This window comes from Lissotriton helveticus, chromosome 10, assembly GCF_964261635.1.
Source record: "Lissotriton helveticus chromosome 10, aLisHel1.1, whole genome shotgun sequence".
Taxonomy (NCBI): domain Eukaryota; kingdom Metazoa; phylum Chordata; class Amphibia; order Caudata; family Salamandridae; genus Lissotriton; species Lissotriton helveticus.
The window spans coordinates 514,123,816-514,195,904 of record NC_136071.1 but is presented as its reverse complement, the minus strand read 5'-3'; the positions used below and the strand labels follow the sequence as shown (position 1 = coordinate 514,195,904).

Genomic DNA, 72,089 nt, shown 5'->3' with positions numbered 1-72,089 from the left:
GACAGCCCTGTCGAGTGCCCCTGTTAATGGATAAGGTTTCGGCAGTGAGGCCCCCTACTCTGTCCCTCGCCAACAGGTCAGTGTATAGAAGCTGCACCCAACTCAAAAAATAGTCTGAATCTACATTTGCTTTAAAATATAAAACATAGCTCCATTCAACAGAATGAAACACTTTTGCTGCAGCTGGTAGATCTGGTGTCAAAACATGGTACTTGGCAAAAAGTGTTCTCAAATTATGGGACAGAGCGTTCTGGTATAAAGCCGGATTGATCCGGCTGCACCAGGCAGGCCATTAGAGGTTGAAGTAGAGTGGCTAGTATTTCAGCTAATATTTTTGCATCTAAATTAATTTGTGACCAAGGACGATAGGAGTCACATTGTGATGGGGATTTATCTTTTAGTAAAGTAATAATTAAGGCTGACGCCGAGATAATGGTAGACCAGTTTCATGGGCCTCCTCAAATACCTCTAGTAGATAGATCGTTAAAAGATCAGTGTATTCCTTGTAGAACTCAGCTGTGAGTCCGTCTGGACCCAGGGCTTTCTGTGTTTGGCAAGGATCGGATTGCTTCTTGGATATCTTCCTCACCAATTGGTTGACTGAGAAATTCCCATTGGCCAGCCGCCAGCAAGTCACAAGCAATATCAGAGCAATATTAAAGTGCCTCCTCATCCACGCTCCCAGGTGAGGTATAGTGTGGAATAAGAGGACCTAAATTGTTCAACTATCCCCTGAGGTGTGTAGTATTCTCCCACTTGTGCATCCACTATTTTTATGATGGGACAATGTTCAGTTCTGAATTTAAGTCTGTTGGCCAATTGACGACCAGGTTGGGCCCCCCCCCCATCATATGCAAACGTGACATAGAAGGTTTCTGTTTCCACCATGGTGTTATATTCCTTTATCCGTTCATGAATACGCACTACCATAATGGTGTCAGGGTTAGCTGTATAGTTATGTTCCATGCTCGCCAACGTAGTTTCTAGTTTAGAAAGTTTGCCTCGTATATCTCGCAGTATACCAGCTGTGGTGCTTTTGCAGTGACCTTAAAGGACTCCCATAAGATGGCAGCACTGTCGACCATGCCCACATTTATTTCCAAGAATTCTGCTATCGCTTACCTTGTGTCATAATAAGGGTCTAGTAACACCACAGGCTCTGAAGCACCATGTGAACGGGCGATGTATGGATGTGGGTATACTAATACTTAACTTCACCAGGCTGTGATCTGAAGGAGCGCAGAAGCAAAACGACAATTGTAACCCAATTGCTGCAATCTTCATTTAAAAGCCAATAATGAAGTCTGGACCAAGTATTATGTGCAGGTGTAATGTGTGTGCCTGTCCGAATTTCTTCATTGCAAAAGCACCAGGCATCAACCAGCCCCATCTCTAGCATGGGATCACGTACACATTGAGCAACTTATAGTGCATGCACCCTGTGGGTTTGACCTGTCTTTGTAGGGTCTAAATGTGTATTGAAATCACCCCCCCCCCCCTCCTCCTATAAGATGGCTGCATCTGGCCAAGTGCGCAGCACTATAAGCATTCGGAGAAATACCTGGGGTTCGTCCAAAACCAGGGCCACAAATGTTAATGACTGATCATAGATTGTCCTAGCTTCTCATGGACCTTAGCACATCGTCCTTCATATTTTATCACATAACTAAGTGCAAATATGCGGCGCTTTTGCAATTGGAGGGCCAATAAAGAAAAACAGAAAAAATGCATTAACAGCAATTTAGAATGTCTTAAAAAATACACTCTTGGTTTACTCCAAATACATTTTAAAATCAATCCCAAGTTCCATTCATTTGCATAAAAATATCCTTTTAAGCCATTTCAGGACTCAATTGCAGATTATGCTAAATTAATGCATGTGCGAAGTAAAAATTAACACAAACCAAAGAAAATTTAGTTTTCACGCTAACTTGTTTTTGTACCATAAGCCTCTTCTATTTTAACTAGGGAATGCCATCAGGGCATGACATTTATCGGGATATCATTTCCCGTGACGTCAAGGTAAATTGTATGTTAATTACTCCCCCTTTATTTTTCTTAGGATTTGTGCACTGCTTAGAAGTTGCAGAGGATAGATTTGTGGTAGAGATTAGCTCCATCCAATGTCTGTACTACTCCCACAGCGGAGGTGGGCAATGTGTAAAAGCCTTCGCAGATATAAACTGCACTGCTCAGTTAAACAGATTCTAGTTACTTTTACTGTGGCATAAGGGATTTTAAAAGGGCTGCACATGACCAGTAGAAGAAATGAGATATCCTACTGCTTTAACACGAATCCCCAGTGTAATTAATGGACAGCAACAAAAAATGGCATTAGAAACCAGTTCCACTGTAACCCAGATCACATAGGATATCGCTAACAATCAACTCAGATCACATAGGATATCGCTAACAATCAACTCAGATCACATAGGATATCGCTAACAATCAACTCAACGTGCATATAACCAGCATGCTGTTATGTGCAGACCTCTCACAGCTGAGGACTATAGGCACAAAGTGCGATTACCATGCAACAAATGTGCAAAGCCTGCCGTGCCACCGCCCACCTGGAAGAGGCAGGGCCGATCTATTATCTTCCTACTTTTCCCTGCAGCAGGTAAGCAGGCGTTGCAACAAGTAGTCTGACCAGGCTGCTACAGCCCATGCCCCTTGCCCCATAGAGTGGTGGTCCATCGCCGCCACCGCCTTACCTGTGTACCCCTTGCATCCTGTACTCAGCATAGCGCTCCTAACACAATTGCTCCCACCACGCCAACCCCTTCCCAGCCGCACTGCGTGCACCCGGCAGGTGACATCTTCCAGTTTGGTCCTCAAGCGTCTAGTCTGTTTTGTGTCAATCTGTATCGGCTTTGGGGAATATACAGTTATGGGTTCTTGAGATAGTGTTCCAAGAGAGTGACCAGTAAAAGGGAGCTGCATGGGTGGTTTCCTTCATAATCGGAACACATATTGCAATATCCTTATTTAACACTGTACCTTACCTCCTCACATGGACACGAAAAAACATATGGCCCTTGCGCGCGAAACTAAAACAAGAACAAAGATGGCATCGGCCTGTCAAAATGGGCAGTGTTAAGTGGACAAGGCGGTAACCCCAAAGCCCGGTTTTCAATCACGCGCCAGCATTTAACAAACGATGACGCGAGCCAATTGAAAACTAGGTCAGGGCTTTAAGTCACTTCAGAATCTGTATCAATACCAAAAGGCCCCAGCATGGCAAGAGCACTGCATGCGCGCGGCTTACTACAGGCGAGACCAATAAAATGGAATATTTGTCAGAGTAAAATGAGACCAAAAACGAAAAATCCAAAAAGATGAATTTTTGAAAATTAAAATCAATAAATAGGGATTTGCAATCAATAGTGCTAAAATGTTACTGGAGGTCATGCTTGAATGGGGCACATTCAAAGTTCTGGCCAACCGCGATGCAGGGCCCGCTGAAAAAGTACCTCGCATGGAGCAAGAGTTGAGGCTTTGGACTAGCCATGAATTTGGTGTCGTAGGTTTGTTGTGTCAAAGGCTAGCCTTGCAGCAGCTTCTCCAAATCGGCACTGTCATCCAACCGCAGTCGGGTCAATGCGTAGTCAAGACGCACAGGGATGTCCTCAGTTCAGCACTGCATCAGAGCATTGCATCTGGTCAGCACAGTGGGGACGATTATTAACTTAGGAGAAATTGCTGCAGAACCCACTTCCGACACTCAGGACTGAAGTGGGCACCTCAAAAAGGGTAAGACTCTGATGGCAGCGTCCAGCAGAGTTACAAGAAGTCTTGTGAGCCTGAGAACGAGAGGCACGCCTACAAGCCCTTGGAGAAACTTTGGCTCAAGGATGTAGAGAACAGGCCCATTCCTTCTCACTCCCAGCAGGAGGCAGCAGGCCAAAAAAGCAGGTAGGAAAGTGGCAGTCCCTCCTGCAGCACAGCAGCTCTTCCAGGCAGAATAACCTTGGTTCCAGTAAAGTTCTGATTTTGTTGTGGAAGGGCCCCAGTACTCAGACCCAAGTGTGTCTTTGAAGTGGGGAAGACTTCAAAGAGACCTTTAAAGATCACAAGGTCCCTACCCTTCCACCAGACTCACTAAAGAGGGGTATGCAGGTCTTTCCAGGGGAGGGAGGGGGAGGCATACCTATACTGGTGCAAGTGTCACCTCTTTCTCCCCAGTCTACCTCAGGAAGACTGGTCAGCCTGGTAGCGAGTCATCAGGAAGCAATTGTCACCCCAGGCCCCTTCGTGTGACTGTCTAGTGCGAATGCACAAATTCCAGCCCTCACCCAACCCAGATGTGTATTTAGAGACAGGCAGAGAATGGTTAAAGTAATCTCCCCGTGCCTACCAAAAGTGAATGTGTCCTTGTGTAATCACTGGTGCTCATGTAAAGGGCTCCAAAACCGTTGGGCTGAGTCCGCGCTATCTAAAACAACAACAAAAAAGGAGGAAAATGCCAACTTTCTAAAAGTGCCATTTTCAGAGTTACTATGTAAAACCTTACTTCACATGTTGCGATTTTAATGCGAGTCCAGAGACACCAAACTCCAAAGATCTTTGCCTAATCAGAAAGTACACCTCAGATGTTTTAAGGCAATCTCAAAGCTAACCTATGGGAGATCGGCCTTTCAGTAGTGAAAAACAAATGCAGCAGTTTACCCACTACCAGGACATGTAAAACTCAAGAATACATGTCCTACCTTCAAAATAAAATCCTCCCTGCCCATAGGCTGCCTCTTACCCATCTTAGGAGTGACACATATGTAATAAAAAGGAAAGTTTGGGCCTGGCAAGTTGGTTAATTTGCCAGGTCGAAATGGCAGTTTAAAACAGCAAACAGGCTCTTAAGTAGCAGGCTGGAGCCCGGTTTAAAGGGTTGAGGGGGTGGAACTATCACTGCCGTAGGTCCACAAGTAGCATTGAATTTACAGGCCCTGGGCACATTTAGTGCCCTCTACGAGCGACCTAAGCAAATAAAAATGCCAATTGTACATAATCCAATGCGACTGTACAGTAGACAGCATATGCATTTAGCACTGGTAAGCAGTGGTAAAGTGCCCAGAATACTAAAGCCCAAAAAAACTTATGTCAGACAACAACAAAAAAAAGTTTAGGGTTGACCCTGCAGAAAGGTAATTTCCAACAAAGGCAATACACTGAAAATGTAATGATCTTTTTAGGGGTCCCTCAGGACTGTGCGTTAGTTATTACCCAGGGAATACAGTTTGTGCTTCAGGTTTGGGGTCATGGAACTGGTTCGGCATTGACTTGAAGTGCATCTGGGGCTAAAAGTCCCTCCATTTACTCTGGCTAAAGTAGCACATGCTTATGAACAAAAACTTTGCATTCCAATCAGTAGGGGTAATCAGGACTTACCAGTGAAATAAACTTTCAAGTTCACAATATAAAACAGATTTAGCCTATCCCTCAGTACATATGCATCAGGCAGCAATCGCCACATACCTCCACAATAGATTACTTTCAAAGCTTTTCATAAAAGCTTTCAACTAAGGTTTGAATGAGTAGGTCCTCCGAGAACAACTTAATCTCAATGTAGTCATCACTAGATTAAAATAACAATTTGAGCCCCTCCCCTCATGTTCCTTCCATTTAGTCTCCTGAAAGGTGATCGTCCTGGTCACTAACTTTCTAGAGTTATGTGAGTTTTGGCTTCTTTGTGGAAGAGCCATGCAATTTCACAAAGGCAGTTGTGCGCAAGCCTACTGGTTTTTAGTCAAAAAGCAGTCAATTGTTTCCAGATCAATCCGCTGCAGGCCCATCTAATCACCTCCAAAAAGGTGGTCTTCAACAGACGCTTCAAAGGGCAGCTGTTAGAAACTACTTAAAGGGGGGGGGGGGGGTGACAAGAATCGTTAAGACAAAATTATGGACGCACTGAGGCATAACAAAAGGGGTAGGCAGGAAAATAATGCAATCCCTTAAGAAAATGCACCACAACAAGTGACTGAATTAAAGAGGGCTGAACCAACAACTGAAAAGATTCTGAAATGTCAGACAGGTAAACTTATCACTGCCCAGCAAGGCTTTGCCCTGGGTACACGTAAACCGATGCAGCAAGTTGGTCAAGTTGTTGTGAAGAATACCAAGCCACAAACTTGTCAAGAGCAGGCATCCACAGTCTCTGTAAAGGCCCACCTGGCTGGCAAAACATCACAGATCTCGGGAGGAAGATCAAAGGCCTTCAACTGTTGCCACACCATCTCCAGGAAAGAAGGTGGAGGGTGAGCAGGTTTGGATGCAAGACCCTGCTATGGATCATCTTCTGATCAGGCGGAGTCTTTGTTGCTACTTCAGAGAACAAAAACTCACGCCCATGAGTTCTTTCTAAACTCTCCTTGGCCAGTCCAAAGCCACCAGGAGGACCCTGTGCTGGTCAGACCTGATATCCTTGAGAACTGTGGGCTGAAGCTGCATTTGCTGAAGGTGTGTAGGAGTCCAAAATTCTACTTCGTGGTGGTGGATAGAACTAGGATTCTCCCCATTCTTTAAGACCTTGTACCACCTGCAGATGAAGACAACATATCTGATTCACAAAACAGACAGCTGAGCTAGCCTGTCCTGGCCCCACCAGGAAGAGGTCCTGTTGGTCCAGCCATCACCAGATGCACAGGGTAAACAACCCCACCCTGTCCGTTCTGTTGAATTACCAAATGGTGGTGTGTTTGAACACGTACATCAGGCTTCCTTTGATGGAAGGCTTTCGATGCCAAGCAGATTGCTTTTGACCTCAGAATATAGATTTGGAGGTGGGACTTCGCTGGAGACCATAGTCTCTGACCTCCAGCTCTCCTGGTGGCCACCCAAACCCAGAAGTGAGCAAACAGTCCCTGTCAATTAAAGATGGTATGATGAACTGTGATTAGATGAGCAGCAACTACCAATGAAGGTCTTGGTCTACCCCAAATCTGCAGCAGGTCAGAGACCATCTGTGTCCACTGGGACACTAGGTCTCATTGAAGTGCCCAAATGCGCCATCTCCTGTGTTTCCCAAGCAGGATGCACAAGGTCAGACCCACCAATCTCCAGGTTAGTCTCACTGAGATCCAAGACCAGAGCTGAAACATTTGGATCAAAACCCAAATGCCTAGGCTTCACACTCAAAATGTTAGCACATAATTGAAGAATGGCTCTGATAAAAATGGAGCAACAGAGTCAGGTGTGACTACAGCAAGTTTTTTTTTTGCAGAGTTTTATATAGCGCAAACTAGAACCGAACTGAATCAGTTATCAGAGCGCTTTACATAGCACCAGTTACGTTACATGAGGACACTTTCAATTTTTTTTTGTTTTTTTTTTTAGGCACGGGGAGATACAGGCCCACATGCATCAAGCATTTTTGGAGTCGCAAACGGTGCGATTCCTTAAAATCGGCCGTTTGCGATTCCAAAAGTGCTGTTTGGGATGCATCATGTTATTTTAGAAGTCGCTACTTTTTAACGATTTCTAAAATTGCGATAGCATATAAGAAATCGCAATTGTGCGATTTCTTAAATGCTATGCATCATTTCAGAAAAATGTGCGATTTTTAAAATTGGAAGTGCAAATTACCACGAAGTTCAACCTCGTGGTAATTTGCGAAATTGTTTAAAAATGTACAAAAATGCATTTTTTAAACTGTTAAGTTACAGACACATGTCCTTAGGACATGTGTGTATGTAACTTATACTGAAAAGTACATTTCATGGGTGCAGGGGGGGGTCATTTGGACCCCCCTCTCCACCCTTGAAGTGCATTGATGAATTGCTATTTCACATTGCGAATTCGCAATTCCCATTCATTCCTATGGGCATTTTGGCCCATAGGAATGAATAGAATTGTAAATTCGCAATTGAAAAATTGCATTTTTTATGCAATTCGGTAAAAATAGCGATTTTTACCGAATTGCAAAAAAAAAAGCTAAAATATTCATGCATAGGCTTTTGCGATTTCTAAATTGCGAATCGTTATTTTTCGCAATTTAGATCTCGCAAAAGCCGATATTGATGCATGTGGGCCTAAGTGATTTGCCTAGAATCACAGGGGTTTTTTGGCGTCGTTACCGAGACTCGAACCCAGATCCCCAGGTCCGAGGTTGAGCGCCTTAGCCGTTAGGCCAACCCCTCTCCCCAGTTAATAGTCTCTCCCCCCCCCCCCCCCCCCCCTTCGTAGCCTGAAGGTGAGTGACAACTGCCTGAGGCAAATCAACCTTCAACAGCTAGTCGTCGAGGGAAAGGTGGGTGGGACTAGAATCACAATCTCTGCAGACTTACTCCAGCCACCTCCACCAGTTTTGTGAACAGCAGAGGGGCACTGGTGAGGACATAGGGGGGGAACATACAGGAAAACCTGCCAGCACACAGAAGTAATGACCAGGCTTGCAGAATTGGGATGTAAAAGTATACGTCCTGAATGTCCAATGCTACAGTCCAGTCTCCAGGGCACAATACCTAGGTGAACATTTGGAGCCTCTGTTTGGCTGAAAGCATGGATCACACAAAGGTTCGGGATAAGGTAGAGGCCTTTATCCCTTTTCAGCACCAGGAAGTAGTGGGAATTGCAACCATGACCACCTTCTGATGCTGGCACCCTCTTGATGGCTCATTTGCCACTTCCCATCTCTGTAAGAAGGGGTGAAACGTGGGTAGCTTATCTTAGACCAGTAGCAAGGGAGGCAGGGTGTCTAAGGGTGGACAGGTGCAACAATGTGGGACAATTTGAAGCACCCACGTCAGATGTGATTGCTTACCATTGTGGCAGATGGTGTCACCAACAGAGTTGCTGTAGTGTGTGGAAACTTAAGAGGCTACAGCAGCCTGAGGAGTGGACAACACACTGGCTTTTGGTTCCCATGTCATCTGTGGGAGCTATGTCCATGAAAGCTGGGTGGCCTGGTAATCTTGTGGAGTACGGCTGATACAATAGGGGCTCTCAGGTGTGCCACAGTACCTAAAGAAGGGGTAAAGGAGAAGTGTAGATGGTGCAACAACGGAAGAATACAAGGACATGGCAGTTGCTTGACTCGAAGGCGCACTAGTGCAAAGTCAGCTTTACCACCGAACAAGTGAGCCATTGATGGGCATGCCCATCACATCCTACTGGACATCCCAAGAAGCCAGGTGTGGCAGTGTAGGGCTACAATGGAGACAATAGCCATGCCGAGTGACTGGTGTCAAACCCACAGTGGATGTTAAACTTTGCTGCCGTCAATAATGGCCTGGTTCAGATTAGTTTGGGGTCTTCCAAGACCATGGACAGCACTTGCGTGACTGTCCCCACAAGGCATTGTAGTAGCAGCCCAAGAAGCAGGCAGTGTTCACTGGCCACAATGCTAGGTTGTGGAAGAATTCTTTCCTAAAGTATCCAGCCTCTTGAATCCCTGGTCAAGAAGAAATGTAGGGAACGCTCTGGGATGAAGCTGGAGTGCAGACACGTCAGACTCTTGGGTGAGAAAAGCAGGGGGCAGGGTGGTGGCAACCGCATGCGGTTTTGGAGTTGAACAGGACAATGGGTTCTACATAGTCCGGTGTGGGGTCAGGCAGACAATCCGCTGAATGTGGCACTTCTCCCACAGTCGCTCCGAAAGGAAGTTAAATGATCGATGATATATAACACTTTTGTTGTGAATCAGGAAAACATTTCGGTAAAGATCCTTTTAAGTTTTGGAATCACTGTAAGGCAAGCCTGACTAGATGGGTTGTTTTGCTGCATTAAGCTATGGAATGCAGCTTTTACTGCACGGCTTTCCTAGAGCACATTCCACATGAAACAAAGTAGCCAGTGACTTAGCCAAGACCAACACCACAAAAGAGACTTACTTGAATGTATGAATTGAATACCCAAGTGCTATTGTGTAGATGTTCAAGCCTGCTGTAGGTACAAGCTGATCAGAGTTTACTCCAGGATTCCTCCTCCTTCGATCAAAAGCCAGTGCTTAGTAGCCTTGGTGCTGCTTTTCAATCTACACAGTATGTGACCTAAAGAATCAGGCTGTAAACTGAAAAGATAATTTGTAATGACTTTTCTCGTTTAGGGATGTAGATTCACATGCACTCTACTCTTCTTCCAAGGAGACCCTAAAAAAAAAAAAAAGTCAAGTTTGAGGCTTCGTGCACTCTGGCTTTTAGGGGAGCGATTACTCACTTCAAAGTAAGGAAACAGCTAATATTCTATATCAAGCACTAGATGGCAAGTGAGCATAACCTGTCCATTTACATTACAAGATGCAAACAGTCCTCAGGTAATATTTTCCTTACTACAGTACTGCATGAAATAGAGGTTTTTGGCAGGGGTCACTTTGCTGCATTTGTTTTAGGTGAAATTATACCATGGTGTCACTTCCGTTCCTGGAGTTATATACCCAAAGGTGTATCCTGAAATGGTTTAACAACGGATACTTTGAGTCCATATTATTTTGCGGTGTTCCAAATCAGTGCTCTGTAGTGAGAGCACTGTTTTATTTGGGTACTGTTGTAGTGCATCTGGCAGATATGTATAGGTACAGTTTGGTGCCTGGTTTGCTATGAACAGTGTCAAGTGATCTGTTAGGGGGATTCAAGTCAGTGGGATAAGCTTGAGCTGCTAGCTAACATCCTTCTAAATACAGATGATTGATCTGTATAATCAATAGAGTACGGCTTTTTCAAGATCCTGAAAGTCCTGTTACTACTTTCGTAGCCAGTTTCAAGATCCATGCCACAAAGGGAATATTTTATGGAGCCTTTCGAGTAGGTTGTAACAAAAATGACAAGGCATGAACAGCACTGAACTAGTAATAAGCCATTTTGTTCTGGTAGCCCCAGCACAATTACAATTGCAGAAAAGACCCGATCTTTGTACATACAAAGATCGCAGGGGAGAATTTTACAATAGTGAAAACATCCACCAGTAGTGGCTTATCACAGTCTAAGGCAGTGTCCAATGCTGCCAAGAATATCCAACCAGAAACCCGATGCAGCCAACTCAAAGGCGTTAGGTGGTGTAACTTTTCTACAAGGGTAAAGGTTATCATGGGGCACTCATTAGGCAACAGTACAACCCCAGTAATTCATCTATACCTCAAATAATGAGTCAATAAAAATTGTTCTGGTACAGTATATTAACATTGTCAGAAACCCCTCTTCATTGAAGGCCCACAGTGGACACTAAAAAGCTGGGGGATGGTAAGACTGGTGTGAAGCTATTTAAAAATCACAAATCTTTCCCACCTCAAGAATCCACTTCATATAAAGGGGGTGATCAGTTAAAATTGTCTCCACTGAGCACAAGTCCTGAGAAGATCCGTTTTCTTTACTGACACCAAAACACCCAACTCAACGTCTAGTTTAAAGCACTGCTCAGAGAGGTGGAGACCCTCTCCTTCAATGAGTGTGGAATCAAATCCAAGTCACTTGTGAAGAATTCTCTAAAATAGACACTGGCTTGCTCTTCTCAGTTGAACTTTTGATAATGCCAAGGTATGTACACAGGAGAGGAGGAATAAGACCGGAAAGCAGAAAAATAGTTGGTACTGGATTTTGTCTGTGGCAAAACACAAGATGGCAAAACCATAAAAATGTTGCCTAGGATTAAATTGCCTCGTTCTCGCAGTCAAATAAGTTTACCTTTCATCAAATGGGAGGCAAAGAAAATTGCCAGGACAGAATCCAGTAAGATGAAGTCAAAATTGCACTGTGGATCATTATGAACCTGCTTCAGTATTTAAACACAAATGTTAAATTTTTAAGGTTAGATTAACCATAAACCAAAAAGGAATACATTTTTAGGAAGACCTCTCATACATATGACAAACAGTACAAAGTGCTACATCTGATTGAAAGTTGCTTTTGAAAGGGTAAAGCCAGTCCATCTTATGCCACTGTGTACTCTCGTCAGTGAAGCACATAGCAATAGCCAACACTTTGAACACCAAGACGGCAGGGAAGGGTTTTACACAGAAGAAACCTGAAAAACCAAAAAGTAGAAGTAATAGTCACAGATCCACTTGGTGTGTTGGTGGAGGAAGTTTATTTGGAAATAACTGAAACCCAACACTGGGTACACCATCATAAATGTTGCATCATACAGATCAACTTTCATTTGTTTTAAAACTTATTCCCACCAGGTCCTCATTAGTAACACGGACGGGCAGCTCGGAATCAATTTGATCCTTGTATTAAAACACAAAAACAGAACTCACGCCAGTTATCAGGACACTACAGCAATCTTGAGAACCAAATTGTTACATCCAAGGAATTCTCAATACTTTCACAATGAAACCCCCACAGTGTAGCTATAGCTAGACGAGATTTAAAGTAGTATATATATATATGCAGCATGGAATTCCAGAAAGGGAGAGGATTTGGGATAAATTGAGAAATGTAGGTCAAACTCATTTTCAAGTATGACAAAATGATCTTTATAAATAAAACATCAAGTGGAGAAAAAAAAATTACAATTCTATTTCATATCTATACATAAAGTACTTCAATGGCAAAAATGGGTTGGAAAATTGCACATGGATAAGCAGCCCCATGCCAGACACTAGGCCAGAGAGCCCACCCAATTGAATAGTTACGCACAAACATGGTCACTAACATACATTGCGCATTTACAAGAGATAAACTACCAAATTGAGACGACTGTACATATTGGAGATAAAACCATGAGCTGTTTCACTGAACGGTGTGTTGTCATACTCTGTGGACTGATTTTTTTCCAGACTCGTGGTTTCTCCCTTATTTTGTTGAAAGGATCAAAGCCACAATAAGGCCGTAGAGACCCAAGACCTCTGCAAAGATGAGAATCAGAATCATTCCGACAAATAACCGGGGCTGCTGCGCTGTCCCTCGCACACCTGCATCTCCTACAATGCCAATTGCAAAGCCAGCTGCCAGACCACTCAGGCCTACACTTAAGCCAGCTCCCAGCTGAAGGAAGCTCCTGTGGAAGAGAAAAAGAAAAAATGTTCACTGGATTAATACTAGAAGAATCAAATCTCACATGTGAATCACATCACAAAATATCAGTTTTACATATGCTCAGAAGCGGTTATCAGTTAGCCACAGATTTACAATGGACGCAGTTTTCCATTTGCTAACCAGCAATCTATCCAATTTCAACATGGGTTGCAGTTTACTGAGAACACATTAACTGCATCCGCATCACCGTAGAATATTCCACAGTTGTCAGACTAGATCTGGGAATACTCTACCTCTGCAGGTGGTGATTTGCTCCGCGTCAGAAGTGTTGTGAATGGTGCCACCACGGCAAGTTGACAGTCTTTCAGAACGATTTCTGCACCAAGAATTTGCAGCCACAACTGCAAAATGTGCCACTAGTGTCTAGAATTTAACCAGGTATGGGTGAAAGGCCTATTTTGCAAAACCGGGAGGGTTGGGTAGGAATCTGGTTCGATAAGAGTATCAGAAAAGACGTTACCAAAGGCAAGTAACTGGTTATTCAGATAAGACTTCTAAAGCAGATTCACCTTACAATAGACACCCAAGCATTACCTTTCCAAAGGTGGGACTGTAAACTAGACTACACTATTAAGTCCTGGAGGACTGAACGGACAAAGTGTGGGTCTCAATGGACCAGGCAGTATTGTTTCATGAGCATTTTAGAAAGATGCCCATGTAGCAGCCTGACAGATGTCCATAACATTTACCCAGGGCGCTAATGTGGGAGTGGCAGTCTTCACTCTTGTCGAGTGAGTACGCAAGTCTTCAGGGGCTTCTTAGCCAATGTGAAGCAGATTTTTATGCAGAGCACAATTCAATGTGATGTGATATGGTTCATTGCTTTTCATGTTTTTTGCTCCAGGGAATCCAATGAAAAGTGAACCATTATGAGAGAGTAGGTGGTTGGTTGAGCGGGAGAGGATGAATCGCTGTTCAAGCAACATTCACAACTCAGGATAAACCATAAAGGTCATTAATTAACCTGTGCTTGACCCTCAGGTCGCTTGGTACAAAAGCAGTCAGACTCATTCTGGAGGCAATGTATAAAATATTTATGCAGCACTCAACATTAAAGTGAAAAAACAAGCAGAATCAAACACCAATTTAAATGTAGCAAATTAATACATTTGACCCAAAAACCGAAATACCATCAGTAGAATACCTTTTTTACAGTTCCAAGTGAAAAATAGCACCTAAAAGATCCAGAGACTGAGGCGAAGTCTAAAGTTATGGCCAATTGCGAATGAGCATGGGTCAGATACACAACGTGGATTTGTCCAAGTCTCCGCTTACCTTGGGACTTGGAAGAAAATACCCAAGATAGTTCAGCAGGGTAAGGTAGCCAGCAGAGTTAAAGGAAGCATCGCCAGGGAGCCGCTGGACAAAGTTATGGTGAAGATTCCCATGTTCGTAAAACGTAGCGGGAGCTGCTGCTCAGTCACAACGCGTGAACACAGTAAGACAGCTTCTTTCTGCAGGCCCCGGAGTGAACTTGGGTCTAGAGTCCCATTTAAAAAAAAAAAAAAAAAGTGTAACTGCTGCCTCCTTTGAAGTGGGAGAAACTTTGAGGCTTGTAACAGAAGTGCCTGGAATTCCCTGCCTCACTCACAAATTTACACTAAAATACCGTGCCTGCAGACAATCTTTTGAAGTTCAAGTGGAGCTGTTCACAGCCACCCCCCATCCCTGTGATGGCCCATCCAGGCACACCTGGTCGCTCTATTATAACTGCAGACTACACCCAACTGAAATTAAATATTTGTAAAGCGCACGGATACTCACAAGGAGTGTCCCGGCGCTAGTCTCAAAAACTCAAAACCTGGTTGTTCAAACAATAACTAGTGGTTTCGGGGTGATTCTACTTGATGCTTAAGATGTTTTCTAAAAAAACTGCAGGTCCTGAGCCTGTCTAAGGTGTAAGGGTAATTCATTTCACAGATGAGCCTCTTGAACCTGGAATGACCTTCCTCCTATCTGAGATCTTGAGACTCACCATGAGTGACTTCTAAGAGGATCTTAGGACCCTTGAGGCTGGTAACATTGGATCCTATTCCTCAGGTAAACTACACCCGTATTATGGAAGGCATGATAAGCCAGCACTAGGGCCTTAAACTGCACCCTCTCATGGGAGCCAGTGTAGCGCCTCCAGGTGAGGCGACATACATGTTTTGGTGTTTACCATAAGAATAGCTCTGGCTGCAGCGTTCTGCACAACCTGCAGCCAATTGAGCAAATACTCAGGCAGCACCAGATACAAGATGTTCACGTAATCCAGCCTAGATGTAATTAAGGCTTGCACTACGATCTTACGGGATTCCATCGGGAGAGGGGGAAGAAGATTCTTTACCATTCTTATCAAGCCAAAGCAGGTGCCGGCTACCACTTAAATTTGGGCCTTCATCGCAAGACTCGAGTCAAGCTTGAATCCTAAGTTTTTAACCATGCTGACTGGGGCCGAAGGGGAGGTGGGGCATGTAGCAGGGCCACCATGCATTTCAATCCACATAAGGGGTGCAGCGGAAAAAGAGGATTTTGGATTTTTCTGAATTACACTTCAGCTGGTAAAGTCACAGCCAAGAAAAAACCTCTGTTAACATTTATCACCCAACCGCAAAAGCTCACTCCTTTGTCACAAGTGAACACGAGCTGGGTATCGTTGGCATAGGAAGTCATCTTCGCTCCATACCGCTCTGTCAGATGAGCAAGAGGGATAGATATATTAAAGAGTGGGGCTCAACATAGACCTGCGGGACCCCCACTTGCATTGGGGGAATGGTAGCTGAAAATGGCAGAGACCAGATTTCCTGCTGCCGCTCCGTGAGGAAGGAAGCAAACCAATTGTAAACAATGCCCACCGACAACACACTGCTAACCTGTGCAAGAGCCGGTCATAGGGCATGGTGTCAAAGGCAGCGAAAGAACCAGCAATATTTAGACAGCACAGCCCCCCCCCCTTTATCCATTTGAGCTTTAATGGTTTCTGAAACCTCCAATAGGGCTGATTCCGTACGAAGAGTGGCTCTAAAGCCAGACTGGCTGTTAAGCACATGTTTCCTTCTATAAAGTCTGTTAGCACAGAGTTGACGTACTTCTCCAGGACCTCAGAATAGAAGGGTAGCAGGGAAATGGGTGTATAGTTGGATGGAATCGCAGGGTCTGCTGTGGGTTTTTACAGGAGGGGCTAATTTGTGCCCTTTTCCCAGCAACTGGGTACAGTTCCATTTCCAAGTGATGAGTTATGAACTGAATTGACTGCAGAATTTAGAGGTTTCGCAATCTTTAAGAATACTTGCTGGGCAGGGGTCGGACGGAGAGCCAGACTTCAAAGTGGTTATGATGTCCAAGGACTTTTCTAAGGAAATGGGAAGAAATTGTGAGTGGGTGTCCTGCCCCCCGGGGTAGAGCTGTACAATGTCACATCAGTTTCGGGTGTGCCTGTATGGGCAAACGATTGTTGGATCAGGTGGATTTTGCCATGGAAAAACAGGCCATCTGATGGACCCAACTGGAGGTGGGAGTGAAAGCCTTATTTACAGCACTAGGAGATGTGACGTCTAACAATTTTAAATATTTTACTTTTATTCACGGCCCCTTTTATTTTTAAGGTAACAAAAATAAATTCTCTTTTCAGCCCGGATATCATTGAAATAAGCTTCCAAGGCTTGCTTGTAAATCGCTTTATCCGTAGGGTCATACTTGGCTCGCCAGACTCCGCGTTTGCAGGCACTCCTACTTTTCCTGAGTCACTAATGTGCTCCAAGAACAGACTGCAGGCACCAGATGTTTAGGACAAGAAAATGGCAACTTTATTAAAGTGAAACATAGTTGGTGGAGAGATGCACTCTTTTTTTCTCCTTAGATTGTCCAACAAGACTTATACTATCCAATTTTAACTGTCGGCGTGCTCGCTCTCCGCGCTGCGCCCATTTGCGCTGCAAACAAGTGAAAACACTAAGGAAACACCATCCGGTCTCCGTTTAGCTGCACAACCTATTATAATGAATTAAATTCGTAATCAACCTTTTAGTTATTCCAAAAATGGTCATCCTATCTGGACTGTTTTTCTTCAATCCATTATACCCATTTTCTTTCATCAAATTTTCAAAAAACATCTCCAGTTGAGGCAGAAAATTCATTCAGTGAAACATAGTTGGTGGAGTGCATCTCTCCACCAACTATGTTTCACTGAATAAATTTTCCGCCTCAAAATCAATTGATCAGGATAAATTTGTTTTTTGCCCTCTAGAAACCCCCGAAGGGATTATTCCCGAAATGCATTGGGTGACTTTCAATACGTGGCATAAGGAAACAACGATTCCCCTGTGTTTTTTGAAAATTTGATGAAAGAAAGAAAATGGGTATAATGGATTGAAGAAAAACAGTCAAGATAGGATGAACATTTTTGGAATAACTAAAAGGTTGATTACGAATTAAATTCATTATAATAGGTTGTGCAGCTAAACGGAGACCGGACAGTGTTTCCATAGTGTTTTAACTTTATAAAAGTGGCATTATCAGAATTGGGACTTAAAATTAGACTTTACCATTAGAGGATTTTAAATTCAAATTCCCCAAACATGACATTCTTACCTGCACCCAATGAAAAGTCACTTACATAATAAGGTAAGCAAATGTGTATTTTAAAGGAGAGGTAGGCCTCACAGTAGTATAAAAACAAACATGAGTTTTTTCCACTACTTGGGACATGTCCAAGTTGATTGCATGGAATTTATTTGCCTGCATTTATCCACATTTATTTTTTTTGCTCATCAGATCTGCAATTATGCATATTGGTTTTGCAAAAATATTTACCTGGACAGGTTTCAATGATCTGAATACACACCGATGATAAATCAATGCACCAACATGAAAATATGCGCATTTTAGTATCAAGGTTGCGCACATGTGCTGCTGAGTAAGCCTCATAACTAAAATTCCTTTTTAATCCCTTTACCCATCAGTCCTCTCAGCTATTAGCCTAGCATTCATTACTGACATTTAGAATCACTCAAAAACCTACTTTTCATTTTTAACCACATTTAAAAATAGACCAAAAAAGAATTGTTAAAAAAAATTAAAAAAAATATAAAACTAAATCAGTAAGAAAAGAAAAAAAGGGGCCTTCATTACAATGCACCCTGCACTATGGGTCGTCTAGAGCCTAGCTCAGGGGTGACATGTCCAGAAAAAAAAAAAAAAAAAAAAAAAGTTTTGAGCTTGGCGGGGGGTTATTTTGAGAAGGCAAATTGTTAGTTTAAAACTGCCAACAGGCTGCAAGCAGGGACCCAAGACATGTGGTACTTAAGTGGGTGGCACAATATGTTGTAGATCAACTACTAACATTTAATATACCAACCTTGTTTAGCACTGGTTTGCAGTGGTAAGTGAACAGAACTCTAAGACCAACAAAGACTAATTTGGAAAAACAGGAGGGATGAAGGCAAAAAGTTTGAAGGAAAGCCACCTCAAGGCTGATGGGTCTTAAAATAGACCAGCCAGTGATCTTTGGTGCAACCAATAAAAACAAACCTTTACAAAAAGTTCTTCGGGTCCAGACAATGGAGTTTCTCCTCCTTGGAAGGAAGAGGTGGAGCGAAACAATGTACTCGGTGCAATGTTCTGACAGACACACAAAAGGTCACCACTTCTGTAGGAAAGAGGCCTGCATCTAGAAAAAGTTGTTGGGTTGAAACTGGTTTAAGGCATATTAACAGAAAGCCTGATTCACTTCCTCTGCAGGCCCATCTAATCGCCTCCAAAAAGGAGGTCTTCAACATCAGACGCTTCAAAGGGCAGCTGTTAGAAACTACTTCAAAGGGGGGGGGGGGGGGGGGGGGGGGGGGGAGGGGGACAAGAATCGTTAACACAAAATTATGGTCATACTGAGGCATAACAAATGGGGTAGGCAGGAAAATAATGCAATCCCTTAAGAAAATGCACCACAACAAGTGGGCTGAACCAACAACTGCAAAAAGTCTGAAATGGCAGACAGGTAAACTTATCACTGCCCAGCAAGGCTTTGCCCTGGGTACTTGTAGACAGATGCAGCAAGTGGGTCAACTTGTTGTGAAGAATACCAAGCCACATACTTTGTCAAGAGCAGACATCCACAGTCTCTGTAAAGGCCCACTTGGCTGGCAAAACATCACAGATTTCGGGAGGACGATCAAAGGCCTTCAACTGTTGCCACACCATCTCCAGGAATGAAGGTGGAGGGTGAGCAGGTTTGGATGCAAGACCCTGCTATGGGATAATCTTCTGATCAGGCCGAGTCTTTGTTGCTACTTCAGAGGACAAATACTCACGCCCAGGAGTTCTTTTTCTAAACTCTCGATGCAAAGCAGATGGCTTTTGGCTCCAGAATATAGATGTGGAACTTCGCTGGAGACAATAGTCTCTGATCTCCAGCTCTCCTGGTGGCCACCCAAACCCAGAAGTGAGCCAACAGTCCCGGTCAATTAACCCCATGGATGCTCAGCATATTCCCCTCCTGTGCTGAGATTTGTTGATTCCCATGTTTCATGACGAGCTGGGCTCGTCATGAGCGTGCGAGGAGGCTACTTCATGACGAGCCCAGCTCGTCATGAGCGTGGAAGGGGTTAAGAGTGGGAAAGGGAGATGGTATGATGACCTGCGATTAGATGAGCAGCAACTACCAATGCAGGTCTTGGTCTACCCCAAATATTGAGCAGGTCAGAGACCATCTCAGTGTCCAATGGGACACTATGTCTCACTGAAGAGCCCAAATGTGCCATCTCCTGTGTTTCCCAAGCAGGATGCACAAGGTCAGTCACACTGAGATCCAAGATCAAAGGTGAAACATTTGGATCATAGCCCAAATGCCTAGGCTTTACACTCAAAATTTAAGCACAGAATTGAAGAATGGCTCCGATAAAAATGGAGCAACTTAGAGTCAGGTGTGACTACCTGAGTTAATAGTAACTCCCCCCCCACCATAGCCTGAAGGTGGGTCACGACTGCCTGAGAAATCAACCTTCAACAGCTAGTCGTCGAGGTGGTGGGTGGGACTGGAACCACATAACCTCTGCAGACTTACTCCAGCCACCACCAGTTTTGTGAACAGCAGAGGGGCACTGGTGAGGACATAGGGGGAACATACAGGAAAACCTGCTGGCCCACAGAAGTAATGACGGGGCTTGCAGAATTGGGATGTAAACGTATATGTCCTGAAGGTCCAATGCTACCCTCCAGTCTCCAGGCAGACAAGACCTAGGTGAGCATTTGGAGCCTCTGTTTGGCAGAAAGCATGGAACACAAAGATTAGGGATAATGTAGAGGCCTTTATCCCTTTTCAGCACCAGGAAGTAGTGGGAATTGCAACCATGACCTACTTCTGATGCTGGCACCCTCTTGATGGCTCATTTGGCACTTCCCATCTCTGTAAGAAGGGGTGAAACGTGGGTAGATCACCTTAGACCAATAGCAAGGGAGGCAGGGTGTCGAAGGGTGGACAGGTGCAACAATGTGGGACAATTTGAAGCACCCACGTCAGATGTGATTGCTTACCATTGGGTCAGATGGTGTTAGATTCTGCCACCAACAGAGTTGCTGTAGTGTGCGGAAACTTAGGAGGCTACAGCAGCCCGAGGAGTGGACAACACACTGGCTTTGGCTCCCATGTCATCTGTGGGAGCTATGTCCATGAAAGCTGGGTGGCCTGGTAATCTTGTGAGGTATGGCTGATACAATTGGGGCTCTCAGGTGTGCCACAGTACCTAAAGAAGAGGTAAAGGAGAAGTGTAGATGGTGCGACAACGGAAGAATACAAAGATATGGCAGTTGCTGGACTCTAAGGTACTCTAGTGCCAAGTTGAGTTTACCACCAAACAAGTGAGACCCATTGATGGGCATGCCCATCACATCCTACTGGACATCCCAAGAAGCCAGGTGTGGCGGTGTAGGGCTACAGTGGAGACAACAGCCATGCTGTGCGACTGGTGTCAAACCCACAGTGGATGTTAAACTTTGCTGCGGTCAATAATTGCCTGGTTCAGATTGGCTCTGGGTCTTCTAAGACCATGGATAGCGCTTGCGAGACTGTCCCCACAAGGCATTGTAGTAGCAGCCCAAGAAGCATGCAGTGCTCACTGGCCACAATGCTAGGTTGTGGAAGGATTCGATCATAAAGTATCCAGCCTCTTGAATCCCTGGTCAAGAAGAAAAGTAGGGAACGCTCTGGGATGAAGTTTGAGTGCAGCCACGTCAGGCTCTTGGGTGATAAAAGCTGGGCCTGCAGGGGGGCAGGGTGGTGGCAACAGCATGCGGTTTTGGAGTCGAACAGGACAATGGGTTCTACATAGTCCGGTGTGGAGTCAGGCAGACACATTTCAGCATTGGCACCAGTGTCCAAGATCTGTCGCTGGGAGTAGGCTTTCTGGTGGTAACCCATCTGGGACAAGTCACTGCTCCATGAGGCCCAAAGGTGTGCCAAAGGGAGCCGGGGGCCCAAAAATGGAGTGCATGGCCACAAAACTCCTTAAATTGGCTTAATTTATTAATCATCCAGGAGGACTGATCATTTCAGCCACGGTCGTTATATTGAGGATTGATAAATTAAGCCACTATTATATCCACCGTATCAGTTGATCTAAATCTAGTGTAAAGAAATAGAATACTGTACACAAATAAGTATATTGCAATGAAATGTATGAATGCCAGAATGGTGCGAAACAAAGGTTAATTTGAGCACCATGCATCATTTGGTTATGGTTTATGTACCCACTGTTGTCTATAGGAGAGGTATGATTGAATGTGTTGTGCTCAAGTCATGATGAACACAGATCACATTATTGCGGACTTCATTAGTTAGAAAACACATTTACACACGTACATACAAATTGATCATCATGATGGCTGAAAATATTGTAAGCTTTTAATCAATTTTTTTTTATCTGGATTGCCAATTAAAATATTTGACTGCACCCTACAGGTCTCCTCTTGAGCCCTATAATGTAGGTGAGAAACTAGTTTGCAATCGGATAATACACTATCAATCAACAGTCTACACAGGTGCTGGAGTTGTGGTCTAACTAAAGGCACAAAGTGGGGATCCAAACCAGACATCGGTCTGCCATTTCCCCACAAGTTTTAAAATGTGAGTTTGGTAGGTGTCCTGTGCTTATCCAATTCAGATCAAGGCTAAAAAGGACACGAAAGCAGTTTATAAGAAAAAATATAAATAAAAAATGTACAACACGACCGAGACAGCTCATACGGATCTGCTGCGTTTGTGTGAAAACGAAGGAACTGATTAGTGTGCAGGGGTGGCATCCATTGGGCTCCGGTGACCTGGTAGTCCCCACCTAGCAGCACATAGAAGTACTGCTGAAGATTTTCCGGTTCCAGTCTGAAGACTAGGGAATATTCAAATGTGAGGAATCTACGGTTTCAATCCTATCAGAATAGTAGATAGTATATTACAACCACAGGTTAAAAAGAACTACAGGCAATTGTGCAACCAAGGGGTAAGCAACTAGTACACACCTGAACTGCAACTGGCGCAACCAAAAAAGGTTGTCCATGTACCCAAATTTCCCTCTTCGACATAAGCTGCTTTGTTGTTGAAACAAAGCAGTTAATAAACTCAATAGTAAAGACTTTCATTACCAGAGAACTGCAATTTAGGAGTAGCATATTGCCTTCAAAAATAAAAATGGTTTAGACGTTTGACAGTTAGGGATTTTGCAGTTCCATTTATTTTCATAGCCCTTTGTCAAACTGCTATTGATAGGAGGAAAGGAAACCTGCAGACTAGCATTCTGCTCAAAGCTCAAGCAATAGTTGGTACAGTTGGAGAATGCTCCAACCAAATATTAAAGCCCCCTACACTGGTGGCTGGCACATCATTCCGTAGGCGGGTGCATGTGTGAATATGCACACCCATGCGTCAGGATGCATGTGTGCCTACAGACCAACATTGCCGTAAATAAGTTGCCCAACACTTTGTCGAAGTCCTTTTTATTTATTTACTGCTCAAAGTTCATTTGTGAAAACGGAGTGGCCCAGCAGCAAATGCCATCTGCCGGGCATGCCAGAAAAATTAAATATTTTAAGACCAAGATGAGTAGGGGAGCAATTGAGAGGCAGGTGAGAAAATGTAATAGTCTAGCATGATGCAATAGTGCTGAACTCTAAAATAAAACCTGGAGATGGAAGCAATGGCCAAGGGGGAAATGGGAAACAGCATGGAGGACATTTGGAGAGTGTGGAAGCACTCAAAATATGAACTTGTGGGCAAGAACGCATTCCTTCTCAGAGGGCTTAAAGAAAAATCAGTTCCCTAAATGAACAGTGGAAAGATGCAAGTGACCTACCTAAACAAAATGGTAAAGAAGCTATACTCTACAAACGAGCTAGGCAAGCCATCAAGTAAGAGTTGACAGCCAGGCCAACCTATGGCGCAATAAACGGGCAGGCTCAAAGCCCACTGAGATTTTGCTGTAAACCACGAGGTGGTCACCCTACAGGTAGCTGAAGGCCATCTGTAGGCAAGGCTTAAGAAATTGAGCTAGCCAGGGACCAGGCAATCTAAAGAAACCCACCACATTCCACTGTTTGGTACTCCCTTGGCTGGGAATACACATTAACTGGAGTAAAACCCATATCTGTCCTTTAACAGCAAGTAGGTTTCACTTGATTTTCCACTCAAATGCAAGCAAACAAACAAAAGTAAATACCATGGTGCCTGGCTCTACCAGGACAGAGATGTGGTTATACGAGAGCTATGGCACAGCAATTAACACCATCAGGGATCAGATTACTAGATGGATGTCATTACTACAGTCATTCTTAGGAAGCACGGAGTGAATCAAAATGGTGCTTTTTTGCCCAAGCTATTGTATCTAGTTTAATATTCTGCTCATGCCGACAGTGATATTTTAATACACTCTGGTTGCAACTAGTCTGCTTGGCATGGGCTGGAAAGCAGGCTAAGATTAACCCCTTCGGGGCGGATGAAGAGCTCAGCTAGTCATGGGCGTAACCTGCGCTACGCGGATGACGAGCTGAGCTAGTCACGCAGGTTTTTTTTAAACGCAGCGGGAAAACCGCTAGCGTGCATGCGGTTAATTGGGATACACACTGCCCTTCCATATTGGAGGGTTTGAGGACCCTACATGGGAGCTCTATAAGCCATGTGCCCAGGCACATCAAGCATTTCACTGGTACAAGATTATTCCGCCTCTTGTCAGAGATAGTCCAGATTCCCCTGACATCCTTCAGTGGTCTGCCCATGCCAAGTCCCACTGGAAATGCTCAGGAGTATGGGAAAAGCTGAAGAGGGTAGTTCATGTGCTCAATCAATCTATTTTGGCTACTATAGCCATAAAAGGTGCTACAATAAAACGGTTTACAAAAAATATAAACGTTGCAGCCATAAAAATACAAAAAAGAAGAATACTAGTCGTGCAGTGTCACTCCATAGCAAATCGCTCTCAATTCATGACTAATTGTGGAAAAAATCACAGTGTACATTTCTGTATGCATACGGGGCCTCCAGAACGTCCTCAGTGGGTAGAATCTCATTCCTGCCCCATTGCTCATTTGAGATCATATTAACAATTCTTTCAAGGACTCCTGTATTGCCATAAAAATTCTTCCTATTGCACATATATTTAAAAATCTCAGTTATAAACAGACTAAGAGCTTTATCTCTATAAATTTTATAAGGAATAACATTTTAAAAATTCCTTCCGTTCTTCTAGAAACTACAAAGCGTCCAGCAAGATATGTGGGCCACTGCATGTTTGTTTCTCATTGCAGTTTTTATCTTCCCATCTGCATTACATGGGTTCAGGCCAAATATAAATGTCAATACTGCATTTCTAAGTTTAGGACTTGGCATGGTCTCATTGTAAGTGAGCATATGAGCATTACTCCACACATTTACCAGGAACTGGTTAGACTATTAGCTCCCCAAATATATCTTCGAGCCTTCTTGATAATAGCACGTAGCTCTTATTTTTTCGGGGGGTTGGGGGGGGGGGGGGAATCTGCTGCCCTAGTGCTCATGGTTCTGGTTCTAGAGAAAGTTTAACTCACACCTTACCAAGTGTATGTCTAACGTGGGATCCAATTAAGTTTGCGTTCCTCCATTTCTTTTACAAATGATATTTTAGGGGTCCCTTCCCTACTCAAGCTCTTCAAAAAGTTCAATGTAGCTTGCAATCCCCGATCGTTCCAGGCTGTAAGTTGACATTCTACTCACTGCCTGGATCATAGTTGATATTGGAAGAGCACGGAGCAGTTTCATACATTTTCCCACTTCTAAATTCCAATCCAATTTACTGCTTAAAGATAAAACCTCTACTATGTATTGGAATTGTGGGCGGACCATTTCATTGAAAGCCAACAGAATTGGACACAGAAGGGCCTCCATATTTCCGCTTGAATAGTTTTAGGCACCATACTGAGGAAAGACCCTTCGCTTTTAATGATTGTGGTCCAATTTAGTTTGGTATCCAACCACATACCCAAATATTTATATGCGTCCACCACCTCAACTCTGACCTCTCCCAATTGCCAGTTAAAGGAACCCTTTATTTTCCCAGCACCATTAGTATTTTCTAAACTAACCGGAATGCATTTCTTTGAACAATAATCATAAAAAGTCCAGTTTTTGCAAAACAAACGATCACATCCCACTATCACTAAATAGTCAGCATATAGCAGACATGATTTATCAAGACAAAAAGGAGGAGCAGAGGATAAGTACTATGGCACCGGCATAACGGTAAGGCAATGGCAGTTCTCAAAAGGAAACCGTCAGACATTACGAGATCTGGTTTCTGAGAAATTGGTATGTCAACTTACAGAACAGGTGACCACTTATGCACTCTTTTCTGTTTCTGAAGGCTTTAATCACCGAAGGAGGGCGAGCATGGAGCAACACTCCTGGAAAAGTACCCAATATGCTATTTAATTTTGCATAGAAAACCCATGTAGTAAATTGAAAACCCTGAATAAGAGCAGAATAAAGTAGGATACTTGACACGTTTAGGCTGTGACCAGGTTTAATTGGAGACTAGTATGTAGGCCGTATAAAATGCATTATCTTAGAGGTAAACAAAACCTCAACTTGGCATTTGCCCTGCCACCTACAGCAGTCAGTCCAGGATAGGAAAGCAAAAGGCACTGAAGTTAAGGAATGTGCAAAAAAAATAAAATAAAAAAAAAAAGCAATCAGCTAAGTGGCAATTTGAGCAGCTAAATGCCGTTGACTTGTAGTGTAATGACATCCCACCAAATGTTTCAGCGTCTAGACCATAACTGTAGGGTCGTTAGGCAAACTAAGACAACCTAAACTGCTATGCCCAGGTTTGTAATTCTGGGAGTATACAGATGTAAAAAAGGATCATAAACAAGACAAAGGAATACTTGCATATCTTTCGCGTTACATGATTTTGAGATGCGCAACTTCGAAACCGAAGTCAAACTGGATGGGGTTGTAGGACGTTTGACAAGAGTAAGCCAGCACTAAAATGTAACTTCAATCTTCAGCAAGGAGAAGGAAAGCTTAAGGATGGTCAGGGCACGTCCCAAAGGCTTAAGAAAAGAAGCATATTAGTTGTGAACTAGAGCAATTAACAAGGATAGAGTTCAAGATGGAGTTTGAAGCAGGAAATTGTAGACTGACTGGTTCTAGGCTGTCAAGGTGGGAAGGATGGTTTAGTCAAAATGAAATGACAAACTAGAGGTACTGGGGTGTGTAGAAGAGGTACAAAACTTTTCAGAATGAGAATCTTGGGTGGTGATGCAAGTGTGCTGCAGAGACCCGTGGAGGCTAGTGCAAGAACAGGAAGATGCCCGCTACCTTGAGTGCTTAAATCCCCTCACCGCTACGGCGTTCACGCACCTGTGCAGCAGCAGATTTTGCTGCAGAAAATGGAGTTTGCGTTAGGTTATTCACGCTCATATACTTTGTCCAACAATACAGCAAGATTTTTTTGACCACATTCCATTGATTGAAACTGCATCAACATCTAATTGACACATGAAGATAATGAAAACGTGGACGCTACATATTTTGCTAATTTCTTAAAAATAGACAAACCAAATCCCAGCACACCAACCAAGGAAACACCGCCCTGAAATCTGGAGTCTAAAGATGCTAAATGAGTGAATTTCTCCTAAGGAAACACGAAATAGGTTCTAGCATGAAAAATGCACTATCAAAGTAGGGCAAGATTATAAACTATAGTTCATACTTCACTTTGTCATAAGGGATCAAATGACTAAGCTAGACCTTCCTCTGGGCAGACTGGCTGGCTAGAAAAACATCCCGACCACCAAGTTAGTCTTCAATTACTGTTTATCCAAAAAGCAGCAAATCCTTCAGTCCCCATCACTATCACATCCTCGAAGCCCTTAACCCCTTGTGCGCAGAGACCGGCTCAGCAGTTTTCACATGCAAGGACTATGGTTTACCCTCGTTTGAGCCATTCTTGTCACCGGCACTAGGCCCAGGCACACAAGTAGGGTAGCATTTTTATCAGGTAAGTGGAACACTGGGTGGGAGGAATTGTGGCTCCATGTACATTCCTGTAGCTTACGTCACAGAAATCCAAGGAAAATGTGTATTTTTATTAAAGTATCACCTTTTCAGGGTATTATGCATAAGCAAACATGGTATCGGGTGGGGGATGGAGGGGAGAGAAAGACAACTCACGCCTCCTTGGACACTCCTGGGTGCCTATTTTAAAAAATGTCTGGGTTTGATAGGTTTCTCTACATGGTTGCCGAACCCACGACGAATGAGCACACCTACCATAGTTATCACCGCAATAAGTTTTGGGCCCTTCACTGTCGCAGGTACTAGACAGTGAAAGGGGTGGGGGAGCACTGGGTGCTAAGAAATTTGGAGCTGCATGCAGATCAGGACTTTTTCCTCACCGAAAAAGTAAGGAAATGTTTTGCCAAAGTTTGAGCTTTGTGTGAGATTCTGGGTAAAAAAAGAAACCAGATCACTATGTAAGTCACCCCCACTCTGTTCCCCCCAGGTGTCTGTTTTTAAAAAAAATGTATTAGTTTGGTACTTTCCAGAAGTGCCAGCTGAGCTGGGGCCCAAAACCCACAACTAGACACCTAGAAAAAAAGATGCATTCTTCTGAGTGAAATAGGTCCAGTTTTGTCGCAAGCACAAGTCCTAGCCACACAAGTGGGGTACTTTCAGGTCTCGGCTATTATATCCCGCAAGGATTGAGTATTATAGTGGGCAAAACAAACTCTTGACCAAGCGTGGATTCTCCCTAATGCATGCGAGGTATTCAAGCGCGACGCTTTGCCAGAGCGCGCTTGGCCTCACTTCTAACTCACACCCCATATGCTAGTTCCCTCCCACTCGCTCCCCCGCCTGACTTGAAAGGCAGCCTCGCACACCACCATGTGCGTTCCCTCCCACTCACTCGTTCCCCCCTTCCCCCCCCTACCAGACTGATTTACTTGGGTCCTTGCATGGTCTGCTTTATAAGTCGGAATTAGCTTCCCCTATTTGACCCACAACATCGCAGCACGATGTGCTCTGAGTAGTGTATTTATTTATATTAACAAACCAAACGCTGCTTGCTCTGATTACATTACGATGTAGATTGTTATTTAAGTTTGTCACAAGTTCTCACACCACTGCATAGTCTGCCTGCTGTCCCCTTTGAAACATACAAAGGCAAAAATAAAAGCAGGCTTTTGCTTTACTAAACTTTTAATACTCGACATAGTCTTCATTTGATTTTTGGGAGACACAGAGAGCTGAGGCGGATACTCCAACAAAGTTTCCCTGTTCCAAAGTCCCCAGCTTTGCATGTTATGCCACATAGTCGCTCCGAAAGCATCAGCTTTGTTTAGGAGGGGTTATCTCCATTTCCCTCATGCACCCACCCTTATCCTCTTTCTTTTGTTTCCCCGAGCACCAGCCAGCACAGGACCAGCATATTTACTTAAAATACACAGAGCCTCGCATCTAGAGTTTGTTCTGAGGCTGCCCATTTGCTTTGTTCTCATATCCTCTCTTCTGTTCTCTGTGTGTTACAAATTCTTGTTTTTATTTACTTTTTGTGGTGTTATTCTGGTATTCATTAGTTCGATTGCCTGTGGGTGAGTGTATCCCATGTATGTTTCTGTGAGGGGTGAGTGTATCCCGCTACGTTTTTTGGTACATTTTATGTACCATCCTATTGTTGACATTCATCCATCACGTACATACATTCTTTCCTACTGTTGGGTGTTTGGTTTCCTTCCACGCTTATAGTGCTGGTCCACTATTCGGCAGATGTGACTCACTCTTCATATGAGTGCCGGAGAAGTCTGGCGCTCAAATTTTGTACGTGTTGTTCATCTTCTGAGGTTTATCCTTTTAGAGTTCTTTCATGTTTCTTATTTCATTGTAATCCTTTATTTTTGTTGTCCTCTACGAGAAAGGGGGTGGTGTGCGTGTGCTTTCTTATGTTGCATTATTGCTTAGTGTGCCTTTTAATGCCATTGTTTTAGGGGCTTTTCATCTTCCTTTCCAGATTGTAGTAGTCCATTCTTGCTGTTTTGTGCATTTCTTCATATTCTGATATGTTGTGTTGCATTCCTGTATTCTATCAAAAATTCATTATTACGTTTTACATATCTTTATCTCAAAATCTGATCTGGTTTTTTCTTTTCTTTCTATTTGTAAGGAAAGGGGATATGTTATAAGGTCTTTCCTACTCTTCCTTCTTTCCATCCTGTCTGCCGGTCATGTTCAGCCTAGGAACACTTAGAATGTTTATTGATGTCACGGAATGTGGTGTGACTGATCTGGGACAGTTGACTCCTGGCTGAGCTCAAGGAAACAGCTGCTGGTGGGGCTCTTATTACCATCTTACATCTTGGCCTACCATCTACCTTGTTCTACTTACCTACCACCTTTGTACTTCAACCTGAATAAATACACTTCTTGGATTAAGTACCTGGACTCTGGTGAGCCATTTACTTGCAACAGTCATCTCACAACCGGACGTCAGCACTAGCATGAGTAAAAGGAAGGGGTGCGAATTTTATCACTCCTACCACTGTCGGTTAGGTCAGCAATCTTCAAAATAGTCCCTGTCCCACTTGTACCAACGGCAGAATTATGCCAGTTATCTCCAAGTCATGGTTCCGACAGATTAATGAAGTTCTTAAAGGATTCTTTGGGGGTGGGTCTGCCAGCATCACACTAAGGACATTCTTCCAATCCACAAAATGCGGGGGAATTGCCTCTGTGGAAGTACTTTCCTATTCTGCCTAGTCTCCCAATCAGCAATAGGTGGTTCAAGATGAACGAGAATTTTGGGGCCTGATCAGCTTGTCCGAGGTGTAATTTAGAAAATGCTGAATTCCTGCAGATGTTCTGGGACTGCCCATTACTAGAGGGATTTGAGTGAGGTATCTACTGGATTAGGCGACATAACAGAACGTGACACAACACTGACCCCAGGGTATTGTCTACTACACTGGTTTCCTCACACCACCTGGAATAAAATTTCCAGCAAATTCAGACTTCTGGCTAAAAGGGAAATCACTAATCAGTAGAAGGCGAAAAGCCCCCCTAGCGTCTTGAGGTGATTGTGAAGGAATCTTTAGACTGCAAATGGCCCAGGGAACTGGCAAAGAAAAAACACTGGACGTGGCGAGAGCGTGGGTGGCATTAGTAGAGTTGCTCAAGCAACCGAGTGACTATAACGAACCAGCCCTGAATGAGTAGAACCAGATGTGGAGATTGGAACGCTGCCCAACCTGTGCACGTAGTCTGGCCGTCTGAGTATATACACTGCATTGGGGTATACCCTTTTTAGGTCACTTTACTACTGAATTACTGTGTGATGCCTTATACGAATGGATATTACTTGAGAATTGGATGATTGAGGGACATGCCGGGGGGGGGGGGCGGGGTGTAGTTTGGGCCGGAGGGAGGTATCTTATTAGTTATGATTTTTGCGAGTCCGTAATGGAACAGACTGTTAAGATGTCAGCTATCCACTGAAGGGACGTAGAGCCTGGCTTGCTTGAGGACACTGAACTGGCCTCAAAGACCTGTTGCATTTTGCACAAAGATCACATCTGGCGATTAACTATGGACAGCGGATTGAGATTATATATGGATGTTGATAATTGTGGAAAGTAGGATGTAAGCTCTGGATCCCCACTATATGGCTCTTAAATGCTTGGATGCTACTGAATAAAATCAAGTTTACAAAACAAAACCAAAAAAAGCCTCCCCGATCACAAGGGTAGACCTGGATGCATACAAGATCTGAAGTGAGATCTGCTTGGAGGACTTCCATGTACATAAAACCCTTTAAGAGCAGATCAACAGAATCAAAATGAACCAAAGGATTAACTTGGTGACAGGGGAACATAGCATGTTGGCCAGCAACTGAGCTGGAACAACTTAAAGGGCAACTGAGAGGACTGCCAAGGAGCCTGCAATGATTGCATCCAAAGAAGCACAAACAAGCAAGGTGGCAAGAACAGACTTGTGCTGTGAATTCTTTAAACTAACTGCCGTTTTTCTACTCGAGTGTAGAAATAAAACTCTTGGCTTCTGTGGAATTAGTACTGTCAAATTTGCTGTTTTTCCCCTACCTGTGACTTTAGTGTGTATCCTAGTTTCCCCTTGAATGTGCTTAAGCCTGCAGGGGCACGAGCCCATCCCCTTATTCTATGGATTTATTACCCACAAACATAAGATCTACAGGTAACTCCTTATCTTCAAGAAGACTACTCAAAAATGGTCTTTCCTAAATAACCAAACACAAATGTACAGCATATCCATGTGAACGAACATTTGATTTCATCTAGGCCTGTATTTCTTGATAAATGTAACTATTTCTGGATAATAGTCACTGAATAGTCTACAAGTTATTTTATTAGATGCTTATGGGACTCCATCTTATTACAATATGCAAATATGATCATATCTATTTTATCTACAATTGCTTCCCTATTGAAAAAAATAGGAGTTAAAACACATTAGATTAAAGTACAGCAACACTGGACAGTCGGTTATTAAATACAACGTATATCTTTATACACTATCTTCCTTCTACATGTATACCCTCCATGTACATATATAAAAAACTTCATTCCTACTGCAAAAAAAATAAATTGACTAATGCACTACCCTATACCTCTTCAGACTTTCCCAAAACTTCATTCTATGGTCTTAAGGGGGGAAAAAAAAAAAAAAAACACAGACACCAAGTAGGCTTTTCCCTCCTCCTTTCATTACTATGATCTCCCACACAACCCTTTCTGAATTCTTCACTCATGTATCCCTCCTTTGACTCATGCCAAACTTCAGCTTGCTAGAATCACCAATAAGCACTTTCTAGGCCCTTGCCTCTTCAATCCCTCCATTATCCTTTTCAATCCAACTAACACGCATATGTACCCAGCTCAAATTAACCCATATTTTCCTATACTAATCCAACACTTACTTTTGGGTTTCAGAGTAGCATGCTACTTGCCCTAAAGCGCTTCAATGCCGCGTCAGGGGTATTAAGCGCTATAAATATACAATCACCATAAAGGGAATCCAAAAACGACCCATTACAGCTTTGAATGGCAGTTTCAAACAAAGTTTAACTGACAGCCAAAAGAACAGAAATTCATGCACCATAATAGATCCCCAAACAGATTGAATCTCAGCTTTTGAAGTAGACATTGAAAAAGAGACTGAAATATATGCCTCAATGAGGTCTGCTGATAATACCATCAGACCACAAAGAGAAGCTAGACAAAGGTAAATAATAAATTGCTTCCTCAGATACTACGAGAGGTCAGCTATATCATAGGGCCACCCAATGAAGCCCTTTCATCCCACTACAGGATCAAATTAGTCTTGTAAGGTGGAAAAAAAAATGGTTTCATGCTCAAATATGACAAAGAAGCATCCTTTGAAGATTTAAAATCAACAGAATATGTAAGATGGTTTGTGAAAGTATTGTTTAGCCTGTTTCTGCTGTTTTTACCTGCTGCCACTGGTTGACCCCTGCTGTTGGACCTCACTGGGACCTGTTGGGGCAGCACGGATGCAGAGTGCCACCATTGCCCTGCTGCCGTCTGGGGACTGCATCCCCCAGCTGTCCCTGCTGCAGTGACGCCGCGAACAACGCGTGAGTGCCAGGAGGCGCATATAAGGGGGGCCAGGACTCGCGCAGCGTGGGCCCATCCCAAGACCGGAGAAACTGTGCTGGGCCAAACCCCTTTTCTACAGCTCCTCCACAATGTGGTCAGCATCTGTTTATTGTAATCCCTTACTGGTAGTTCTTTTGTTATTTACCTTGAAAGCATGAGCAAGATTAAGAGGAGGGGGGGCGGGGGGGGGGTAGGAGTTCTAGGTACGCTGGATGCCTTTTTGTCATGGGCTGAGTCAGTCCTAATCCATGAGATTGAACGGACAGAAAGGAGACTCATTGGATCCACACAAAGTCCCCAATGAAGTCATCTCCCCTCCCTCTTTGTCCACACCTGAATCGGGCGTAGCAATTGACCGCATCATCCCAGCGAGTTCTATCCCTCAAGAGCATCAGTTAAATGTGTCTTCCCTGGTAGCCAGTATTCCATCATCACCCACACCACCTGCTAAGGTACTCACTCACCAAAGGTCTACACTGGCTTCTGGTGGGGAAGCCACTAATAAAATAAAAGTGCGTGGCTTGCCTAAAACCAAGCACCAGGCCTGTAAAATGGCGAAACTAAAAAGGAACCCATGGGTAGGGATGGTGGCCCCAAGGTTGTCGACCTCAATCACCCCAGGTATTGGTGACATTAGACCGAAGCCTTCAGATACACTGTCTTCTAGCAATTTCGAGGCTTTTTTTAACAAAGCTTGAAAAGAAACTCATGGCCATGTTTGATCCATTAGTATTACAGTTGTCTGGTATAGACAAGAGACTGGTTTTCCATCCCCCCCCCTCCCCATTAGCAAATGAGGGTGTGCCTGTGAGATCCAACATACCTAGCCATCCAAGTAAGACTGAAACTAGATTACCCACTAATGTGGATGGTTGTCTGTCTCTTCCCTCCCCCCCAGTAAAGTGAGGGCACCTATGGTTAGCCCCCAGGGCATACATCTACCCATTACCAACATATCACATAGAGGGAATTCAGTAGGTCACCAAGCCTCCACATTGTCCCAGAGAGAGGCCAAGTGTATGTGTCATCTTCCACCTGAAGCCACACCGTATTCTGTCATATTATCGAATGTGCCCTTGCTTCCCCTAGGTGGTGATGAACATTGTCATCACTTAAGAATAAGACCCTTCACTTGTTGAACTCTAAAACTAGGGTGGGTAACGTTTTGTTTAGCAAACTTAAAATGGTATGTAGAATCCTGTGGGTTGTGAACTCTCCGAAAGCCCTTCGAGGAGACTGCGTGGTCCTAAGTTTTAGGTCCCTGCGTCTTGTCCAAACTATTCTAGATAGGGCAGGGCCCACACACCTAAGCAAGTACAATATTAACGTTTTAGGGTAGGACTAAAGGATGTAGACTTGGTACCAAGGCCCCTATGACTATGTGGTTCCTACACAACATATCGAAGTATTTTCTAGTCTGGAGGAATGGACTCACAACGTGGGTTAGACAGTCAGACGATTACAGGGTGAAAGAGTTGAGCATCGACAGCAGGAACATCTTAATTGTTAGGATACAGCAGATAAATGCACCAGACCGGTTGCTTATTAATGTTTATGCTAGGGGGGTACGGGGGAAGAAATGCTTCTCCAACAGTTGATTTTGTTTTAGACATGTTTTTAACCGAACATAGGCGTTAATAATTTCATAATAGCTGGCGATTTTAATTGTACTTTTGAACCCCCTGGACAACGACGTTAATCACAACGTAAAGGAGGATGCCCAGTGTCTATTCTTCATTTGGATCTTCCTCCAATTAAAAAATAGAAAGGGGAATGCCTTGCAACTAAAGGTGTTTTGCATGAACAGGGGCCGAGGCTGCCAACGGGAGAACAGCTTCCGACAAGCAGGGCACGCACACAACAGGTTGCGTAGTAGTCGTATCGGTTGCGTAGTAGTCGTATCGACTTTATCCTGCTTAACAAGGAATTCAGGCCTACCCTATTGAACATGGTGGTTTGTGACCATATCGAGAGAGAGACCACAACCCTCTAGTGCTTTCCTTGCATCCTGAACGTTTTCCCCTGGTTAGTCCGGCACCACGAACTGACCATGTGGAGGCACTATTGACCAATGATGCCAGGAGAGTTAAATGGTCAAATGTGATAATAAAAAAGCGCATCTAGAGCAAATGAGTAATATGGTGGTTAGTGCACTGGGTCCTCTCTAGACATATGCCACCCAAGAAGAGATCAATTCGATAGTTGTGCAGGTCCATGGGGGAATTGTTCAATCAGCTTAAAGGCTATTTAATTACCAAAATCAAAAAACCTCTGAAAAATTCTAGATTTAAGGCAGCTGCCAGGTATGAGGTATGCCAGGTATGAGGTATGCCAGGTATGATCAATCGTGCTGAACGGCCTATAAAACTCTTGCTAGGGCGATCAGGTCAAAGAATAGGGGTGTCATGCGAAAGGCAGAATACAAGACTGCCCAATATTGAGCAAAAAGGGACCGGGACGATCAGCACTGGGACGAGCTGCTTCAGGCATGCGAGGAGAAATAAGACTACCTTCTGGCATTTGGTGAAATGGGGCAGTGGTGCAATGGGGCAGTGGTGCACCTAGTAGGGTGCCAGAGAATCATGTAGCTCCAGACCAGTCGGTATCGCACTTTAAAGCCCAGTATGCACTCCCTGAGGAGGCACAGAAATTTTTGATCTGCCACCTCCCATTTCCACCTTGTATTTTACTAAGAAAAACGTGGAAACTGCGTTACTCTCAGTCCCAAGAGGCAGGGCACCAGGCCGGACTGCATATCCACGATCTGTTCCTCCACGATATACCCAAGTGGGCATCATACATTCAGCTCCTTGTGAATGCCATAGCAAGTGGAGCACCTATGCCTAGTACTTGGTTAGGAGCAGAAATTCTCCCTATCTATAAGAAAGGGGATCACTCTCAACCAGGCAACTATAGGCCGATTAGCCTTATTGACTGCATACAAAAAGTTTGCTAGGTTGGTTGAGCCGAAGCCTGGATTGATGAACACGATATCTTGTCTCCACTCCAGGCAGGTTTTTGCTCTAGTACCAGCACTACTGACCAGGTGTTCAGGTTTATTCTGATCTATTGGCGTACAGTAATGTTAGGGGGGGGGTACCATTTAGGCAGCTTTTGTCGACCTTAAGTCGCCATTTGATCTTGTACCCCGTACCAAAATGTGGCGAACCTTTTTGAAACTAAGCATGCCATTGGAAATTGGCTTTCCTGGTTACATTACATGATGCCAACTATGCCCAGGTACGATGGGATACACAGAGGAGCGCCGCCCAAAGGTTTCCTGTAGAGAAGGGGTTCATCAAGGGTGCATTTTAGCACCAACCCTCCTCTTTATATATCAATGGGGTGGTACAGTATTTTCAGAATTGCCCCACTCTTGACGCACCTACTCTAGCAGGGATAAAGATCCCGTTGCTTAGGTTTGTGGATGACACCCTTGTACTCACCAAGGCACAAAAAGGGCCTACAGTTTGCCCTTGAGAGATTGGAGGAGTTTTGTCAGGACCATGGTCTCCTAGTGAATGTAGATAGAACTAAATTTATGGTCCTACACAAACATATCACGGGTAGAGTTGAAATGAACGAAGGAGTTCTGGAACAGACACAGAATTTTACTTATTTGGGAGTAAAATTAGTTGGCAGCCCCAGATAGATTTACTCTGTTAAGCACACCCAGCTCTCAGGTGCCTTGCTGAAGAAGCAGCGATCCTTACCCCAAACCGATTTCCTCTGCACTAAAATTATATTCCTCAAAAATCTGTGCCTCGATTTTGTATGGGCATGAACTGTGGAGTTTTGCCAATTTAGTTCCTAGTAAAAGCTCAGAATACATTTCTGAGGTCACTAATTGGCCTGCCACAGTCTACCCCGCTACTATCCTTATTCTTGGACATGGGTTGTTACTCAATTGAGGACATGGCACACTTTAGGACAGTGCCGTACTGAGTATGCTCTGGGTCACCCCGGAGCTTTCTCAATACGCTCAGGCTCTTCTGGAAGTTAGGGAGGGCGATGGTATGAGTAAAATTCTGTGGTTAAGCAGAGTAAATATCACTTTGAGAGAGGAGTATGAGTAGATTGTGAGCAAACCATGTCGACAATCCTTTTCCCAACAAAGGGAGATTTTAAAGCGGCATATTGGAGCTCGCTAGTTATGAAGCGGTTCGCTGCCTTAACTAGTCCCTCATTATCCAGAGACTTCCTTGAGACAAAGCATGAAGTGGAGTATGAAGATTATTGGGATTTAATCACCAAAGATGGTAAACTACCACCAATTTAGGGTGGGTATCCTTTCCTACTAATGTATTTACCAGTAAATGGCGTACCACGACTAGCAGCAAATGCTCATTTTGTCCTGACCACAACGAATCTTTGACACACATCCGGTTTTTCCAGCCTATAGGAATCCTAGGACCAGATGGTTGAAACCCTTATGTTCAGATTTGGGAACTAGGTCGAGCAGCGAAGCATTTAGGATCTTAAAAACTTCTAAAGAGTCCATAGTGATCGCTGTCGCCAAGTACTTTGGCTGGGTGATTAGTCTTACAGATAGGAGCTCTAGCCAATTGCCCCATGCTCCCTAGTGTTGTGACGAATGTATTTTGCATATTGCTGTACTAGTTTAGTATGTACCGAACCTGGTCTGTATGCAGAATCCTGGAAACCTGTTCTTTTTTAGACGGCAGATTCGCCGGAGCTTATTCCAGCATTTTTTAGCTATATGATCATGTATTTTATTGATGAGTAATCATTTATTGTATTAGTCTGTTTATGTCTAAACATGTTTACATTCTTTTATATATTTACACCTCTATGAATTATAGTATTGTCTTTTGTGATTTTATATCGAAATAAAGACTTTGTGACTGATTTGCATTGTTTAGCCATAGAGAACTGTTAACCATTTTACAAGTTCTTTAGGTACATCACAGTGTATAAGTAACTCATTTAGGCAGGCAGGCTTCTAGGATCGCAAAAGGATCAATCCCACCCAGTCACCTATGATTGCAACTCCTCAACACATCCCATCCACCCAGGTATGACACTAGCAGCCAAAGTTTGCGATGACATTTTAAGTTCAGTTCCATTCTCACAAACAAGTTAATTTGCACGGTAACATTATGTATAGAATACTTACTTAAATAACGTTATGCCTTCCGTGAGAGAGTTTGCAATGAGAACTGCGACCACTAGACCATAAATGGCAATGATACCAGCCATGACAACAGGGATAATAGACTTCATGATCAACTCCGGCCTCATGACAGACATGGCTGCAATCCCCGTGCCACTCTTTGCTGTGCCATAAGCTGCTCCCAGGGCTGGTGATGAAGAGGAAAAAAAGCATTAGAATGATCAGAAATAAACAAATTGCTCACGTAAACACACCCTACCAGTGTAACCAATCTAGCACACAGAAGGAAGTGACATTTTATTTAACAAAAATAAGTGTATTCAGACTTGGTGGTGGGAGTGCAGTAAATGAGAAAAAAATATGCAAATACATTTTTTTCAAGGGACCAGGTTTTCTGCCGGAATGGTAATAGCTATTAAGTTACTTAGACATTTCACACCATTTTGAAGAATCCCTAGCCCACTGCTACCTCAATCGGTTGGCTAATATTTAATAGGAGCAAACATGCAGCTGAAGCGGTTAATACAAATGTTCTAGACCTAGAACGTACAGCCAATGGTGAATTTACAAGTGGATGGCAAAGAGCAGTGTTTACTTTACATAAACGATTTCTAGACCTAGTCCCTTGGCAAATGGTGCGTGGGTCAGTACCCCCGCCCCCCGCCCTTCCCACAAACAGTCAAGGTACTACCTTGTTTTAGCATCCTACCCACAAATGAATTAACATGTAAGAGAAGGTGTCGGCTAAGGTTCCATGTTGTACAACCTTAATGAGTCATGCCAGGAGTGCCAATAATTCATTCAACACTGGGGCCAACTGTTATTCGGCAAGCCAAGCTAGCCTGCTCTAAGACCTCCATTCTCGGAATGGGAGACATTGGATGGACATGACAAATTTTCTTTTCGGAAATACTGGATATTGGAGGTATATGGTGGAGGGTGGTAGGAGTAGATTAAGGCCAATTAACCAATCTCAGTCAGTGAAAACTAGGGCACATCCCCTCTGATTAAATCTGAATACCAACTTTGAACAACCATGCATCCTTGGATTCCATTCTATTACCCCGGCTGCTCGTCTGGGATAAGCAGTATTCAATTGTACTGCAAGACAAGGCCTTCATAAGGAGTGTTCACTAAAACCGAATATTCAGTCTCATGCCATTAGTGCATCACTTCAAGTGAAAAGACATTCCTACAGCTGTATACAAGCTTTTCAGAAAGCAATACTTAACCTAAAATTAACAAAGGAACGTGTTAAGTGTTTATGCTTTCAGACGCACCTTAACCAAGTTATTAAAGTCTATAAACTATCCCCATGCTGGTCTGTTAAGTCAGTCTGTGTGGGTCCGACACCAACAGTCCAGGTTTCACAGCATGTGCAGGGCCATTGGAATTATGCAGCAGCTAAATTGCGAGGTATAATGCAGCACACTGAGCCATCTGTAGTGAGGGTGACAAACTTGCCATATTTTCTAACAAGTGTATTTGAGTTTAATGTTGTCAAAAAGACAATGTACCACGGAATTCTCAATTAACTTCACCAGCAATAGTTCTATTGAATTGAGAGGACATCAGTACCAGGTCGTAAGCAGAAGCTGATAAGTAGTTTTCTTCTGATCAACTAGGGAGACCTGGCAAAGTCCCTAAAAAGCATGCAAGTGTCTCAAAGAATCGGTCTTCAATTTAGGGAGATCTCTACCCAAAATAGGTTGAATAAGTTTCAGGTGATGCCCAAGGAAGCCTCAACTTCCTCAGATATAAGTGTGAAGATCAACAGAGGAGGAAAGGGTGAAGAAGCCTGAAGTGCAATAGATCATAGCAAGACCCCTTGAACAGATGCAGTGAACTAGGGAACAACCGCTCACCATATACATCACCCACTGGGTGAATCTAACCAAACTTTGTACAAAATGACCAATGAGAAAGTTAACTACACCATGAATGCTATGAAACGGCCCGTTTATTGACATCACGATGCTGGTCAACTGGTCCCATTCTTTTCTACATTACCTCGGAGAGAGCCTTCACCAAAAGCCAGGTTTATAGACCTAAAACTGGATCATGGACTAAACAGCATTAAACTGGTCTCGAAACCCATATAACCTTCAATCCCAGAACGTGGTGTAATTAAGCTACTAGAACAAAACTGGCCAATATGATGGATAAAAATGGCACCCTTGATACCTGAATATAGGCGGTGAGGAGAGAATCTACTTGCAATGGACCATAAAAAGGTTATTTAAAAAATTCAAAGTGGTGATGAAAACAAAGTTTAAAAATCCCAATCCCACTTTATTTTGAAATGAAGGGAGAAACTATAAAAGTAACATTTGAGTGTAAGGGCCTATTTCTTCTAACATCAAGTAGACCTAGCAAGAAATCATATCAGAAAACTAGGTTATCCAGTTTAAATCAAGTCTATTTGTAGCACAACGCCTCAAAGGAAAGATATAACCGGTGTGCCCTACAAATGACAAACTTTACCCAAGAACTCAGCTTTTGCTTGGATTTCCGAGGGAAAGATCCAGAATTTGTGTGGATGCAAAAAAAAAAAAAAAAAAAAAAAAAGCCCTACAACCGAACATAACCTGCACGTTCGGATCAATACTGTACCCAGGGCCTCTAAATTGGGATTCTGCAGGTTTCACCGCCCAACTATGGATTGGTTGTATTTGCCAGATAACCCATCTGCAGATTAACAAAAAAAGTTCTGTTTCTAACTCAAACTGATCAAAAGTTACTAAAAAAACATTGCAACATTTTGAATGCAGCGGCAGGCCCCCTGAAACGGCCAGTCATTTTTCAGTTGCTCATTTCTGTAGTTCGTAATTAAACTGGTAAGAAGGTTAAATATCTGCCCATCCAGGATTACCATGTGCAAAAATTACAAAATAATGAATTAATACCATCATAAAGTGCAGCATATTCTGCCTTTCTTTGCGGCATAATTTAGTCAATGTTGACTAAATTTGCCTCATAATTTCAGTGGCCTAGACTAGACCATCCTTTTATGACTCCAGGCCCATCTCCCATGACCGTAACTAGTCTTAGGCCATGTTAAGTCTAAGTTGTCTTAATTGGTTACAGTTAACTAACAACGAAGCACATTCGATCCACCACCAGCGTTTCAATTAGCAGGCGGGGGAAATAGTAGGACAGTTTACCCATCTAAGCAATTCATCCCCAGCACCCGACAGGGTCTGCCATCTGGGGAGGCAAAGTGGGGCTAACACTCCTTTCCCTGTTGGCCTAGCTCAAAACTACACCTAAAGTGTGCATTCTCTTTAGCATCTTTCACGTCTCCTGCCCGATAACATATGGATGACATGGTGTTTACTTAAATTTTGGACTTACTTTGGTTTATGCTGTTAAAACTTGTCTGAAGCCATAGATTGTTAGATCGCATTGCGCTTAATTTCTTACATTACTATTTCATCGCAACTCGCTTGCTCCCAAGCCAATCGGCACAGTTAGAATTTAAGTTGAGGGCTGCTTAGCAATTTGAGACCATATTTTAGAGGTTTTATATAGCGCTAGCTGGACCCAGGGGTATCAGAGCGCTTAGGTCAATAAGACAGGGGACATACATAGCATATATAAACAACATATAGGTCTCCGCCTGATAAGATTCAGGTTAGCATTTTAGTTTACTAGATATTCTTCGCATGTGGAGGCCCTCACGCATTTAAGGGTCGAAGTCAATTGGAGGCTTACTTAAGGCAAGCTGGTCTGCGGTTTCGTAACCCCTGAACGTAAATCTGTATTTATGGTGAGATTAATTTAAAATGGACAAGAATATTATGGAAAGAACTAAACATAGTTTTATTAGGCAGTATTAGTTAATATCCGCTCTAACTGGGCACACAGTTTAATGGTTGGGTATCATTTCTGAGGATTGGGGCCTTCTATTTAACTAAAATCTGGGCATAGCTATCAATCCCAGACTTAATCTTAGGGGGGGGGGGGAGAAATGGGTCGCTTTGATATTTAGTTTAAGGATTAGTTTATACATTGCTCCAACAAAACCAAAGGCAACTGACTTTGGTAGCAAAGTGTATTTTTAATAGCCAACTCTTTCTATTGTTTTATTAGAACACCTCCCTCCTAATTTGCAAACGGAATTTTTAAATGAATTTTATGAAAGGGCCGGTCAGCTATCCTTGTGGAAAAATCCTTCAATCCTCTGAACTCAATGCTCATATGGTTGATGCGAATATCCCCAAAACATCTCCGATTGTTGAAGTTATATGTATGGCCTACACCAGAACATACTCCTACTCGCTTGAAGGGTCATATTTAAAGTCAAATTATGTCTCCCGATAGTCTAGTCAGTATGGATTTTAAAAAGTTATGCCCTGGAACCCTGGGAACAGTTCTAGTGCATGCTTTTTTTTGGGGGGATGAAATATTGAAAGCTTACTTTTGAGAGACGACATGTTTCCAGTAGATTTTTTAAACTGACAGTCAATATGTTGATGGCCGCACGCACCACTTGCTCTGCGAGGCATGCTGTAGTACAGTATGCTACAGAAGCCTCGCCCACTCTCCTACCATATTTCATTGGCTGGTGTCATTGATAAATGCTGGCTTCCAATGCCTTATGGAGGCTAGTTAGTCCCTCCTTGTTACTGCTGTGTCGCCATTTGTTACCGCCCAGAAGGACAGGACCTTTTACTTGGCACATTACACGGAGTGCTTTATCTAGTGAGTGAGCACTATTTGTTATTGACACGGATGGCGACAACTATGGCTGCTTTATTTTTTCGTATTTGCATGTTGAGCGAGGCGCTCCCTTCAGGGGCACCACGCTCTGCAATAGGTGTTGCTTTTGGTATTGTAAATGACAATACCTTTAAATGTTTTATAAAAGGAATTGCCATTTACAATGTCCATAGGTCCAAAACTCGCAGTTACAAGACTAAATGCAGGTTTGTATATTAAGCAATCCTTAATGGTCCGTTGAAGACACCAGAAGGGCAAAAATAAACCCTCACCAGCCATCTGGGATACATATACAAACACCCCCCCCCCCGTCTTCTCAAAACAGGATGGGTCACAATCAAGTAAAACAAGTTTGTGTACATTAGTACGCTCCTGCGGCAACCCCCCCCCCCCCCAACCAACCACACACACACACACATCCCTGGCTCTAGTGGACTTTATACAACTTCACACCAGGAACAAACTGAGGTAAAACCACAATTTCCCTTCCCAGTCAACACATGGGGTATTTTTTTTCCTTTTAAACACTTTTTGTGCATTGGGTGGCTACTCTTCCCTAGTATCTCTGAATAGCTGATTTGGCATAGCCATCCTGCAGTGATACACTTCAGCAGAGGTCTTCAAACTGGGAGAGGCCTTCAGTAACATCTCCTGTCCCTCAAATCATGTCTGGGGTAAGCGTTTCAAGTGATCCTCAAAATCATTTGCCTAATTTCTGATTAGGGCTCCCACTGTATACTTAAGATCAGACTGCCCGGAGCATGTTTGGCAATTATGTTTGTCTAACTATTTAACAAGCGCTAGCAATGCCAATAGGTCAGGCTTTAAAAGAATGTTGTATGGTAATGTGAACTTTATCAACTTCTGTCCAATTTAAACATGTACTGTTGGCTCTCAACATGTGGGAGGAGCCCAAGCCCTTAACTGGTTTTCACAGTTGTCCGACAGCTGTGCTGTCAAGTCAGACCATAACAAGCATTTGCAATGCAACAGGTTTTGCATTTGCGAAATTTAAAGCTATAGGTATTGCAAATGGCAAGGTCTTTATGTATTTGTTTTTAAAACCAACACATAGATAAAAGGTTTGTTATTCACAATGTCAGTAGCTGGAAGTGCGGCAAATACTAGACCTATTGCATTGAAAATTTGCAATGCAATAGGTGCTGCATTTGAGTGGACGTATGTAATCATTGTGAGTGCGAGAAGACCCCGGGGCCTGGTGAGCACCAAGGAGAGTGGCCGAGCCAACCCCCTCAGGACCAGGAGCTTGCCAGGGCTGGGCGATAGAGGCCCGGACCGAGACACCGCTGGGTGTGGAACCTGCAAGTTACCGCAGCCAGTGCAAGCAAGGCAGCTCAGGCTGCAGCGTGTGTGAATAGGATGTACAGCTCCAAAGTACTAGTCCCAGGAAAATAAATCTGGGGTCGCTGGTCCTACTGCAGATCCAGGTGTAGCCTGGAAGCAAACAGGTCCAAAACATGCAGGACAACCTAGATGGTCAATGCACCCACTTGAGAGAAAGTGTGACTTATGTACATATCGCAAAATCCCAATCCAAGGTCAATATATCTGCAGTCACTGGTCCTCCTGTAGATTCTCATGTATCATGCGTGTCATCAGTTCCAATCCATCTCAGGCTGTAAATGCTCCTGCTGGGGAGAACGTGTGCGTGCTCACCGCGCCCCACAGTAGGTCACAAGTACCAATCCCAGGTAGAGAGCTCTGCAGTCCCTACTCTTACTCAATGAAAAATAACTTCCTAGGCAATGATTATATATGAAGCATTTCTTAGTTTGTTACATTTAGTTACTTTAACTAAACAAGGTAACTAAAAAAAATACAAAAATGTATTCAACACATATCAAATCTCACAAAGTATAAAATACGTATTATTCTGAACATACAGGGATGATATTTATTACAGAAATCTCAAAAACACTTTAAAAAGGGGGGGGGGGGGGACAATCCTGTGGCAAAATACTTAATCTTCGACGCGCGTTTCGGCGTAAAGTACACCGTAGTGCAGAAAAGCCACACATACTGAAATTAATTACAAAAAAACTTTTAATCATTCCTCAGTTTTGTAGTCCAACTTATACTTTAAGTTACATCATTTAACTGACAAATAAATAATGGACACATTAATTAACTTGGTATGCCTTCATTTTATGTTCCTTTTAGACAAAGAAATCTCAGGCCTAAAATACGAGTTGAAATGGAACAAGGAAAGATGAAAGGAAAAAGATTTAAAATAGAGTGTGAAAAGAATAGAGTTGGAAGTGGAAGATTAGTGAGCACTAACATCCCAGTCTGACTTATATGGTACCCTGAGTGGTAGGGGATACTTTCTAGAATGCGTACTTAGTACCTTATGGCCAGGAATCAAAAATTCCAGGAAATTGTAAATTTAAAATATTCGATGTAGCCGAGAACCTGTGGATATAGAACAAATTATCTTTTATACCAGGTTCTATATTTATATATGGGATGGAAAGAGGATATTGACAGACTTTTGTAGTCAGAATGAGCATACTTTGTATTGTATGTGAAGGTCCAAACTGGATACAGTAACACTGATCACGTCTGGAGTTCAGATGAGGTTTTTAAGGTATATGGAGTAAGACTGTAGTGTAGCTCCTATTTTCCCAATAGGCTCTGCGCATTGGAATAGTGCCTACAGCAGTAAAGGCCTAGGCCAGACGTTAACTAGGTCTACTACTGTCGATACTAGACTTAATTTTTGGGTTTGCCAGCTAAGCTCAGAGTTCGCTAGAAACTTTCTCGAATGTTCAAGGAAGGTTTAACTCCCCTGATTAGACAAGAAGGGATTTAGTTTCTGACAACCATAGAACATGACAACTTTGCTCTCCCCTAATCAAGAGTCAATCTCGAGAGTCGTGTGAGCACAAGGCAATTATTTTACTCAGTCAGTACGTGCATTCTTAGTCTCATCAGAATGTAGAGAAAAGGAAGAGACGGGCGTGTTCAATAAAAGATGTTATTTATTGATCAGTCTCTTTTCTCGTACAAGAGAAATGGATCGATATTATTGCAATACTTATAGTTAAGTAAAGTGCATACATTAGAAGCAATAGTATAAAATAATACTGTAAAAACATTGATATGGTTTCTGAGCCATATGATGTTTAAAATGATTAAAATATATTTACATACACATATACATTTGACTAAACGTACTCAACTGGTGTTTCTAAATACGCCTACCCCGTGTACCTGACCTAAGTCTAATGCGTGGGCGGGAATAGAAAGTTACAGTTTAGTTTAAGTTTGTTTTTGCCAAGTGAATAACTAAAGAATTCTCTAGGAGGGGTTATTCAGTTCTGTACCTGGAATTTAGGATGAATGAGGAATGGTATCTCTTTCTCTGCTCTCGATATTCCAGGCTGCCTGCGAGGGCTGCCCAGAAGCGCCGGTGCTGGGTCTCTCGGCTTGAGATAGCAGCGCGTCTCTCAGCGCGTCAGGAAGGCGGGGCTGCTGCCTGCGGGGTCTGCTTCTGCTCTCGGCTTCGGCAAGTATGGCTGCTCCGTCTCGTCACCACGCGTGTGTTTGCATAGGGCAAGGTCGGCAATATTTATACCTTAAAGGTGCCGAGATTGACGTAAGGATGGACATAGGTACGTCAATAAAGATGTCATACGACTTGCTCGTTAGCACATTCTTTACTAAAGTTCTCTGTGAAATCAAAACAATGGCCGCACGGATTATCCAGGTTGTCATAGGTTTGATTTGTTATGAGAACGTCGTATGCCTTATCAGGGGCTGGAGGAATGTCGCTTGTCTAATTAGATCTCAAGCGTTATGACCTAATCAGATAACACGTTCCTGTGCCGTAGTGTGACTGCGTCAGATAACGGTATCTGCATCATGGGGGATTTCTTGCCTCATGGGCTGACTGTTAGTTAACTAGCTAGTAAGTTTAACCAGAATAGGGTCAGGAATAGGGGGATCGAATCAGAACCTATAGAAATACACGACAAGACTGTGTCCTAATAGGTATCCGTAAATGGAGAGCTTAAAATAATATCCCACTTTGTTCCTCACTAGGTGGACTTTAGATTCAAATCTAATCAAAAGTGCTTATTACCTAGTTTAAATGGCATAGATCTCACATGTCTAGGTACAGAGTTCCCTACTCATACTGCAATCACGGTAAGTGGCCAGAGTCTAGTTCCAATCCAATCAAGACAGCTCAGTCTGTAATGTGCTAGTCGCAGTCACAATCCCAGTTATGTAGGTGTGCGTTCACTGCTCCTTCTGCAGAATTGCACAATTCTTTAACAACTGTTCAATCCATGTAAAACAGCTCAGGCTGTATATGCACCTGCTGTACAGATGCTAGTGTCTGAGGCCTATAGGCAGCAAGCCAGGATCCCGGCTGGATAGCTCTGTGGTTACTACTACTCCTGCAGAACCGTGTGCAGGCTGCAAGTCCCAGAGTACCATCCATGGAACACACGTCGGGCCATTATTAGGCCTCTAGCAGAGATCTTTAAGCAGGTTGCAGGTCACCAAGTGAAATAGCGGAGGGAGTCAATGTGCCTGCTGCGCAGCCCTATGTATTCTGCAAGTCGATAGTTCCAGTAAAATAGCTCCGAATACAAATACTGCAGCGTTGTATGGATGCTGCACGTCACTGGTTCCACCATTTCCTACAGCTATGAGGGTTAATATGAGAGATGTGTTGAGAATTTGCAGTTTATGTGGTCCAATCCATGTAAAACAGTTCTATACATCAGTTCAATTCCAACACAGATGTTTAGGGTACGTGCTTCAGTACATGAAAAATATCTGTGGGATATTGTGCCAAGTGTAGTGATCAGTGCAGCCAGCACGTCACTGGTCCCTACCAGTAAGATCGCTTGGTGCGTTTATGTACCAGCAGCATAGAGCCACTTGCAAACAGGCCATAGCTTCTAATCGATTATCTCCGGGGGTTAATGCACGCCGTATTAACATTTGTTGCAATTGGACGATGCCACCTCTGCAGAGATCTTCACAAGAGATATCATGGGTTCCTATCTCAACAGGTTTAGCTCATCCTTTCATCCGCCTGCGATAACAAACTTTGACAGGCGGTGTTTATACAGCACGTGCAGTGCTGCAGTAAAGTAGTGGGTATCTCGTGAATCCAGTGTGTGTGGGTGGCGGGGACAGCAGCGGTCCGGGGGGGAAGCCTGCTGATGCAGGAGGTGTTCAGCCTGTGCAGGTAACATTCTCTACTACCTGTGGTGGTCAGGGAATGCAGGTGGGCGGGGTGGAGGACTCACTGATCTGCAGAGATCTCCAATAATACCGGTAGTACTATCGGCTGATTGCGAGCGTGCTCTGTTTAGTTACAGGGTGCTTGTTAAGCATAAAGTCTCCCAAACAAGAAGTTGCATCGAACTGTATTTTCCATATCCCGGTCTGTTGAAGATAATGCGCCTAGCTGATCAGAGGCAGCCATTGCGACGCTGCACCATCACTGAAAGAAATTTCCTCCCGATTCCTCGGAGGGAGAAAGCAGCTTAGCAAGTAGAAAAACGAAATGAATTACTGAAAACCCTGGACTTAAACAGTTTACAACCTCTGTTTTCGTCGTTCATTTAGTTGCTTCCCTGTGAAATTGATCCCAAAAAAAAAAAAAAAAAAAAAAAGGCCCGCGAGACGTGCGCGCGCTACAGCGAGACATCTGGTTTCAATAATCGCACCCGTGTCTGGGCACGATAACTGAAACTACATGGCAGCTGTGTGGATAACCGACACCAATATGCCATGCATTACATAGAAGGGTTGACCCCTTAGTACTGGGACCAGGGTATTCAATGTTACAGGGAGAGGGGTCCAAGAGAACTTCTTAATGAACAAAGCGATACTTGAAGTTCTATGCAAAACAAATTACACAATTTTGATGAGTGGTGTTATTTATTCACACCCTCATCTACACACATTTTATGTATAAGCATATTCAATATAAATAGACTGTATGCCCAAAGAAAGGTGTGGGAAGGGGTGGGGTAGAGTAGGTAAGTGATTTGTGAGGACTGGGGTTATGTGCAAAAGTTTCAACGGTCAAATGTCACAAAAAGTACATCGTTGACATCACATAATCTCATTAGAGTTGTATGTCCAACTTTTGTAGGCCTATCCCATAGGATAAAGCACAGTAACAATCTGTAGTTCATGGGTAGGTGTGGAAGAAAACGTTGACATTTCGATCCCTGCTTGGTGTAGGTTGAGTTGCATAGAATAACTTAAAGTATCGCTTTGTTCATTAATAAGTTCTTACTGGGACCCCTCGCCCTGTAACACCAATATGCCATGGGCGGAGCAATGCACCCGCCTTTGGCCAATTGCGTGCAGTGTGTTAAAAAGACGCAAGCAAAGGCCAATAGCGTGGGCCAAAAAGAATAGCACACGCACAAGCGTGTGCGATTCTAAGGTTAGTTTTGAAACCCCCTACATGAGTTCTGCGCCAGACCAGCACATGAGCGCCGTTACAGGCTCGACTTAAAAGGGGCAACTGCAAACAGCAATGTTTGAATGGTTAAATATGTTTAGAACAGGGCCACCAAATTATGCGCATGTACAGCTGTGGAGATTTATGCTTAACTATAGATATGCTGCATTTACAACATAATTCATCTGAAGCATAATCTGTAGCTTAACAAAAATCAAATTGCTTTAAGGACTAACGCTTCAAAACGTACTTAAAAAAAGCAGCGACACGTGTTGCTGCACATTGGAAGGAACTTTACAAAGCTGGACTGGTTAAATTTCTGATTATTGTTGGAATACTTTGGTACTAAACTGCCACTGATGAAGTGCAACCAATGCCCAGACAGTGCTACACATTAAAGCAGTTAAATAAAAGCATTTTCAACTATATAACTATTTAATAGAATTTAGGGGGCATGGGAGGAGTTGAAGGTATTAAAGTTCGGATTTTCAAAATCAGTTCCACTAAGGAAATGGAGATCGTAAATTGATCAACATGCAGGTGTACTTCCTCCTCCGAATGTGAGCAACATTTAGGAAATCAGCACTTGGATCTGGCCAGCTCCATGTTAGTAAATTGTTTGGGATTTGTTTCCAAATGTATCTGCCCAGTCACAGCGATACAACCTTAGAGGTTCCAAGTTTATCATGAAAGGAAATCAATAGTAAAAGGGAAATGACCAAGGTTAGTTTTGCCCGCTTTGGCAGTTCATCAATATTCATACATTCTCCTTTTAGTGAAGTTTAAGGCTTACTGCTAAAACTTTAACCCTAAATCAATACTTGACTAATGCCTACCACACCCTCCGCCCTGCAGCAAGACCCAGCACAACCTACAACACACTGAAATGCCTTGTGCCATTCATGCTCTTCTTTCGGGACAGATGGAATAGAGGGGAGCATGGGGGAGGGAAGGTGGGCTGTTTCTTTTATGAAGCACTATATAGCTATGGTGCTGTATACATAATTGCATCTTGTTCTGTCCTTTAAATGAATAAAAAGATTTAAACCTAAAAATGGAAATTAGTCAAACGGAATGCACTACCACACTGCAAAAATATGACCAAACACTCCATTTATCTCCCTTTCAGTTTAGTCTGTCAACTATACAGTGGAAAGTCAAATGAACAAAGGGGCTTAGTGGACACTTGTATGGGGTTTCCTAAGTTTCTTTAAACGCAATTCCCACATTACAGTAGTTTACAAACAACTTCTCTTAGTACCATGTCGACCCCTCTTCGCTAACTATACTACAATAACAAACATTGTTCTACTTTCAACAGTCCTTCCAAAGTTGTTTATTCCGATTACCACTTCCCTTCAGAATACAACTCCTCTGCACATCACATTCAAAGTGTAGACCATACAATCTGGTGTCAAATACGCAAAAATGCAGCACACTAGCTGGAGAAAAAAATAATAATCCAGGATTGAGTATATCATGGCTGTCATAATGTATGCCTTGCTTCTCCTGAGATATACATTTTTTTTTAATAAGACAAATGATAAAAACAGGAACTCAGGAGCTCGTAAAAAAAAAAAAAAAAAAAAAAAACGAACTCAGTCTGGATTTACCATCCCATTCACCAATACTTCTGTAAAGTTATTTACCACCAACATGTTTACAGTGACAAAATCTTGAACCATACACAAGTTCTGCCATACCAAACCATCTAATAAGTATTAGACTCGTTTACTGAAAACAGAAGATGTTGTGAAAGAGCACTTGAAGGGAAACCCACAAAGAAAAGCTATTTATCACAAAAAGACATCCATTAGTCCGATATAAGAGAACTATAATGCTTACCTGCACTACATGTACCAAGTAGGTTGAATACCAGGTTTTAAACATGCTATTCCAAAGCACCTACACTGAATTAATTTAGATTAAAGTGCAACCTAAATGTAAGAAATAAATAAAATCTCACAGCCAGAACTCTGCATAGTCAACTTTAATAACTACTTTAAGGTCTTGCACAAGCCATATGCACCCTAGAAGCTTCAAATAAAAATAGGATTTGTGGTAACTACTTTCACACCAAGGGTTGCCTTCACATTAAGAGTAATACCGAAGCCAAGTCACCACCGCAGCAGCTACTAATATCTACAAGCTATAGAAACAGTGCTTTAGCGTGGTTGCACACAGCACTAATTTCGATTTCATAAAGCTAGAAACGCAAAATCAACAAGCACCAGCAAAGTCAATTAACCTGGACTCCATATACGCACACTACATTAGCACACAGGGAGACATAGGAGGGAATCAAAAAGGATAGACAGACATGGCTTTAGTTGGAAAGTAGTTAAATACAAACACGAGTAGAGACAGAAATACACTCATATCATGTAGATTTGGGTAAAATGAATATTCTGAGGTGTTGGGCCAAGGTGTGATTGGGTCTCAGTCTATGGTCAAAGAAAGCCAATAAAGCGGCAAATGCAAAGCCCACTTTTTATGACAACATAGTTTGGCAGGTGCACTTTCAAAACCCAGACTTAAAAGAACGAATTGCAACTATGGACAAAGCCCGTTCTGTCACTACAAAGTACATGTATTCACTAAAGCACAACTGCACTTCCGTCTACAGCATACAAACCCTATTGAGAAGCCGCATCTGGTACTACCACTGGGCATCAGAAAAATTGGATTTGACTAAACCTGTATTAAGCCCTAGATACATAAAATATGTACAGTATAACCCAAAAAGCATTGCAAAGCGCATTCTTAAAGTAAAAATATATTTAAAATCAAATTATAAAAATTGCAACTCCGACCCACCCTGCGTGCAAAAGGTATTACATTATGGGATGCGCTAACCAAGGGTTCTACCAGAACGATTTAAGTGTGTGAGCACACTCAACTTGCTAGCTGGATCTAGCAACCTATAACTGTTGATACCGGGAAACAAGAAAATGATCAACTTCATAAAGGTCAATCTCTACACTGTAACCACTACCAGAAAGTTGTATAGCAGTATCACCAGTAACTTTTTGAAGTTCAGCGAGACTTTGTTCCAAGTGAAAACCATATCCCTAAATACTGTTTTGCCCCACCACAGTACAATCAAAAAATGTTTGCACTTCGAGTATTGCTTTAGGATTGGAAATTGCTGAGCAGCAGTGCAAAGGTTAAACGCTGGCCCTAGCAACAAAAAACAAGACACCTAAAAAAAATAAGTAGTGCCAGAGTAAGAGTACCCACCTAACCTAGCTTACACCGTTCAAATCATCAAGTGCCATCTGAGTAGCCAAAGTTTCAAGCGGTTGTAGTATAGAGAAGGGACCACTTAAAGGCCGCTTCAGTATTTGTCAGGTATAGTGATACAGGCATGTTCTCTTATCACAAGCATAGAAGTAGGACACAAATAAGATGGACCAGGCAAACAGAAAGGAAGGGATTAGTTGCATTGGTCAGAGGATGTTGCCACACTCAGCCCAGTTACAGGATCCTTTCACTGCACAGTTTACGCACCACTAGACACTGATACCCTTCAGCTAACAGGTTATGCAACCTGAAAGCCTTTGGATAATGGACCACACTCACAACAGGTATGCAAGAAGCTTGAAAGTTAATTTAACGTTTAGCCTGTACATTTAAGCTGTAGCAAAATTTGCATCCACAATTCGAGGCTGCTGTTTTAGGTCCATACACAAATCTGGAAGATGCGCTATTCTTGGGAGGGGAGGAATACTAAGATACAGCTGTTGTAATAACGCCTAGCAGAGTTAAACTCACTGCTCTTTTTTGCACAGCATTGTTTCTATAAGAGGTTGTGCTCAAACAAAGGTGCTTTCCATCTGCACTAACTTGTACATACCCTGAATGAATTGTGAGCCTCAGTGGACAAGGGTGGCTTGAGGGTAAACATTAACACTATTCCAATATAGTAGTAGGAGCAGTTGACTGTCATTGAGTTCTGGCAAGTATTCCAGGGTTCAAATTGTTTTCTAGGATGTACTATAGGAACGAAGATATGTCCAGGATTAGGCTTCTTAAGCCCACTCGATCCTGTAGAATCTACTAATTCTCCATCAATTTCTCAAAAGGTAGCACATTCGTGTTGGAGACCAGATCGCAATGATAAACGGGCAGAATTGTTCAAAACGGCAGCATCTTTCATTCATACTGCATCGGTATAATACAAATTAAAAAAGCACACTACAATTCAATCAAAATAGAGGTTGTGCTCAAACAAAGGTGCTTTCCATCTGCACTAACTTGTACATACCCTGAATGAATTGTGAGCCTCAGTGGACAAGGGTGGCTTGAGGGTAAACATTAACACTATTCCAATATAGTAGTAGGAGCAGTTGACTGTCATTGAGTTCTGGCAAGTATTCCAGGGTTCAAATTGTTTTCTAGGATGTACTATAGGAACGAAGATATGTCCAGGATTAGGCTTCTTAAGCCCACTCGATCCTGTAGAATCTACTAATTCTCCATCAATTTCTCAAAAGGTAGCACATTCGTGTTGGAGACCAGATCGCAATGATAAACGGGCAGAATTGTTCAAAACGGCAGCATCTTTCATTCATACTGCACCGGTATAATACAAATTAAAAAAGCACACTACAATTCAATCAAAATAGATGACCTAGATGTCACCCTTTAAGTAGTAAATTCCAAGAACGGACAATTCTGTATCTTACTGTATCCACAAGAACATTGTTTCTCTATCTTCCAAAACGGACAGAAGCCAGAGAGAAATTAGATAAAGATACTAAACTACATTGTAGCCCAATACAATTATCGAACTTTAGGCAAGCGATACCATTTCTGCCAGGTTGCGAGTCCCTTTAATTGGTTCAGATAAAATTATGTGCACGACATATGCCTCGAGCAATAATGATAACAATGTTCTTTTTCAGTGTGCTGTAACTTCTATAGAATTCCTTTGAAGCCTAAACAACCACTTTAATTAGCCGTAACAAGTTAAAAAAAAAAAACCTTCAATGAAAGCTATACTGAGGCCAAGTATAAAACTAGACGATATATTTTTCTAAACAGGGAAGGACTTCAATAGCAACGAAAGTAGCAATTCTCCTCGGGTCATAAACTACAAAAGAATAAAGGTGTGGGCGTGTTACTGTACAAAATAATAAAGGTGTGGACGTTTTACTTTTCCAGAAGTCGAAATTTTTGGTGAACTTTTGTACAGGATGACAATATTAAGACATTTGCCAGTCTATTGGCTAAAAGTAAAGTGCCCAGTGAAAAAATACTAAGACCAAAGCGGTTGGAAATTAAACGGAAGGTCGTCTAATAGTCAAACCATAACTTAATTTGAGCCGGTGGCGAACAACAACATACAATTTTGGAGACCGGCACTTATTTGTTGTGATCAAACATTTACCGAGAGCAAGACAAGGACAAACTCGCAGAAGCTAAAGGAGGAAAATACAAATGCAAAACATGCAAAAAGGGAAAAACGCGGTAACCTTTAAGAGTGAGATAATGGGGCCTGGAGTGCCTAGCAGAGGATTTAAGAGGCTTGAGGTGATCAGGCCTACACAGCCTTGGTTATTGGCGCGCCGACTTTTAATAGCGCCAACCTCGGACTTCTGAGCAGTGGTACTCATGTAAAACGGTCACAATGCCTGCATCCATGAAAAAGTAGAGACCCAAAAGATGCACTGCAATGCCAGTCGCAAGAGGTAATCCTGCAGCGCAAACATTAAATAACCAAGAATGAGTAATTGTTCAATGCCATGCTTACATTAAGAAAACAGGTCAGCTTTGATGCTAATATGGGGAATACGTCACGACACTTACTGCGCAAGTGCCGCAATCCTTACAAATTGATTTTCAAACACAAGCCTAAAAGCTACTGCATCACCTGGACACTTCATGGGCTATACTGAAGCAAAGGTCGCGGATCTGGTTTGCACAGATAACCCTATATAAAACTCTAAATAAATAAATCCCTTTCAGGTTCCATTCAAATTCTAAATCCGAATTGTGTCCAAGAAGATTGATCCCACACAATGCAAAAAAAAACTCACAGACGTGAATTGAAAATACAAGCTAAGTGCATTGGCACTCGGTACTCCCAAGACACAAAAGCATTTGGAGTATCGTATTCAAAAGCAGCCAACCAACACCTAGAACCCAATACTTCCAAGCCATTCACGAGTAACTAGATCATGTACCTTATTCGGGTAAATGTGAAGTTCTTCGGGCTTGAGGTGAAGTGGAGGTCAAAGTGAACGGGCACCAGCATTACTTAGCCATTAGGTGCAGGAAACGGTTCATTACACTACTGTCTGATATTGGCCAGTGAAGCTTTATTAGATCAAAGTAGTACGAGACATACTGAAACCACTCACTGCCCTACCGTAATCGACCAATAGGTGAAAGGATGGTACTTGAACAAAACGTTCACAATACCACAATAAACCACCAAGTTTATCACCCGCATTACATCCATAGCCTGCCCTAAACACTACTTACGGTTCACATCCTACAACAGCATTCAGATAGAGCCAAAATGTGATACCATTCGTCACACCAACAAAAGCCTAGCATAGACTACATTTCCTAGTTTATTAATTTGTTAATTGGCCACACCCACGCCACGAACAATGAGACAGCCAGCATAGTGTGTATTCGCCACACACACACCTATAGTCGACCATTTATAAAAGGATTAAGTCGTGACCGGTATTAGCAGTCCTCACTGAGGACTATCAGTCAATATTCTTAAAGCCCAATTGCCAACCAGGCCTGGACACCATGCTCACTTATCCTAGAGAATCGCGGCCTACTACCCATTTGCTTAGGCAGTCAATGGCACATACCCTACTTTTATCACCCGTGATGATAATTCATTCTCAGGCATTGCCAGCACCCCCTGCCCGCGGGCAACCCACTTAGTGATCTAGACGATGGCCAGTAGTGGAGTCCATACTAAGGACGGATGAAGATTTAGACACGTAGCGATGGCCAGGGAAATAAATTCGAACGAAAGCACCGTTGGCTAAGGTCCAGATTTATTACCTAGTATCACAAAATAACCTCCATTAATGAGGTCCATCGAACCTACACTACGGGAGAACAACCACACCTTGCCCGTCAGGCTTCGTGACGGGTCACCCGCAGTCACATGACCGAGTCGGGAGACACACTGACGTCAATACGCCCGCCTGAAGCGCACGGAGAACAAGGAACACCCGCAGAAAAAAAGACGGAATTGGACGGTTGTTAACAAGGAGGCGGAGCTCCGAACCAGGGAGCCGCAGAGCCGAAGGGATCCGGAAAAATCCGAAAATAACCATTAGGGGTGGTGGCGGGATTCAATAAGGTACTCAAGGGCCACCGAAAGAAACCTTTCTTAACCTTAGGGAACAAGAACAAATGCGATTCCAAATGAACAGTAAAAATAATATACAATCACCAAGGAGAAACAACAAGCTTACCGCTAAACACCATGGCAGAGGAAGCACCCATGACAGCGAAAAAAGAGGCATAGTCTGGAGAGGCCATGGCTGCGGGCGCGAACTGGGTATACTGCGGCCCTGTTATAATCTCTCTGCCGCTCTTGCTGCTTCTCTCCGCTGTCAGACTGCAGCCTCCGCCCCGCACAGTCTCTCTTAATAGGGCGTCCGTCCGTAAAATGGCGACCACGGCGGCGTCACGCGCCGGCTCCCCCTGACGCAGCGACGTCACCTCCTCCCTTCCTCTCACTTCTTCTCCATGGACCTTACCACTGGGTCGCTGAAAGGGAGACGACTTTGGAATGCCATTGATGAGTCTTGGATGCGAGACTTGCTATAGTGTGTTTAGCGACAACATTGAAGGGTATGGTAACACCAAACATTCAATGAGTCGTTCGACGCGCTTTCTGCACCCCCCTTCGGGATCGTACCACTTGTCATGGCACTAAGTGCTCTGACAGCACGGAGTGACGTGAGGTCGTATTAGCATAGTAGGCGAGGCCACGACGAGTTCATTAGCATTTTAGTCGATCGCCTCTATAGATGGACTACTGACCTGTCACTTTTCTTAGCCCCTTAGGTGTTGAAGGTTCGAGAGTCGGTCTCTCAGGTGTATAACATAGGTTAAACATTAGCATCGTTCTCTATAAATCCCATGGCACATCGGTTATTCCGCACCTTAGAGTCTGGAGCGATGCCCCTCCCAGTTTGTGGGGCCGAGGTAGGGCATGCATTTGGTGCTCACACAGACGACACCTTCCATTACTGTACCGTACCTGGGAACACAGGTTTGCTTCGGATTTCAGTGGTGCTAAACAAAGATCGCGGTTCGCTGGCTCATTTTCACCCCCGTGTCACTGAAATGTTTTCGCACTAATTAAATATGCCGATGACCCCGATTTAGCTGGGAGAGTAGTCCATTTTTGAAAAATACAAAAACATAATCTTAGTACCACGCCTACAATTAATTCCGATTTCATCCAACTCAACTGGAAACAATAAATTCCTTCGACTTTTTTCTCTAATTCAAAATCTCCCTTTTTTGTGTTTCTAAATGTTGGCACGTATGCTGCCTACCCAAGTGCTTTTTTCACACTATGTGGATTTTATTGTATTTGTGCACTGACGATTCTTTTAAAAAAATGTTTCCCAACCTGCAGTTGTTGCAGGGCTATTGTAAGAAACCGCATAGGAACTGGCCCCTAGAGGTTGTGGCCTTATGGCAAGAGAAGCCAACTTTGGAGCTTGGGAAGCAGGTTCAAGCCTAGGTGTCGGCTCAGCTTAAGCTTCCTGTGATTCTGGGCAAATTACTTAATTTCCCTGTGCCTACCAAGAAATCAATGTGTCCTTGTAACGTAACTGGTGCTCATGTAAAATGCTCCAATACCTTTAGGTCCAGTTTGCGCTATTTAAATCTGCAAAAAAAACACATAAAACCCCAGAGAATGCTTTTTAGCTGCTATGGGGACAAGCCTTCGCCAGGGCCAATCAATCGCTCGTAGTCGCAGACTTTGCTTGGCTCCTGGGATTACCCTGTGCTCACCTACTATTCCTGCCGACTTGGGGCCGACGTTTGGTGGAACCCTCCGGGCGCGGGACTGCAAGGACCAGTGTTCCTTGCGGCTTGCCATCTGCCGCACCTGGGGCCTCTTCCCGCCCCCACCTCTTTCTATTTAGCTACGCCCATATCCGTGACCTGCGGGACGCGCGTGGGCACGCATCGGGTGAAGCCCGGGCCCGTTGTAGCCCGTTCGAGCCCGAGAGAGACTGGGCTGGGCCCCCCCTCTAATGCTTTGATTGGAGGATTTGGTTGTATATAGTTAGAGTTGTAAGCCCGAGTAACGCTATTTATATCTCAATATGCCAGCTCGTGGGGGTAAGAGCAAAGCTGATGCGGGGGGGTCTCTTCTAACTGGCACCCTGGATAACTTTATTACGAGAGCTAATTTAGTAATAGATCAAGGGATTACGTCAATGGAGCGTCGGGTATCTCAAGATTTAGCCATGGCGAAAAGATCGTCCATGGGTCACTTCGCGAGTGCCCGCTCACCTGAACATTCAGCAAGAGTTAACATAATCGAATCACAAGCACTTGTACATAGTATTTCTGCCCAGCAGGAGTTTCCTCTTGAGCAGTCGATTCTCGACTTACACTCTTCACAAATAGTAGAGGATAATCCAGAAATATTAGGGGTCAGCATGATAGAAGAACTAACTGTGATGCAATTAAGAGAGAGAAGGGAGGGTGCAAAGCCAAAGAGAAAAAGGGCTAATACCAATGTGGCGGGGGGTAGAAAACCAAAGGTAGCAAAAGGTTTGGGTAACACTGACATATCCCAAAAGCAATTGGATGTTGCTGAAAGAAACACTAGTATAATACTGGACTCGCAAGGTTATGGTCTAGCGCCAGATGATGGGGCAAACACTGTGGTAACAGACGAGGAAGACGATAACCTCCTATTAAAAAAATTGGGGGTTTTATTTAAATCTTCCCTCAACCCTTTGGTAGCCAGACTCTCACGGATTGAGAAACTGCTTACTCAGTTGGAACTGATTACCAGGAGTCTGATAGATACTACGTATACAAAGACGGTGCACCCTTGTCCAACATTAAAAAATAACAAACAGGTTGCAGAAGAAACTGGTAAACCTCCAGCTTCGGATCAACAACCGAAATTAACTAGTTCTAATAGCTCAAATACACAATTTAGTAAATCCCAAACTGGATTAGTTGGTTCCACCCAAGCAATACAGAAAGGTGATAAGGTTTCTAATATTACCCGTGGCTAACCTAGAGGGGATCTAACGTTAGGGGTACCTGAAAGGAGGCATAGAATAAACTTACCCCCAGAAGCGAGCCGGTATACGGTGTATTAACGGGGGTCCCTGAACTAAGGAATTGTAGTGAGGAACTATTTACGACCTTGAAAAACAAAGTAGTATACTGGCTAAATACAAATCGACCGTTACCCCCCTCACATGTCAAGCAAAATACTGATGGTCCGCAGAACAGCATGGGTGGGGTCTAGCACAAAAACAATCCTGGGGGACTGCGTACTGGTCAATTTTAGGGATCCATCCACGGTTGACTATATATGTAGCTGGAGAAACCAAAATACACAGCCAGCCATAGAAGCACGACCACTTTCTTACTTTCACCCGGCAACTGACTTCCCTGACCATGAGGGTAGTTGGACGCGGGTTACGCATCACACAAGGGACAGAATGGTTAAGGTGGGGTATGGTCAAATAAATAGATGGACATGTGCCCCTGTTGAAAATAGGTTTAATTGCCTAGAAATGGTGGACGGACTACCGATATCCAAAGATAAAATCTCTGGGATTAAGCAGGGAAATGGGCAGGACAGCCACCGAACCCCCCCAAAAACCACAAATTTAATAAAGAAAGGTGACTTAAGGGCGGTATTGGGGGCAGGCGACTTGAGACTACATAGTGTATTAGGCGAAGGAGGTGGCATTAATTCTAATGCCAATAAGTGTACAGTGGGGAATTTACATAATATGTCAGTCGCATTAGTAGCGGAGGCCCAAGGCCAAGTGATGCTAGGGACCTACTATTCCATAATTAAGAAACGGAAAAAGGAAATAAAGCAAGAAGCATGGCGAATTTTACACCAAGCATGCATCCTAAGAGATAAAGTCGGATTTTGGAGGGCGGTCAACGCCCCTTTCTTCGCTGAAAGGAAAACAGATTCTATAGAGATGGCCATAGATGAAGTAACCTGGGTCAATCATTTTAGTGCATTATATAAGAGGGACGAACAGGTAGGAATTAGGCATGGCAATAGCTCAGGGATGGAGGGGCCCGAGCCTCAGAGCTTGTTCCCGTTGGGCATTGAATTTACACTATCTGAAATTGAATTAGCAATAGCAGATAGTCCGCCGGGAAAAGCCCCAGGGCCGGATGGGGTTCCGGTAGATATCTATAAGTCAAATAGTAATCTATGGGCACCCCTCCTGACCAATGTTCTTAATAGTTGTAATAAAACGGGGTTTATCCGTACCTGGCAAGAGGCGGTCGTGGTCCCTATATATCAAAAAGGGGATCGTAACGACCCCAAGTGCTATAGACCTATCTCCTTGTTAGATGCCGTAATGAAAGTGGCAGGAAGAGCCATTTTGAATAGGCTACATTTACGGGCTCACGAGAAAGGTGCTCTCTCCAAATTCCAGTATGGCTTTAAGGCGGGACGAGGTACCGTGGAGCAAGGGTTGAACCTAGCAATAATAGTAGGGAAATATGTGGTGGCGAAAAAAGGCAACTTATTTTTAACATTTGTCGACCTGAGTTCGGCCTTTGATTGTCTGAGCCACGAAGTATTGTGGGATACTCTGGTACGCCTTGGTATTGAACCAAACCTGTTAAATTTTATTAAAGAACTATATCGGGGGGTGGGGGCTAAAGTGCGCTTTGGTACCAAGGGTGAATGTACATCTGTGTTCCCCATAATAAAAGGAGTACGACAGGGCTGCATTCTCGCACCCTTTTTATTTAACCTTTACATTAATAGTGTGGCCAAGCACTTAATATTGGATAAAACGGATTTCCCCCAAATTAAAGGCAGCCCAGCCCCCATATTGTTGTACGCAGACGATGCAGTTATTATGGCCAGAACGCAGGTGGGTTTACAGAGTGCGTTAACCACTTTTGCGAACTACATGGGAGCTGGAGGCCTGAAGATCAATATTGGAAAAACTTTTAATATGTGTTGTTCAACTAAAATAAACGTTCAATGCACCACCTTTTTAGAGAAGTCAGAGATAGAATCGACTAATTCTTTCTCATATTTAGGGATCATTTTTAATAAGCAGGGAACATGGGCATCAGCGGCCGACGCGAGGAAACTATCTTTTTCTCGTGCAATCGGAGCCGTGAGACAATTTGCAAATAAATTGGGAGGGCGTCCAGTACACATTTTGGTAGACATTTATAAGTCGAAGTGTGTGTCTACCGCAACATACGGTGCAGGTATATGGGGGATTGTCGACACCCGAGACATCCAACTGTGTGAAAATGCCTTTCTTTGCTTTCTATTAGCTGTTCCAACTCGACATCAACTTATGTATGTCACAGAGAATTAGGCTTGCCATATGTTTCCGACCTCATTAAAGTAAGCCCTGTCCTATTGTGGCATAAGGTTTGGACTTCTGAAGAAACTGGACTTAATAGGGAAATATTACAGGACTGTCTTGTACTTCAGGGGGCGTATAAAATCAGGTGGTTCAAATATGTGAAGGAATTTCTAACAGAGATTGGACATCTCGATTATTTTGATTCCCCCACAACTTTAACCTCTATCACCAGGAAAAAGCTGAAAGAAATTTGCCTCGAACTGCTGGAGAAAAAACGCTTGCAGGTAGAGGAAAGAAAGGGGTCTGTAGTGCAGAATCAACTAATCTCGCAGGGACATGAAATACAGCAATATCTAATTTCTACACAGAGCTGTTTTTCTAGGATGCTCTTAACACGCTTCCGGGGAGGCAGCTTCTTTAGACCCGTCACCTTTCCGGAAACAAACATATGGTCAAAAAATTTGATCTTGTGCCCCTGTGATGGTGTGTCACAACAGTCTACAATTCACTGTGTTTTATTCTGTAAATTTTATTCGCTCCCCAGAAAAAAAGATATATTGTTCTTATTGAAGAAATGGGGATTGAGACAGTGTAGACATGCTTTATTGAAACTTCAGATGTTAGAAGATGAAATGTCTATGCACTTAGTGTCAACTTTAAAAAAAATGTGATTAGATGCAGAGTAACTATGAATTAAACTCTCAATAGTTTAGCATTTTGTACTATTATATATTAATGGACTTTTTTTTTAATGAGGATTGATTTCTTGCGGTGTATTATATTGTGATTTTCTTGTGCTTTTATGATTTTAATTGTGAAATCGAATAAAGCTATCTTTGACTTGACTTGACTTGAATGTCCCAATAACCTATTCTTTTATCAGGTCTCCCCTAATTGTCTCTGGAATTACAATTTAAAATCCTAACTTATGGCGAAGTTAGATTTTAAATTGTAATTCTGAAAATACCACTTTTAGAAAGTTGCAAAAAAGAACAATTGTTGGACAGAATGCAGAACAATGTCATATATTCACCCCAGTACAGAGATCTGGACCTAAATCCATAGTTTTATTGCCCCCATGCCATTCCAGTTTGAACAGAGACTTAATAATAATTAAAAGGAATGGTTTAGGCCTAACAAAAGTGGTTATTTTCACAGGCTGAATTTGCAGTCTTAAAACTGCACAGGTGAACTAAACTGGTAGACCTGCAGTCATTTTTACACTGTCACTGTATTGGGTGGCACAATGGGTGCTGCGGTCCACTAGTGACATTTAACGTACAGGCCCTGGGTACACTTGGTGCCATATACTGGGGACCAGTAGGTAAGTTAAATACGCCAATTAGCAGTATAGCCAGTTTCAAAATGTTTTTAGGGGTCAGAGTACATGTATTGGGGCCTGTTTCGCAGTGTCCCAGTGCAAAGAAAAACAGCATCAGTCCAAAAAAATGGGTCTGATCATGCAAAAAGAGGCATTTTTCAACGAATGCAAAACACCCCAAACAGAATATAACCAAACCAGAGGTCCTGGGACTATACCGCATCCCCAAATAACAGGTGGACTAGTTTTGAATCAGACCTGTCCATTGTTTCTCAAGTCAATGCCATCACAAAGTCACTTTTTATTTCAACCTGCGGGTATAGCGGGGGTGCTAACACTAACCTAGCTACCATAGATAAATACAGTAAAAAATGGTGAACCTCTGCCAGGCATTGGGCACTGCCCACAAATGGCCTCAAATCTTACTGCAATGATGAGGTAGTTAAGGACCCAAAAGATTAGAAAATGAACCGTTGCACTCATAATTGCTTTGAATTGTGTAAAACGATCTCAAAAAGGTGGTTAGGTGCTAGATGAGTTCCTCCTTCTGAGTCTTGGAGGCTAAATGATAAACGTGGTAGCGTTATTCCAGTCGGGAATGACGTGCTCAAATGCACACAACACAGAGAAATTTCCTTTGTACTTTGTACGTTCAAATAAAGTTTTATTGAAGCATTCAATTTAATTAATTGTCATCGTTATTTTTCACAATGTCACTTTTGTTCAGATATCCAAATTATACTTGGCCCAATGCATTTCGGGCATAATGCCCTTCGTCAGGGGCATTGATTCACTTCTAACACTGTCGGGTGTTTGGAAAACACTTGGTATTGTCAACTGAGTATATGTAAGAACGCGAAATTGACCTGATGTTTAAAAAGCCTATACCAGGTCAAAGAGGTTTAGCGGCGTCGTCAGGGTTCACAGACCGCGTTCAAGGTCGGTTGATTTCATCGGACGGCTGCACGAGTCACTGTGCCGCTGCTCCGGAAAAGTGATAACAGGTGGACTAGTTTTGAATCAGACCTGTCCATTGTTTCTCAAGTCAATGCCATCACAAAGTCACTTTTTATTTCAACCTGCGGCTATAGCGGGGGTGCTAACACTAACCTAGCCACCATAGATAAATACAGTAAATATTGTGAACCTCTGCCAGGCATTGGGCACTGCCCACAAATGGCCTCAAATCTTACTGCAATGATGAGGTAGTTAAGGACCCCACATTAGTTACTGTAAGTAAGTAATTAAGTAGAAATGTATTGTTTTTGATTAATTAAAACCATCACAAAATATATTCAGGTAAAACGTTTTGATAAAAGGACTTTTAGTTACTGAAGCAGAAGATCTTATTCATCTTGTCTCTGTTTGGGCGAGTTAGGGTGACAAAAGGGATGGGATGTTAAATTTAGCCCACTGCAGGAGCCTGCAGGTTTGGGTGAGGTCATTGTATGGGTATCGAAACAGAGGTGGGTGCTTAGAGGTTTGCTGAAGGTGAGTGGTGGAGAATCTCAGAAGAATGCTCCAGAACAAAAGGGCTTGGGTAAAGAATCTTCTGCCACCTCCCCTGGGGCCCTGATTATTAGTCGACCAGAGTAGTTTCCTGATTTCTCAGCTGAGAAGCAAGGTGAAAATCCCTGATGCAGTGTATTGCGCACACATGAATTGCTGTCTACAGGCTACTGTTGATCTCCATGATCTCGCACCAATACATCCGGTACAAACCCTTTTTTATGACAGTACAAAGTAAACGGCTTAGTGTAGGCAGTGAGCTCTATTGCAGAGGCTGAAGAAAGAGCCAACCTTAAGTTCACAAAGTCCTCTTGTGCCAACCTAATCAGTGCGAATGATCTAGGGTGTCTTTCTTTAGATAGGGCCGATTCCGATCTCAGTCGGAAGGGCTCCGAATCGGATTTGGGTTTACCTAAACCGATCTAGAGCCCTTGTTTCCGACCGACTCGTTCCCAATTCTGAACGACCAAGTACGATGCCTGGAAAACCTTAGCACTGACCAAACCGGTATCGGAAGGCATATGGAGAGATAGAGCCCCCGGAGCCGAATCACACAGCTCTATGGAGTAGGTTTTCCTAGCGAGCAAGTACGATGAACGATTCAGACAGCCTTTATGATTCATTGTGCCCGGATCAAAAAGGCTGCCGGAATTGGTCTTTGAGGGCCCGAAGCAGGCCCCCCCTTCACCCGAAGCCCTCTGAATCATGCCCGTGGGGTACCCAGGGGTCCCCCCTTTGAGACCATGCACAGTGTGGTAGTCTCCAAGGGGTGCCCGCCACAGGGTGCACGATGATCCTCAACCACCCCTTTTGTCAATGGGAGCCTGTGTACGCTTTGGGTACACAGGCTTCTATTGAAGTCAATGGGAGTCCGACCAAATCAGATCCTGATGCATTCAGATGCATCGTACTTGTTATGTCGGACTCCCCTGACACGAGTCGTATGGAAAGCATTCCGGGCACGAGTCGTTCGGTTTGATTTCCCAACGAGATCAGAATCGGGCCCTTAGTCTTGAAGAGGTTTAACAGCAGAAGCAAACCCTAGTATCCTTTTTCTGCAGAATCCCGCCATCCCTAATATAGTGTCTACCTGAGAAATAGTCATGGGTCTTGGTAGCTTACAAATATCTTCAATGCAGTCTGCAGACAGGTGTCTCTCCACTGCTGAGATGCCTTGACCTAATTTGCAAACACAGGGAAGACAGAATTGTAATTTCTTCTTGGAAGCCTATGCCCCCTTTTATGCTAATCCAGAAAGGGGATATAGAAAATCAATTTTGCAATGGTCTAACGAGTTAGGAGCAAACAATACAGTTCTACACCTTGAAACAGAGTAGATCCTCATGTGAAGACCATGGTGTATAGGAGACACTTGAGATAAGATAAATGGCAATTCAGCATATCCTTGTGGGAGTTGATAAAAAAAAGTTAGCCCCCGCCCTAAAAAATGAGAACACAAAGAGATATTGGTTATCCTGATTTAGGGGAATAAAGAAAACATCATAACCAGATTTACAACAAGCAACCATTTGGCAAGTGCTGGAATACATGGTAACATGGTTTGCAGGATTAGGTACAATAGGAAAGCTTGGCATTACAATAGCATTAATACTTCATAGGTCTTGAAAAAAATCTGTACGTCTTTGAGACCCCCCCCAACCAAAAACTCTTGTTTTATGAAAGCATATATAGCCTGTCAAATGTCTTTACCTTAGAGCATAGCAGGTTCTGTGAAATGTGAGGTAGTTTCTTCATGGGATTCACTGCCGTCTTTAATGGTTTCAACAACAAACATAACCTACATCATGTGCATGTTCAGACCATAAAATGGAGAGTACATTGGTCAAATTATATCAGAAATAGACTTGGGTACAACAGCTTTAGATTTTGTATCATGAGTGCAATCAGCAACTTCACATAAAACAGGTAACATGCTGTTTTTTTATTACTTTTTAGACAATTTCAAATGGACAACATCATTGGTACAATACACAGTACAGTTCAATTTGTATCAAATACCTCTCCCCAGTAGAATTACTGGAGAGGTGGTCTGAATAGAAAGACATGTTGATAGGTAATGGGGCCTAACATTATGGAGACAGGATCAGAAACATGATGTGGGAGTTCGAAATGCCAGCTGCATGAATGGGCAAGCCAGAAAGAGGCAATAGGATCTGGACGTTTTCAAGGCAGATTGGCTGGTATCAGTATCGGTATGGGACAAAGTGTGTTCCCCATAAATAATGCATTTCACATTGGGGCCATCTTGGTCTGGTGGGATTAGGGTGTTTAAGGAGCAGTTGGCTCTTCCCTAGGTGTCTAAAAGGTGGGATAGCAGCTCTGGGAAAGTTGTGTACTATCAGCTTGTATGAGTTGATGGGTTCAGTAGAAGACAATCTAATTTCCAGTGACCACCCAGCCCACAACTAATACATTAGGGGCCTTCTGGAGGGGTTGAATTGCCCCAGCCACAACCTGGGCTTCTACCTCATATCTGTCTGACCCATTCACTCGATCTTCAAATACTTTCCTCTATACCTCCCTCTTATGGATTGTTACATTTTTTGCATTTCTAAGGCATCAATTTTGACTTATTTGATTCCTCTTTCCTTTCTTGCACTGCAAGGTGGGGATTCACAACTGATGCCAATTGCACTGGCTCCTTGGTTTGCCACCCACCCAGTACAGACAGTCCTCAGATCTTTCAGGGCATTGTCCAACAAGCCTTGAACAAAAGTAGCACCCACAGCTTTCCACATGTTCTCAGCGGGTTTGAACAATACAAAAATATTGTTCGAACACTTCTTTTAAATGATCTAGAAAGCAGCAAGAGATTCATCTTAATTCTGTTTAAAGTGGGCTATCTTAGTCCAATTGTTCTTGCAGTCACATCACCAAGAGCCTGACATGGCAGATTACTCTTTTCTTCCTACCTATCCCATACTTCGCTTGGCATGACAAGACATAACAAATGATTCAGATCTACAAAGTTTGATTTATAACACTCAAAACAGTCTGAAGCTCTTCAGGGAATTTCATGGGATTCTCATGAATATTAGTAAATAGTTTCATAAAATTGGGTACATCTGCGGGCGACCAACAGACATAAATGGTAACTTGGCCTCCTGCTCCTGGGTATTCTCTTAAAGAAAACATTGAATCAATTACTTGAATGGGGCATTTTGAGGATTATCACTAACTATGTTAGTGGATGAGAAATCGTTTTGGTAATTCCATGGATTTCTTTAAAGTTATCTCACTCGCCTTCCAGAAGTGCGCCATCGACTATTTCAGTTTATAATCTTTCTGCGTACCCTACCAAGCTGATGTTTAGCATCAGTTTGGTAAAGTGTTGATGGAAAACAAGCCATAGAGGGAGGGTGTGTTGTTGTGGAGTCAGCGTCAGATTTTGTGTGTGCTGCACCATTCTCTTGCACGTTGCTGTCGCTCCCCGAAGCTGCAACGCTTGTTGCATTCACTTTGCTCTCATGCACGTTGTTTGCAGGTACACCTCCAAATAGTTCTTCTGCTAGCAGTGCTCTGTTTCCAGGCTTTGCAGCTGATGTACTTCCAGTGTCTCCTGCTGGCATAAGAAGACACAAGACATCTAGTAATTCCTCCTTGTCCACGACTGGCTTTGACGTTTTGGATGTAATTTACGGCAGCAAATAAGGAGGAGATGAAGCAGAAAGGGTACTTGCCCTAACCCCATCCTTCAAATGGGTTATTCATAAGTCATAATTGGGATTTGCCCTTGTGTTTCGCTTTAAAGGATTGATTTAAGAAGACTAGCCACTGATTAGGTTCTACTTTACTTTTATGTTCTTTTAGTCTTTTTCTAAGGTCAATCAGGCATTCTAGATCAACAATTTATTCCCCTGAAAACAGCTTCTTCCGTCCTCATTAATAAATCCTACCCATTGACTTTAATTTATCTGCATGTGTTTTTGCCATACTGTTAACACATGCCCATGAGTCCATTTCAGTGGGGATTGCTCTTGCTTCAACTTTCCTGCCTCCATTTCTCTTTTTATCTACAACCAGGAGCATGCAGAGGGGTCTTCTAGCCTTGTGCCATAGCTCATCCAGTGGAGGGAGTTAAAATGGGGAAAAGGTTCCATTTGGAGCTAATAGCTCTTTTTCTGTCTGATCTTGCGAAGGGAGGCGAAGAAGGCACTTTCACTCTTGTTTGCTGACCACCCTTACTTTCAGAATTCTGTGGTCACTGCCAGCTAAGTTCCAGGGTGCCGGATCACGGTCCCTCTTCCATTCATACATGCATCTGCTAGGGACCGTGTTTGTTGTTCTGGAACAACTACATTTCTTCCCCTCTCTTCACTATTCTAGAGCTTTCTGCTTTGTACTGTGGATTGCATTCACACCTCTTACTCCTCATACTCGGGGACTCTTCCATACCCATCCAAACCAGTTTTCTCTGTCGTCGCCTACCTAGACACCAATCTCTGACTTTAACCCCTCCCACTCGGGGATAATTCCCCTGCGGTGCGGGGGGAGGGGGCCGCGTGTGGCACCGCGGTGCTCGTGAGGAGTTCAACTCCAGCTGAGCTCATCACGACTCCGCCCACTCAATGGAATGCCCCGCACAGGAGGGGAATTAGCCCCGAATGGGCGTTCCACGGCTAATATGACGAGCTGAGCTCGTCATGAGCACAGCTCCACTGTGCCTCATGATGAGCTGATCTTGTCATGAGCGTTGAAGGGGTTAAAGAAATTAAAATCAATAACAATAATCAGACTTCACATTTCTTAAAGTTTTAAATGTACTAATACTGTGTGACCTGAGCAATGGGTCAAACACTGGCCTGTTCTCCACCCCCGTTCCCCCAGGGGTCTCTCTATTTACCTTTGGTACCTGGGGTCATCATGTGAAGTCTGATCCAGCCCTTGTCCTCGACATCAGCAGAATGTAGGTGTCCTGGCTGAATAAAACTATTGAGGAACTCCATTCACACACCTACATGAAGTATGAAAATGTTTATTAGCAAAAATCAATCGGTGAATCACAGGAACCGGTGACAGAGGATCCCCAGGCACCGAGTAAGTGTAAATGCTAAAACAAACAAATACGCAGAGTGAGTTTATAGCTTTAATTCACAGGGCTTGTATGGGGATCACATGGCTAAACTGAAACAAAGACGGCATTAGCAAGGGCCAAGACAGAATGTGGTATGGTACACATTCGAAAAGATACAACAGTGTACATTTGGGAAGTTTAGCAAGTGTCTTCAGAATTTCTCACTTCCAATGCAAGACATAAGATTGAGGTTGTACACATCAGAAGCAGCTTAGCCTGTTATCATGGGTAATCCTAGCAAGAAAGTGGCAGCTACTACTACAGCTATATTAAAGCATATCATAACAAAACCACCTGAGTACATATGTAGGATGTGAATCATGGATCTGTGTCTAAGCTTTGCATAAAATGATTAATAAGTTAATAGCCCTTTCATACGAAGAAAGGACAGCTGAGACAAGGGCTTAGCTCCAGCATTGGCATATAATGACACTTTTCAGATGTAGCTGTATCAGACGTGTGCGCCATTCAAACCATTAGATGAAACAGTGCTGTTCCAACTGCCATGAAATCATATAATTTAACAGGGGGGACATGGGGCTCTGAGCGTGAATGGGTAGAGGGTGTCTTCAAGAGATTACTGAGAGAGGAGAGTTGTGAAAAGTCAAATGCACAGCTATAATTACATTCCTCGTTAATATTCAAACCGATGCCTGTTGATGCCACCTCTCACCCAGATGGATCCCTAAAATCCACACACATCCCCAACGCCTATGTGTAGATGGTGGTCTGGGTCATGTGACTCCTCCTTAGCCAGTGCCCAGTTAGACTTTTAGAAAACCCACTCTTTCCAGCTGGAGCATGTCCTCTGTGCTGGCATGCCACGCCAGAGGGTGGGGAGGGATCTAATAATAAACAGAGTTAGCCACAATGTGAAGTCATAGGTTTCCTGTATACACACTACGGTCGTCCCTCCAATGGCAAGAGAGAGCCAAGGTTGGCAAAGGACAACAGGGCTATCTATATCTCTGACAATGCAGAGATCATGTTTTTCAACCTGCTGTGATCAAGGAACGTAAAGTAAGTTGTTTCTGGAGGGGGACCCAACTGAAGTTAATCAATGTAAACAAAAATGTTGTGAGACGAAAGAAAGTTTATGGTGAAAGAAGACTGCATCATAGTATGCGGGAAGTATGTGATCAGCTGAGAGAGTGAAAATGGTTCCAAGCCTGTTGGCTACCACAGATGAGCCTGAGAGAAAGGCCTCCGCAGAGGTAAGTTTCAGATAACACAAATGTATAATCCCACTTCTTGAACAAGTCAGTCAACGCGTCCCCGCCTTATTCTGCTGGATATTAGTATCTCTAACTGGCACCAAAACTCCTGTACGCAGCAACAGAAGCCCACCAGAGCCGTCAGTGTGCAGACTGGCAAAAAGTACCAGCAGGAAGGAGGATGGAGAAGGGCACCCTGCCAGACACTAAATGAATGGTCCTGGATCAGTTCAATTCAATATGCTTTATTCGGCTAAAAACTAGGCATGAAAGATACATAATGAGTATAAAAAAGACAAAATGCATACCACAAGGTAGCAAAATAAATAAATACAGTCCAAGCAAAGTTCAATAAACAATAAAGTGCATTGGCATAGCAGCATGAGGATGAAGCAATCCAATAAAAATCCATCAGCTGCGACATTCATTCAGGTAACTTAATCATCACCAACCATAGTTGCGTAACATAAGCTTAAAACACGCATTTGCAATGCAATCGGCCTCGCCTTTGGGACCTTGCATGTATTTAGCTATGCAGCACATTTGTCTGGGTGCTGAAACATCTACTGTTCTTTAACATGGAGGTTAAGTAAGCACCAAACAACGTAACGCCAGGTATGGGAACACATGGAGAGAAATACTGCAGATCTGCGGGAAATATTGTCCAAAGCTGTGTTTTTAAAATAAAATCAGGTCCCCTTCGGTGGTCATATCACTGAAAATACAAGATTTGAAAAAAATATTATTGTCTACCGGTGCTCGTTGAATACAAGTTACTATGGCCTAGAATCTAGGGAATGCTAAAGTGATTCTGGTATTTTACTGACCTCTGCTGGTCGTTTTCTATCAAGAAAGTTAAATAGAGGCAGTTGCCAGAAAAAATTAAAAATAAAGTCCCTAAGTAGAAAGCAATTCTGGTATTTTACTGACATCTACTGGTCGTTTTCTCTCAAGACAGTTA

At 43.2% G+C, this 72,089-nt stretch overlaps 1 protein-coding gene across 1 annotated transcript; it reads right to left on the bottom strand.

The window, feature by feature from the left end:
- Window positions 1-11,993: 11,993 nt before the first annotated feature.
- On the bottom strand, window positions 11,994-57,453 carry ATP6V0C (ATPase H+ transporting V0 subunit c). Its single transcript, XM_078663024.1, has 3 exons — window positions 56,878-57,453; window positions 38,245-38,428; window positions 11,994-12,927 (listed from the first exon to the last, which is right to left on the bottom strand). The coding sequence occupies exons 1-3, from the start codon at window positions 56,942-56,944 to the stop codon at window positions 12,723-12,725; spliced, it is 456 nt and encodes a 151-aa protein (XP_078519150.1). The 5' UTR covers window positions 56,945-57,453; the 3' UTR covers window positions 11,994-12,722.
- Between the last annotated feature and the right edge of the window lie 14,636 nt (window positions 57,454-72,089).

Bases quoted from the DNA above. Each gene is read 5' to 3' on its own strand.
- ATP6V0C (XM_078663024.1), bottom strand. From the start codon at position 56,944: ATGGCCTCTCCAGACTATGCCTCTTTTTTCGCTGTCATGGGTGCTTCC. The intron at 38,429-56,877 runs GTAAGCTTGTTG...CTTCATCACCAG, and splicing joins CTCTGCCATGGTGTTTAGCG to CCCTGGGAGCAGCTTATGGC. The intron at 12,928-38,244 runs GTAAGTATTCTA...TCTCTTCCACAG, and splicing joins GAAGGCATAACGTTATTTAA to GAGCTTCCTTCAGCTGGGAG.